General features: G+C 36.5%; 1 protein-coding gene across 1 annotated transcript; it reads right to left on the bottom strand.

Annotated features, from left to right (window-relative positions):
* Positions 1 to 3,530: 3,530 nt before the first annotated feature.
* Positions 3,531 to 31,188, bottom strand: SLCO4C1 (solute carrier organic anion transporter family member 4C1). Its single transcript, XM_041476741.1, has 13 exons — positions 30,952 to 31,188; positions 25,864 to 26,127; positions 21,711 to 21,905; positions 18,616 to 18,712; positions 17,617 to 17,738; positions 16,660 to 16,775; positions 16,229 to 16,373; positions 14,195 to 14,390; positions 10,919 to 11,072; positions 9,191 to 9,378; positions 7,577 to 7,641; positions 5,682 to 5,819; positions 3,531 to 4,254 (listed from the first exon to the last, which is right to left on the bottom strand). The coding sequence occupies exons 1-13, from the start codon at positions 31,178 to 31,180 to the stop codon at positions 4,130 to 4,132; spliced, it is 2,034 nt and encodes a 677-aa protein (XP_041332675.1). The 5' UTR covers positions 31,181 to 31,188; the 3' UTR covers positions 3,531 to 4,129.
* Positions 31,189 to 62,438: the final 31,250 nt, after the last annotated feature.

The raw sequence follows: 62,438 nt of genomic DNA, 5'->3' as shown, positions 1-62,438 counted from the left end.
GTGCAATGTGTGGCACAGCATAGGGGTACATAAGGAAATAGGGTGGAACCATGAGAAGTCTGGGAGGTTCCGTCCGAGGGTCCCTGAGGGTGGGTGTATGGCTGCAAAGCCTGGGGATGGGGGCAAGGGAGAAGCGGGGGAGAGGAGACCATGGGGTTGGAGGAGGGTGCCGCATCCAAGGAGGCCTTGCAGGCCCTGGGCCTGCTACAATATAGGGCAATGTACTTAGTTTTAGAAGCTTACTTCTGGTTCACGGATTAATTACAATGTTCTACTACAATGTTTAGTTGGACAGTCTTGTTTACAGTAGGATATGTTTCTAAAAGTAATCATGCTGGTTAGAAGATGTAACTTTCAAAAAGTCTTAAATCATCCTTACTTTGGACAATACTTGAATTTCTTAAACCCCAAATCTGTGGTAATTCATATTACCACAAAGATCAGAATCCATTAATTTAGCAGTCCAGCCACTCTAAATAGCAGTTCACAGAGCATGTAAAAATCACAACTTCCATTTGAAATGTTTTACCACTATTACCATGACAGTAACTATAAAGAACTATAATCACCCAGTGAGGCATACACAGAATATTATTTGCTAAGTGTTGTTTAATATGAGATTGTCATGGATTGACACTGGCACAGTGCTAGTGCTTCCATGAGAGGTGTATTCTTTAAAATGGTTACTGTGAGATGTGACCCGGGAACAGAACAAAGCAGGCTCTAACTTGGGAATGGAGGGAAAAAAACAACACTTTATTAATCTACAAAGACACAAAAGGAAGGGGAAAACTACACACACATAACAATTCACAATAGAACACTTTCGAAACACTCCTCTTCCTCCCCCCAGTCCTCTAATATTCAAATCTCCTCTAACATATTAATTCTCAATCTAATACCCTCCTTTCACACAAGCACCCCCCAGTCTATCAGGAGAGAGGAGCTTTCTTCTTCCACTACACCAAGTGCCAATCTGAAATTTGGCCACTGATTAGTTTGACCATAACTTCTCAAACCTTTACTTCCGAGTCAAACCATAACAGAGATATGAGCTGATATTAAACAAACAAACAAAACAATAATAAAACTCAAGAAAATAAACCAAAAAACACTGTGCAAAACCAGATAGGTCTCTGTTCTTGTAAGAACACATATAGAAGTTTCACATCATATTGGGCAAAAGTCTCACTGACAACCATCTCACAGAAATGCAGAATCATTTAGGGTGGAACACTTGAGATCATCTAGTCCAAACCCTCTGCTCAAGGAAGGTCAACCAGAATAGATCATTCAGGATCATGTCCAGTCAGATTTTAAAAATCACCAGGAAAAGCTCCACAAATTCCTGAAAAACTTTCATTACAATGTTTGACCATCTTCACTTAAAAAAAAAAAAAAAAATTGTGTGTTCAAAAGAAATTTCAGGTGTTCACTTTGTGTGCACTGCCTCCTAACTGTCCAGAAAGTTGGGAATTAACAACAGTGTAGTTTCTCCTTCTTAAAGCTCAAAACTCCCTTAAGCTTGATCTGCTGGGCAGAAGGAACTTCCCTAGGTCTCAGTATGAATGATACTCCTGTTCCTTAATCTCCTCTGTAGTCCTGCACCACACCCATTCCAGTGAGTCTGTAACACCCTTGTTCTGGAGGGTCCAGAATGGTCCTAGCACTCCAGATGTGATTGCACTAGCACTGAGTAAGGACAGCATCACTTCACTAGACCTCCTGTCAGTGCTTTGCCTAATGCAGATTAAAGACACTCCTGGCCTTTTTTTTGCAGGAAGTGTGTATTGCTGCCAGCTTGTCCACCATGAACTCTTGGGCCTTTTCTGAACGGCTGCTTTCCAGCTGGGTGGTCCCCTACATATTACTGGTGCATGGGATTATTCTTCCCCCAGGTGCAGGCTTTTCTACTTTGTTGAAATTCATGAGGTTCCTGTTTGCCCCTTTCTCAGTCTTGTAAAGGTCCCTCTCAATGGCAGCAGTCAGCCAGTTTATCAGTCACTTGTCCAGTGCACAATATATCCCATCATTCAGGTCATCATAACAGAGCTGAATTTTACTAGCCCCAGTATTGATCTGTGGGGCTCAGCACTACTGACTTGACTCAACCTGGACTTTGTGCTTTGACACTCTGGGCACAGTTATTGGGCCAGTTTTCAGCTCACCCTCCCTGTCTGGATACACACAACACACTTGTCTGTGATGTTTGCGTTTACTTTGTGAAATCTCTGACACAACATCTACTTGTCTTCACTATGTATTGCTGTGAAACAAGATACATGGATAAACTTCTATTTGGTCCATCTTCTAGTCACTGTAATACTCCTAAACCAGCAAGGGAAATCTTTAATGGGTCATAAAGCTAAATTATAAATTAACAGCAATTCTTCCTTCCTTCTCCCCCTAAATAACCACTCCAGAACAAGACTGCTGATAACTTCAGAAGAGAAAGCTCTCATTGCTCTGCCCCATGACTTTTGTAATCTATGCAACCACATTAAGCAGCAGAAACTCTAAACTATGATCTCAGCGTCTAGGACAGAACAAAAGAGAAGTTCACCAGTTGAGCTACAGTACTATATGTCCTTTAATGATCTGCTACACCCCACACAAACCATGTCAGAGCTAGAAAATTAATGCAGAGTTTTAAGCCACATTGCCAAACATTATGGAGGATCAGTATTTAATTCTTTCAGGGGTAGTTAATCTCCTGCTATGAGCCCATTCATGAGGAAACAAGCACAAAATTTATCAGGAGACATTTATCTATATTGAAGCAAGCAAACCCTGCCCCTTTCCTTCTCTCCCTCAAAACCCATCAAGTCTTTTGCTTTCACATAGGGTGTAGTCAATTTTATTTCCTGAATTGTTATTTACAAATAGAGGATCTTCTTGAGTCGCATACTTAACCTCTACCTAATTCAATAGCTGTATTTAAAGAATTAGATGAAACTTGAGCCATATGTCATAATCCTTTGTTCTAGCACTTCTTTAAAAATCTTGACTGAGTCACTGAACACAGTCTTTGTAACCCAAGGAAGAGGGCACACAGTTTCATAAGAGTGACATGAACAACCAACAAAACAGAAAAAAAATACTACCAAAGTAAAGCACGTGTAGAGGGTATCTTACTCATTAAAATTTTCCTGTCAATATTGACAGGAAAACTTCAGTAGTAGGCAACATTGTTGTTGCATGTCTGGTAACAGTGGCTAACTTGTGACCAATTGCATTGTGCTATACAAATAGGGCTTTAATAACATGACTCATAACTCATTAAAACTGTAACATAAGTAAAAAAGAAAATGAAGCTATATTTGAGTTTTGATGCTTCCGTACACATTCTTGCTAGCCTTCATCATTGTGTTTCTTCGAGTCAAGAAGAACTCAGTCACATTTGGAAATGACAAAGCATATACAGATGCAGTAAGAAAATAGCTTTTATTTCAAAATTGTATAGAAACATTTTTAGAATGCTTAAATAAAGCAGCTGGACAGCAAGTTTCTGTATATATTCCAAACAGAAACTCAAGTACTTAAATTAACAAATATTTTGATTTTACAACCCAGCTGTTCTATCATAACTATTTAGATTTTCCTACAAATACTAAAATATGAACTGATGCCATTAATGTAACATGTAAAAGTATTTATAAAACATAGCCAAACTCACACACTGTCAAATGTTCCTACAGAAAAATCCCCGAAGGCACTAGCCCAGATTATGTGCACATTAAGTCCTTTTTAAACATACACCGTTCCCTTCAATATAACACGCTACTTGTTTTCTCCCACTACAGTAACACTCAGGGATAAACAGTCAGCTCAGTTCACTTTATTTTTTCTGTTTTATGATCAGAGTGGTCCATCTTATTTCAATTAAGTTACATACTAGACTTTTAAAATTAGACAGCAAATTTCAATGTAACTTCTTTGGATAGCCACAATGGAATACTAAATGTTTAGCAAATTAGAGAATAGTACAGATTCAAAATATTTCAAGTTGTTCAAATGTTGAATATGATCTTTTATATTTGGGCAATGGTGTACAAGAACTTTGGTACAAGTGTCGTAATAATGCTTATTTTTACAGTTTTCTTTCAAAAGTCCCTGATTTGCTCATAATTTACATGCGTATAACAGATATCTTTTCTGGAGTCTTTCGTGGCAGGGCTTTAGTTAATCGTGGAGGCTTGTAGAAATACACTGCCATGACCACAAAGATGATTGTGACGATTTTGCAAGCAGCACCTGAATGCAAAGAACAGGAGAGTTTTTACCACACTCACTTTCAGTAGCAGATGCAGTGTTTCACTCATTTATAGAACTTCATATGGTGAGTTATATACACCCAGTAAGACTGAAATTCATAGCCTCCATTTAAATGTACATCTACATGAATGACAAAGGGCGTGGTAAATTTAGACCTGCCTGCCAATTTTTGCTTTGCTCCAATTCTGTATTTCTTCACCCCATTCTAGCCTGAAGTGCAAATCTTTCTTATTTCCTTGTTTCAGTTCTGTTATTTGTTATATCAATATTCTCTTTTCCAGAAACTAAAACTTCCCACACATAACACCTGTTAAGTATTCTCTTGTCAGCTGTCTTAAAAGGTTATAGAAAGTGTTTGTGCAACTTGGAAGGCCAAGGAGAAGGGCAAAACAAGAGCGATTGTATTTCATCACAAGTATGCCTTGAGATCCTTAACCTCAAGGCTTAGTCACTGCTGCTTTTTCAGTTGCAGAATTAGACATCAGTACTTCAGCTTACACACTGTAAATATCACAGTTGCTAGAAGACAGGACATCAGCACTTAATTTCAGATGCAAGTTTTAGCCTGTACCCTCTCTCCCACTGGCATATATACCTCACATTTGAAAGAACAAATTGTTAAACAAGTCAGGAAACCCAGATAACCACAGAATGATTTGAGTTGGAAGGGAACCTAAAGTCTGTCTACTTCCAACTGTTGTCCTGGGGGCAGGCACACCTTTCCCTAGATCAGATTGCTCAGGGCCTCATACTTTGAACACTTACCAGGCCTGGGGCATCTATAACTTGTCTGTGCAACCTGTTCCAGTGCCTGGCCACCCTCTCAGTACACAGTTTCTTCCTAATATCTAACCAAAACCTACCATCTGAGTTTCAATCCATTACCCCTTGTTCCATCACTATAAGGACTCTTATAATAAGAGTCCTTCTCTATCTGTCTCTCTTGTGGGCTCCTCTTCAGATAATGAAAGGCCTCAATAAGGTCACCTTGGAGACAACACTTTCTCAGGCTGAACAAACCAAATTCTCTCAGCCTTTTCTTTATAGGAGAGGTGCTCCATCCCTCTCATCGTCTTCACACCCCTAATCATGCTCATTGACCTGAAGACAGACTGAAGTGTGAGCCAGCCCATTAAAAATCTAGTAAATAAAGTGTGACAATGAAGCAAGATCAAAGACCAAAACTATTATGTGTAATTATTGTAAGAGTTTAAAGTAACCTTTAAGTTTACTTACTGTGCTGTTTCTTTTTCCATAATATTTTGCTGATAATTTATGAAAGCAAGTTAAAAAACACTGCCACCAAAAATGAAAAGTGTAAGGTTTTATATCAAAATAATTCCCATCTAGCAGACAAGGTCAGTATATATATTACCCAGTATATGTATTTTATATTAAAGACTTACTTATGCCCATCAGCAAATAAGCCATTCTTTCATTGTCATATACCCAGCAAACTCCTTTAGTTTCACATTCATTAATATCCCACAGAGTACAACTCTTGTCTATAGCAACACCAAACAAAATTGGTCCAGGAATAGTACCTAAAAAACACAGCAACACGTTAGAATGTTTGAGTTACTTGGCATACTAGTTTTCATGCATACAGTGAATTTCCAAGCTGGTGGGGAAGGTAAAATGGGAGAATCAAACACTAAACATAACATTTTAATCAAAGTCATAGGTTTCATATTACATAGTAAGTCTGCACCTAAAATTGCTCTCAGTTAATAAGTAGGAAGTAGAGAGTTAATTCATTATACAGCTCTCACTCTGTTAAGCAAGAAATTTATTGAAAGACTTGAGCTTCTTAACTTCTTCTGTCTTCATTGGAAAAAAGTAATTAAAATCAATGGTGAAAAAAACTAATCAAGAAATCAGGAATTTAACTGAAAGGAATAAAGCTCCTTTCTTCTGATCATACACACCAATCTGTTCCAAAATTAAGAGAACTAAAAATCATTATGATAAATGTTCAGTTACACATTTCTCCCCATTCCTCAGATGTAGCAAAGCTTCCAGGAAAAATTTCACCAAAAAAAAGCAGTGTTTAAAATTATTCTTGCACAGATTTTATTAACTCCATGTGATTTTTGTGTGTTATAATGCATAAGTGTCTTGCATCCAAGTATAGCCAATTTTAGAATAAACACACCAGGTACATCACTGCATGTCTACCCAAGCTATCCAAGGCTTAAACTCTCCTAGAGCTAACCAAGTAGCTAGGTCCCTCACTAGGTTTTCAGCCTAAAACCCCCGTGTGATTCTTAAAGTCTACAGCAAAAATATTTTCCTGGTAAGTAACAATGTTAGTTACTGCCTTCTTCAGGCAGTGCAAAAAGTTCTATCACTCCACAGTGAAGTCAGGAGTTAGAGATCTAGCATAAATATCTGAACTCTGAGTAAAGGGAAACAGAGGGACCCTCATACAACACTGATCCAGCTTATTTCTACTTGTGAGGATGTTTGCTTTTATTACACTTTATCAGTAGAATGACTTAGATTAATCACAGTTTGAATACAGCAAGGCAGAACTCACACTGTAAGTGTTAGATATGTAATCTCAAAGGAGAGGGAATGGCTGCAGTACTAAATATTGGCATAAAAGTCCAATCAGCAACTGTGTCTTGTCCCAATCTTGAATTAAATATGCCATTTAAAAACTCTCTACTACTAAAACAAGAATTTTCATTATGCCTGAGAAAATTCAAATGCTTGTGAACCAGAAAATACATACGCTTAAGCTTTGTTTTACTTAAGGAGATTCATCTGTCTTACTGAAATGCTGGAGATGCTTAGATATAGAATTTAAGTATTATATTTCCCACATCACACTCTAATTATTTATGTACAATTATCTACAGTCTCAATAAATGCTAAAGTTACTTAAAGACATTTTAAAGGAAGGAAGAAGAGGAAAGGCTCCACATTCACTTTTCTTTTAACTTCTGGATTTCAGCAGTTACATGAAACTGTTTTCTATTACATCAGCTCTTCTTATCTCAGCTTTCAGAATAGGCCTTCTTCTGGGGAAAGTAGCACCAGACATCTTTTACAGTTACCTGTATCTGGTTTATGCTCCTAAGAGTGAGAAAGGCTAAAGAGAGCATGAATGCCCTATTAACAATGAATTTGAATCCAGATGTTACCTTACAAGTGTATCCTATAAGCCAATGACAGACTGCTTCAAGCTCCTCTGAAAGCTTTTTAAGGCGTTATTTTAAGTCTAGGAAAAAAGTCTAGAAAAAAATGTCAAATAAGTAGATTATTCAGAGGCAATGTTTCAACAAGAAAGTCATACCCAGTAGTCGCAGAAACACTAACTGTACTCCAAGAGCAAATGAGCGCTGTTTATCTGGCACACACCTGTAAACAAGATTTGCAGTTTAAGACAGAGTAAACAAGTTCCACTTCTGTGCTGTGTCCCTGAGTGAGAATATGCTTTTTCTCTATATACTCTTTTAACCTGTTAATTGCTCAGGGGTTTAGAAATCCAGTGTGCAGAGCAAGTAACCCAACTGTTTCAAGTGCTGTTTAGGAAAAAGACAGAAAAAACACCAGTATCACATCAAGAAATTTTAGATGTAACTAGTTTAACAAAATAGTACAAATAAAAAGGAAGCTTGCTATCAGCGTCCTGATTTACTGTTGAACATTTTTTCCATAAAACAAGCAAGCAAATTAAAACAAGTGCTAGGATGCAACCCTGAGCTACTATACATAAAGAAGTAAGTGTTAGGATTCTATTATCCAAAAAGGCAATTAAGAGAAGGAGAATGAGTTCCACATCATGTAGGTGATTATTTCTAGTAGTAGAACACTGTCATGAATATATGAATTTATGTTTGCAATTACACAAAATAGGCTCACTGAAAAGATACCAGAACATACTGTAAAGCTTACTGACATTTTAGCTATTTAAATTAGTTTTTGAAAAATTAATCTACTTACAGTCCTTTTTTCCATAAAAACTGTTCCACTATTTCAGCTGAATTATATAAGGATTCAAATATCCAAATGCTACTGCTTAGAATTACTGAAATAAAACCATGCCAGCACAATTTTGAAGATAATGCAGAACTTCACGTTACTCTGCCCCCACACTAATATGACAAGCTGTTAATTCCAGATTTACACCAAACCTGGACAGGAGGCTAATACAAAACACTGCTCTAGGATTTTACTGATTTCCTCAGCCTCCTGCTGAAGGGCATGTAGCCACATCCTCACAAAGCAACATGCTTATGCAGCAGGGTTATCTTTTCACTGAAAGTATTAGAACTACAAGTCAAACTTCACCATAACACAAAACAGCTCTAAATTCAGAATGAGAAGCACATTTTAAAAATAAAAACAAAAACAATTTCTATATTTCATGAATATAAGTTTCAGCAATTTAAAAGACAGCAAAACCACTGGTTAACTCTCATTTTGTATTAGTGACCACCATACATACAACATCAGTATCATGGGAAATAGTCTATAGTTCTTCACAGACTACAATTTTTCAAGCTAGAACTCTGAGTTGAGACAGCAATCTAAGGTTTAAAATACAAGACTAATTGTTATTTTATCCTTTTCCTGATACAATTTGAAATGCTGACACTATCAAATAGTCAAATATTTTTTTCATCAAAGCACATGGCACATTTCTTCCTTTTTGCTTTGCTTTAGTGGAACAGTCAAGAGTGCTCCCATAAAATGGATTTTGCTACATGCTAGAAATATTTTTTTAAATAAATTCAAAACTTATCTACTAACAAGAGTGAACAGCAGTATGACTATGCTCTGTTTAAAGTACTGCTTTCTTACTGCCCAACCTTGTTCAAATACCGCATTGCAAAGCAAAAGTAGTAAGTATTTCACTGACAGTTTTCAAAAGAATGTCACTTTCCTTACAGACCAAAAAACATACCTGAGAATGGCCACAGTTGTTGGAGTAGTAGCCATAAATGTAAAAACAACAGCAAAAAAGAAGAAGGTCAGGAATAAAGGTAGAAATTTGCATTGTGTTGGACATTTCCCAGGGACAGCTTCATAGAGAAAGTCTTCTGAACCATTTTCTCTTTTTGGTTTCCCAATACAGGAGCAGTTGTGGTATGTCTACAAATAATTTATAAGACAAAATTTAGCTCCAAAAATGACACAAAATGACACATTTTGGTAAACTTTCATTACGTTTGCATCACACAAGACAAGAATAAACATTGACTTTACCATATGGGAAACAGTCAATTTCCTGCTGAGCACATGACACTAACACTAATTTTTAAAACTGGCTCACCAGAACTTGGCTGATCCACCTCACCTGAGCAAAAGGTATTTTTGGATTTCTGACCTAAAAAGACAGTGATAGCTTCCATTTTGTATGCTTTGTAAGCTTTTAGCTACAAGCATAAAAAACTTGCAGAAGCAAGAGGCAAACCATATGCAGAGAGGCAAGCTCTACACTTAAGACTTAAGTAGGAAAGAATAGAAGCAAAATAGGACCACTTCTATACGCAGGTGAACAAATGGAATATGCTCTCCATCTAAATCCACAGAGTTTGTTTTCAAAGAAAAATAAATTGTGTCAGCAAAGTGTGAAATTTCGACTGCAAGAAGTAGTTAGTCTCCTACATTTTCTTATGGATAATACCTTCTCTCATTTTCCAGTATAAAAAGTATAAAGGCCTCTCCTGGGTCAGCTTGCCTTTTGGATCTCTCTATACTGCTCCCACATCCCTGCTCAAGGGTCTATTGTAATAGAAGAAACAAGCACAGAAAGTCCCTCAGTTCCGGGAAGGTTTGATAATAACCTAGGCACTTTCATGGCTTACCATTCCTGCATCAGGGGCTACTGACATTCAAGTTTTCAAAACCGACGGAAGCAAGTTGTCATGTATACAATAAACATTGCATTTTGCTTAAAGAACTAGATAAGAACTTCAGGTTCTCCAGAACTTCAAGACAATTGCTGACTTTTCTGATTGTCAATTCTATTTAAAGTACATTTACATTTAACTTATTTTCAGCATTAGGAAGTCTGGAGAATGGCATCACACAAGTGAGAAACACTATGGCTAAACAGTAAACCCTTACAACAAAAGAAGGCCCAGAGGTGGGCAAGAGTGTTGTGCCCAGAAAACTCACAGAACAATGCAGGCTGTGAATGACCAGAACTGTTGCAAAGAAAGCTATACAGAAAACAAACAGTTATGCTACTTCAGTGAATCAACAGTGATGTAAATGATTCTCTCTGAGTTCATTAAGAGAGTGGAAATATCTTCCTAAGTTAGCCAGACCAGCATGAACATGGCAGGTGAAGGGCAGGGATAGAGTACACAGTATAAAAAGAGTATACATAGAGTATAAAAAGCCAGACAACTACCACAAACATTTCAGAGAGCAATGGGCTTGACCTGGCTTCAACCCCTGAATGCCTTCCCAGCAACTGGGGAGGCCCTGCACTGTAGCAGTGAACATTTTAAGAGACCAGCAGTGGGAGTTACACTGGTACCATAAGAGAACTGTGTATTGTAATCACTGGATTTTGTTAAATACAACCTACATTTGGTATTGTAGGGAAGTACATTTTGAAATACAGCACATTTTACAGGAAACCAGAACAAACCATATCAGCTACCTTCATTGCATAAAGTACCTTTTTCATGTTGTTAAAAATATATGAGGCACATCCTGCAAAACAGGGAGAAAAGTACTGGACTTCATCACTGCCACAAACTGGGTAGTATATGGAGCGCAAACACCTGCAGTTAGCATTGCATGGTGCTGTTAAGTTATATAGAGTGCCTGTTCTGAAAAGCAGAAGTTAATAGGCTTTTAATAAAGCAATTGGAAAACAGAAGATATGTAAATAAGTAAAGCAATATTTATAGCATAATACATTTTAAAATACTCTATTCACGTCATTTATGCACTTAGTTGTTTAAAAATAAGCATAGTAGTTAGAGCTCTAGATTTTCCATTTATAATGCACCTAGGTTATTTTTATGCTGTTATTCTACCCAAGGATTATTCCTCTAATTTCCACTCACAAAAGAGATGACAAAATTCTGCATCACAGCCCAACTCTTACATCATCCTCTTCCTCCCACTTAGGTATTTGAATTTCTTAAATTTATAATTTCAAGAAAAAAATACAAGATTAAAACCAGTATTTGGAGTTGTTTATTCTACTGATCATACTCCAAGATTTTTCCCCTTTTTTCATTTGAGTCCAGTTGCAAAGCCATCTCATTTTTACTACTTCTAACACTGCCAGGCAGACATCTAAATTGTATGAGAACAAAGACTACTGCACACGTTAAATGCAGAATGCAATTACACACCCTGAAGGACCTTAAACATTTCCTCTGGCTGTTTAGGGAATAACTAATAACAGAGTTTACTTTAACTCTTGCACACTATATTTACTTTCAATTTACTTCCAATACAGGTAATCATATGGTTTTATTTGAAGTAGTCCCACTGTATTATTAGCATGAAAAATCACTTCGGTTTGTGTGAGGACTGTCCTAAGGCATAACCAGAGAGAATAAAAACATCCTTTGATTTTCAAATGGTAGTTCATTAATAAGTAAAGAATTTTCACAGGTTAAAAGTTCAGTCAACTAAGAGTTTAAATATTGTACTGTAAAATTAAAGTTCCACATTAATTATCTAAAAGTTTGTTTATTCATGAGAATTTGAGATGGTAAAAAAATACTAATAGGAGAAATAGTTTATCGAGGACATTCAAACTTCAAATGGAATATTAGGGACATTGTAGCTACATATAAAATCCATTTTGTTGTAGTTCAGCAGAACCCCACTAAATTAATTTGTGCTTTAAGCTTAAGCAAACTAACTTCAATTCTTTTAAGTATGAAGAATGAACTACAGTGCACCATAAGCAAATTCACTGATCAGATTTGTACATTCAGTGCCTTCCTAGCCTGTGAGGCATGCAAAGCCTGGAAATATTTAATCAATTTGGTGGTATTTATCCTGTTTACATGTGCAGTGTCTCTTTCCCCGACCTCCAAAGAGGGACTGAACACTTACTTATACACAGTCAGAAAAAAATACAACAAAAAAGATACTCCTGGCTTTTATAAAAAATCTAGCAGATGAGACCATCAATTGCTCATTAAAAACCTTCTACAGGAGTTTTTAAACAAGAGTCCCAGAGACACGTGGAAATAAAAGTACAGAAATAGTCACTGCATTTCTGTTCCTTCAAGTTTTCAGGGAAGCACTGGGCAATAGAATTTGGCAAAACCAATTCTTTGAAGTGCCTGTTGGACAAAGTTATGTTAGTTCTGCCGATAGCCTTATTTAGTAATAAACAGCATTACTAAAATGAAGATGCTGTTTTCATTAACACAAACAAGTGTCCTGTACTCATATAATTCTGAGACAAAACCTGCAAAAGCTCCCCTCACCTTTCTAAGCTATTTTTCAATATGAAGATAATGCTTGCCAAGAAGGATTTCTTGAAATTCTCCACAAAAAATATACATCAAATTCCAAGTCAACTCTCAGAGCAGTCTCATAATTTAATCATTCAGAAGCATTTGTTCAATAGCACAAGCAGGAGGCAAACACTTGGCTGTTCTTGCACAAGTTTATTAATTTATTATTTTTTTTAAGCTACTGCTATATGTTTACTGTATTAAATTAATTTAAAAAGAACATTAGCCACAAACTGTTCTGATGCACACATCCAGTAAAGTATAATCCAACATACAGCCCTGAATGATGTAGAAATGAGCCATTTTTTATAATGGATACCAAGGGAAGAGATGTACTTCAGGACTGGTTAACTTCCAATTGCTGGAGGTAAGTAGCCTTTAGCAACAGTTAAGCTACATAATTGAAAAAGTAACACAAAACTGTAAAATACAAGTTAGCAGTATTTAACTTAGGATGAAAATCAATTCAGCTGTAACTTTTGTCAGCTGCCTGTTATCAGAAGACCTGATATAAAAACACTGGTAATTTCATATACCATTTTCTATACCATATCTTCAGCATTTTATTGATGACTACAGACTCTTTTGCTAAATATGTAACTGTAACCTTTCTACAGCCAAAATCTGAATTATGATTCACAGTTCTGAGTTGTCTAAGTCGTCTGCTATTTTTTTTCTATTCAGACACTGAAGCAAAGCCATATCTGAGTCATCCAATTTCAACACCAGCCTTTAAATATACTGTCAATTTATATAGCAAGTTGTAAAGATGAAATCAGAATGAGTCATAACTTGGGCTTTTTGGGATTTAAGGTTTTTTATTTTCTTTCAGTCACCAGTGTATGGAACTTTGTTGATTCACTTTGCATACTTTTGCATACCAGTAAATTTTTACTTTCCGCCAACTTGCATGGGCATTAGAGGCTACAAAACCAATTTCCTCCCCAATCCACCTTCTGTGTTTTCATGGTACGATTCATGCTATTGTGTCAGCAAACTGCACCACTCCTCTTCCCCATCTCATTTAGCTTCAAGTATCTTTTTATGCATTGGAGAAGAACTATCAGATTATGTTTTTATACAAGATTGTGGTATCTAACCTTCGCATAAAATGGGGGATTTGGGAAAACAATAAAAAGGTATTGGGAAGTTATTTACCAACTTACACAGCATGCAATCCATGCCCATGATTTTTTTAGATGGCATCTAGCAGTCCCTAGGTACCAGCCTACTTGCATAATTTTGCACAGCACCATCTCGCTCTTTGGCAGACCTTCAAATAGCTGCTGTTGCCTCTGGCTCTGTTAATTTATGATGGGATAACTGATAACCTGAGAGCAGACTTTTGGAATAGCTAGCTGCCCTCCTTCTGCTTTTAAACACTGCTGGTGTGTACTATTTGAAACTATGGGAATTGAATAAATACTAACATTAAACCCAAGAGTGCATTAAAATATATTTACCCATTATATGTTTCAGAGACACCTGCAAAAGGTTTGTTCCCACATTTAGCAAATAAAAACACTGTGTTTAATATTAAGGCCACTGAACAGGTGCTTATCATGAACTTGATTATGCCTTTGCAATCCATTTTGCACTTGGAAACCAAGACACCACTTATGACTTGGCCTAGTGCTGCTCCAGGAATTAGTACAAGTCCTAGAGGAAAACAAGACAAGTTACATAAACAAGTTACATAAAACAAGTTATATAAAAATGCAAAACTTAACTGTGAAGCAATTTAATGCTAAGAAAAAAATCAAAACAGTTACCTGCAAAATGCAATCCATGTGATATTGTTTTCAAACCATGCTACTAGAATCTAACTACATGAGTAATTTATTCTACTGTTATATCACCTTTAGCCTTTCTAGAGGTTTAACTGGACAGTGTAATTTATAGTTGTCCAAAACCCAACTTCAACACAGCCAAACTAGATGACTTAGGAGCACTATGGGGTGGGAATCTCTGAACACCAGAAGGTGTCTCCACAAAACCAGAAAATCCTATTTCATTCTTTCAGTGGTTTTTTGACATGTCCATGTTCTTTCTCATACATCTGTTATGAAATTGTTAATAAAAGAACGTAAACACTATTACACAAGAGACAGCACACAAGATGCAAGAAGACATCTACTGAAAGATTTAAAGAAGTCTAGATCCGTGGGTCAGATTTGCTGTCATAGTCCATACAGTCCACAATGATTTATCCTCTTTGCACTCCGGATAAATAACTGAGCATTTTTATATGGCTAATCTATAATACAACATAGAACTCGGTATAACTCACACCAATCTAAGACAGTTAACTTTACAGACAGTTCAGGTACAGCAACAAAACTACCCAGGCCACAGACCTGGACATTCCACAAACCACAGTCAATGATAGTTTAAATAGTACCCATGATCATAGGTAATGCTTAGACTAATTAGCTCAGTTCAGGTACAGCAAGCTTTCAACATTACTGTAGGTTTTTCTTTAAAGCTTTTCTTTTAAGCACGGTCAATATTTTCAACTCAAAAGACATTCAGTCAAGGTCTATGCACAAAAAAATACAACACTCAGTTTTTCACTTCACTCCTAGTTTTTGGTTAACAACTGAGCATATAGTCCAATGTGTTTTTATGTAAAATTTACAGATGTTTTGTTTTGATGCAACAATACTATCTAGTATTGCCCAGAGAAGTAATTCAGTAAGTCTTTCCCAAACACATTTCTGTTGGAAAAAACAGAGCAGCACAGCTACCATGGTTATAATGCAGCACTCTACAGCTTAGCAAGACACATTCTATGAGTATTAAATCTGCATATTGCAAGCATCTGTTGGCATTATGGACATTTCTGCCTTGATCTGGTTGCTATTCTTCAGAACTAATTGTGTCAATGATGTGAGCCTACTGAGCACAGCTCTTCCATCTGATGTTTTCATAGCTCTCTCCTGTTCTACCTATTACTTCTGCATATCAGATAATAAATAGGTGACAGTAGAGCCAGTTATATAACACTTATTACATATTCTGATCAGTCATTTTATTGCAAACTCATTGTAATGTCAGTGTAGAAATAAAGAAGAGAAAGGCAAAGTCAACTTCTTATTTGCGATAAGCACTGTTTTTTTGCCCTAGCTGCCCTTCATCTTGATTGCTTTAGTAAGAACTAAGATACTAATGTTCCTTCAGCCAATTTTTAATAAAGGAAAACTAAATGTTTTTCACCAAGAATAAGAAAAGAATAAACTACTAGATAAACTAAAAGTTTCATCAGCACACAAAATCCTCAGTCTACTTTGAATAAGCAGACTAGAGTACTTAAGTAGTACTAGAGTACTTAAGGGCAGGAAAGAATAACAAAAATACTGTTCTGATTACTGCATTCCATCTAAGCACATTCACAAATATCTCATACAAAAAATATACCCATATAATCTTCCACCTCTAATGTTAATGAAGTGTTCAACACAATATATGTAAGATTTAGAATTAAAAAGCCATATTACCTCCAAGAGTTGCTGAAAAACTTGATGACTTTCCAAACTGATTTTCTATAAACTTTGGTAGAAATGTGGCAAATCCAGTGGCAACTAAAGCTTCTGAGGAACTGGCTATTATTAGACTCATAAGCACTGGATTCCTCAAGAGTATCTATGGGGAGAAATTATTATAACACTCTGGAAATTATTTGATTTTGGTACCAACTAAAGTAGAAGTCATTATATTTCAAAAGTAGATACTCTGAAATGGAACTTCAGTAATATGCTTTTCTAACAATCTCAAGCATCAACAAAAAGTATGTGCATTAAATTATCAGTAACACTGAAGTTTTCCCTATCACAACACAATAAGCCATTTCTAAAGACCTCTAACATCTGTAAAGTAATTTCATTTCTCAGAATACATTCAGTTTTAGCAAATTTGAGATTTTTCTTACCAGGAAAGCCATAGGAAAGTCTTTAAAATTTTGTCCAATATTGTTGGTCTGAACCAGTACCTGACCACCATCATCATGAGTTTCAGAGATTCTTTCAGCCTGAATTTTTGCAGTTCCTACAAACAGTCATATTTATCAACAATGAAAACATTGAATACCTGCACTCTTAGACAATGCCAAAAAAACTACAAAAACTTGCGTTTCCTTTAGTTGAGAAAGCTCTTTCGGATATTACAGGTCTTCTTGCCTGTTTTATTGGTACAGATTTTTAAAATAAATCAATACTGTATTGGTGAATGAAGATTTTTGTTGAAAGATCACACTTCCATTGGAAGGTCATGGCTGCAAGAAGATATTATCAGGGACATCCTAAAAACTTCAGAGTGTGCTGAAGTCCTTTTATTTTTTAAAAAATCATCCTCACATTCTCCCAATTCTTACTTTATTTTGTCTTTTTTTCTTTTCCTCCATCATTTCTCCTTCAATATTAGTATAGTAAGTCCCTTTGGATGCCCATGGAATTTTTACATTGTTCTTGGTGGGTAGCACAGAAGCTTTAAACATAGTCTTGGGTGCTTAGCTACGAGCATCTTTCAAACTTTGACCACCAGCCTCCACACCTAGGTATATGATTCCAGTCCAGTCCATCATTATAGAGAATCATAGAACTATGGGCTGATTTAAGTTGAAAGGGGACTTTGAAGATCATCTATTCCCAACTCCCTGTCCATGGGCAAGACCACCATACACAAGATCCTCCCTCTAGCTGATTCACCTTGTTTTAAAGGCTGCATATTGGAGGGGGAAACAAAAAAACCGAACTTGTCCTCAGATTTTAGTCAAAGACAGTTAACTGAGAAACAAAATCAAAGAGGAAACATTCAGTTCAGTACTCTATAACCCAAAAATATAAACAAATGTCTCTTCCAAAGTAGCCAAGTATTTCTAAACCTTTACCTGGTAGGTGCCTCGGAAAGCATGAAAAAGGTATTATGAGAAGCCAAATGGCAAAAAAGCATGCAAGAAATCCTATCCACCATGCTCCAAGCCAACGTGGGTCATCTTGATCCACCTTTGTACTGGAAAAGTAATTCAGAAAAAGCAGGTTTACCCTTCTGAATTTCAGGCTTCAGTGAGCTGGAATATTTTCTTTTAATACATTTTAACAGAAAGCCTTTTAATATTACTATTTTCTTAGTTTTACATGTATTAAATTTATTGTTTGCTTGTTTAAATCAATTTCACTGGGCAATTATAAAAATATCAAATTCTACCAAATGTAGCCCTCAACTCATTAGTTTATGTCATTCCAATTTAAAGACTATTCTTTGGCCCTGATTTCAAGATTCTGAGGCATTATGAAGGATTTAGAAAGATTCCTCATAATCAATGAGTTACACCAAAACCAATTCAGAAGTTCAGAATGCCATTGCTCAATCTGAAGGCTCTAGAACAGAGAAAATAAAAGTGTAAATGAAGCTGCTGGTTCTAACATTAGTACAATTTATAACACTTTTTAAAAAAATGTACTATTATTCACAGACAGATTTTCTAGCAAGCACTTCCCTAGGAGTTAAGGATACTAATTCTCATATTCCAGCTCAAGGAAACAGTTCCACAAGACATCAGTAGATGCAGCTTAATCCCAAATATACAACTAAGCAAAAGAAAAAACATTTTTTTCACTGAGGTTTAGAATAGCTAATATTTAAATGCTAGAACTAACTATGTGCACTACAGAGAAACTTCCACATGCAATGGAGTCACTACTCACTCTAGGAAGCAACTCACTTGAAGCCTTTGTAAGTGCAACTTGTTTCCAAGTTAATGAAGCTCTCGAAAACACAGTATTTTCAAAAGCTTTTCACAGGAAGAAAAGCTGAATATTTTACTAAAAATTATTAGGAAAATAGGAAGGAAAAAAAAAAAAAAAAAAAAAAAAAAGTTGTATCTTGCCTTTTTGGGATCTGGATATCAATATAAACTTTAAGCAGCTGCCCTCCTAAGACATAGCCAATAGCAGGACCCAGCAGAGACATGGCATAGCCAACTCCTAGAAGAGAAAAGACGTCAAGTTCACCATAACATCTTTTTTTTTTAATCTTTCTTTTAATAATGTACTTAAGTCAACTTCAGACCAAAAGGTTTCTGAAGTCAACATGTTCTTTCACTGTCACTATTTCAGTTATAGCATATAGAAGACAAAAATCGTAATTATGCCTCAACAAGAAAATTTGCAACTCTCAGAAGCTTCAAATCAGTGGTTCAGAAAAAGGCACCTCACTGACTGCACCTTTAAGCATTATTAGATAGCTTTTCTCCCCATTTTGTGTCTACATTTAAAAAATAACTGGTGAAAAAATAGTGAAATTATGAACATTGGTTGTTAACCGTATTAAACACAATCTTTAAGAGCTTTCTTATTTCTATGTTTGAATCTTAAGTTGTTTTCTAGATCTTCTAAAACCAGAAGACAGTTACATTAAAGTGTGTGACTGGAGTAATATCTGCCTTAAAATACAATGCCAAGGCTCTTAACAGCTCCTGACAGTTTTAAAGAAAAAAAACCAAAACAAGCAACAAAACAAACAAACACCCTGACCCCCTCATCCCAAAAAAGAAGTCACCAACCTGCAAAGTTGCTGGAGTAACCATACCCTACAAAAGAGTACAAGATTTTTCTGATGTCACAATAGCACTCCTGGCCTACCAGACAGATTTCTGTTGCAGTTTAGCACTCACTGACAGCAGGAACACTCTCTCTGCGGATTAAGGCTTGCAATTAATAGCAATTAGATCCATCTTTAAGTAGTAAACATGCATTCCTACTGTCTCCCCAGGTAGAATAATCTGGATTTCTCATCTGTTTCTGAAGTGCATGGATCACAAATAATTTCCCTCCAGTTAGTAAGAGGAAGTGATGGGGGAGTCAGGATGGTGAGAGGGGTGCAAGAGGATAAAGCAATGCAAAATGTGACAGCCAAGTAAGTAAAAATAAATATTGAGTAGATATATCCCAGGTTTTCCTGCATTTCAGAAATAGTGACATGGTCACAGGAACTTTCTGAGTTAAGCTCATATTCATCCTACAGAACTTCAAACTCAGCTTAAAAAGTGCCTATTTTCTCCCACACACTCAATTTAAATACTTTAAATAACTTCAATTGCTTTAGTTGTAGATGTCCCAGTCCTCATGAAAATGCACCCAGGGTAGAGGAGAAAGAATACCAACTTATGAGCCGCAAGCTTACAGGAAAAGGTGCTACCAGCTATTTACGGACCATTTTAGGGGTGGGTTCTGTGTTTATTTTGGTTTTATTTTGTGGGGGTTTTTTTTGGGTTTTGGCTTTTTTCCTGCATTGCACATAAGGTATAAGGTAAAGCAACACAACATACTTAAACACTTACTACATTGCAAGAAGCAAGGAAAATGATCAAGGCTTAGTTACCTACCCACTCACTTGCATTCCAGTTTTGTTATATTAGGCAGAATACACTGCTCTTCTGAACTCAACCCAGTTGCCTGAAGACTGTGCATGAATTAGTTTATTGTATTGGTCTTTTTTTAAAAGTATAAACATTGACACCATTCTCCTGAGTTTTCAGGTCACTTCTTGTTCCCCCAGTTATGCAGACAACCCTAATTCTGCTCCATTTATTTCACTGGATTTGGGGGAGGAGGCAGGGGAGGAAGAAAAGATGTAATATTATCTCTCTCAAAATAAAGAAACAACAAAAACAAAACTTGTCTTTTTCATCTAAGAGTTATCATAGGCATCTATTCTGTTTGTTGACATCAAATGAAGTAGCTTGCCTGGGAAAACGGAAAAATTTGCATGCACTCTTGGTGCAATGATTTGGTTTGTTGATTTTTGATTATTTCAATTTTGCCCCTTAAAATATTGTTTTAGTCTGAAAACAGTCCTGGAATCTGAGATGTTTTGAATTCCTCCTGCAAGTTAGAAGTATAGGTAATACATTTTTAATCAGCTTACATATGAGATGGGTGAAATAAGTATCTTCATACCCATAGAAAACACACTTAGACTGCAATGAACTTGGCAACAAAATGGCATATAAGCTAGAGAGTGGTGACTGAAAAAGATTAAAAACTGTTGCTAAGTATTAGTACTTCTTAGCTTTTAAACAGTCCCAGTGAAGCAATCTCTGTACTTCCAGTACAGCCAAGTGCCAAATTTGTGTGTGGCTAGAGAACTGGATTGATCAGATGGGGCACACCAGTGTTTATGCACTGAGTGGACAGTCTACTATTAGAAAGTAAATAAAATTATTAAAGGATATAATATGATATAGATACTGACATGACTGATACACAGTATTTTTCAACACCTGTGACTAAAAAGTAAGTTTTTTGCTACAACTTCTTCTGTTGTTAACTGCGGCAGAGAGAATAGGGACAGGCGTTCGGAAGATCTCAGGCTGTCACGGAAACCGATAGGGCCCCTCTCTCCCCTGACTTAGAGAGATAAGAGATAGCCACAGGAAAAGAGGCCAAAGAATGTAACCTCTCCTAACACTGGCCTCTCCCAGTTTCCTTACTAACCATAAAAGGTAAAAGTTAGACCCCAGAAAGCAGAAGTAGAACCAAGGGTATATATATCGATGAGAAAACCAATAAAGGGCTTTTGAACCGTCTGTCATGCTGGTATCTGTGAGTTCTTAGCCCGAGCAGCCTTGGGGATTTGGGCTGCCGTGCTGTGTTCTGAACCAGGGCGCCGAGCCTTAACCATAAGGCCACAGTTAACAGACAAGCTACACGAACCATTTAACAATTTTCAGTTACTGACATGAAAAGGTGACAGGAGGGTGCTCACAGTAGCTTTACCATACTCTACAAAATGCAAATTGAAAAGACTTGGCACTTAGAGCAGACTAATACTTAAACTGCACAGTAACTGATGTGGAAATGCTTTATGCACACAAGTAATAATTACAAGATTGTTTAATTACAGGAATTCATAAAAATACTTATAATGCATTGCAGTCTATGATCTATGCAGACAATGTTCCAGAAACAGTTTTAACTTTACCTATGTAAAGGGAAGACTTGTGTTTTGGGACACTATCATCAATAAAAGCTGTCCCCAAAGTATATAGAGGAGTTCCTCCAACTCCCAGCAGCAGCTGTCCGAGAATAAAGACATACAGATACTTGCGAAGTGGGGAGTTTGTGCTGGCACTGCAAGTGGCATTAGCAAAGGTGGTTTCTGCAGTTTGACATGTGTCTGAAAAACAGAGACAGCAAGACTTTACAATTCTGTTAGCTTACTCACAGTCCAACTTGAATAATAATCTGTACTGAAAGCTAAACTACAAAAGAATGCTGTTATACCAGGCTCCCATTTTAATTTTCACACGTATTAATATACACAATATTGCAGTGCCAAGCCTCCTGTGACACCATATTCCCCAAAAGATTTACCAGCAGGTCTTGGTTTTTGTTTCCTCTCCAGGAAGAAACAGGAATGAAATCGCCTTATAAATACGCTTTAGCTTGTCGAAAGTATTACTAACCACATGTATTAAAAAACAAACCAACCAACCACCTGTGAAATGCTCATTCCATTTCCATTTATGAGTACTCCCATGTAACAGACACTTCACTGTATTTTTGTACCTTGTAACAATTCTGAGGAGCACTAACAACTTCCACTCTTAGGTGACAGAGCAGCCTGCACAACCCGAGGAAATCTGCCTGATGGAAAGCGCAGTCTGTCATTAGCAAAGATAATCCTTCCTTTACATTCACTCTTTTGAGAAGTGTTTGCCTATGAAAAAGTGCTTGCCTATGAAAACCTTAAAAACCTACAGCACTGTCTCATAGAACACACACTGCTATGCCTCTAAAAGGAGAAGTTAATGTAAAGCTCCTGCACTTGTGCACACACTGAAAGAGGAAAGCAGCAGTACAGCAGCGTAAGGTTGTGTCTGCTGTAATATTCGGCACTACAAAGAAGGAAGAGAAAAGAGGAACTGAAAACAGGGAGTACCATGTTGTCTTCTCCTTTCTCTTGCTATCATTGCACTTTTGGTAGCAGAATACCAAGAGACAAGACATAGGAAAAATATCCATGGTTCTCCTCCTAAGAGCATAAAACCCTAAGAAGGAGGATAAACCTATCTGTTTGGTAGTAATGAGCCCCACTGAATAATATATGAAAATGCCATCCAGATCAGATAAGTAGACTGGTTAATTCACTCTATTTCACTAGAAAATTATTACATCCTTTATTTTCCATAGCTCCTTTTACATTTGAGAACGCTTTTTAGTTACGCAAAGAAGAGGCAAGATCAATCCACACTATGGGCTCACAAAATGTACGGAAGGGCTGGCCACACACCAGGTATTTAGAGAAAACTTATCTAAATCATTACTTCTGGTAGCAGACAATAGGTGATACAGTGCCATTCAGAGACAGGCCAACATGTGGGATAAGAAAACCTCACTTCAAAAGGAAGAGTCTAAAGTTTTCCTTCCTTTCAACTTGGGAAGTATCCTGGGTACTCTGTCCCAATGTTTGACTGTCTTCACAATGAAGTTATTTTCCTTGTGTCAAGTGAGAAACTAGGATTCACATTTGCTGTCACAGAAATATTGAAGCATGTTTAATTCTTAAAATCAGAGATTGAAGTTTAAAGGTACATTGCTTATAATATTTCCTGTTTTCACAGTCCTCTGTGCTGTCTAATTAATCAAATTAAGTTGATTCTGTTAAGGACGCACCAGCAGGGGGAGCCCCTGACTGCACATACCGGAGCCAGCTGAGGCACCGGCAGCCCATGCAACCTGGAAATGTTACCAGAACAAACAGCTGGTCGTACCCGGGTTACAAATTTGAGTCTAAAACCTTTCTGGAAAATAGAAAACACATTTTACGGTGGTTTAAAAAAAAAATAAATAAATACACCCACAAAAAAACCAACCCTCCAAAAAACAAAACCCCAAACTAAAACCCCAAAACAGTAATAGGCAGACAATTGATTAGCAAATCTTTCAATATGAAATGGATTAGACTATTTCTAGGAAGTAGTATTATGATAAATAAATTATGAAATAGATTTGTAGAGTAGGATATGTGTATACTCAGAATAAAAGTAAATTATTATCTCAAGATAAAGCAGTATGTTCCAGGAAGTCTGTAAAACTTATGCTGGAGGCTAGATGTATTTGGTATTTCAGACTATATTTATTAACTAATATGGCACCCACATTAAATATTGCATTGAATTGTACTTTAAAGTTATCCTGCATGTAAAACTCATTGCACTGACATATAACAGACAAACATTAATCACGTAACCAGCTAGTAACAAAGACCTGTTCAGAAATAAATTAAGGGGTAGATTTTAATACAAAGCATCAAATACAAGCTTAATAATAAAAAAAATAGGATCTCTATAAGCAACTCACACAAATAATTAAAAGGAACGCTTTTGGGGTGTGGTGCTATTAAATACTGCAACTAATTGTACAGTTAAAATGTTTCATCAACCTCAGAACTAGCTAAACCAGACAACCCATAATCCTGTGCTGTGGTTTACTTGACAGTTAAGAGATGCTGTTGCACTGTACCTGAAGATTTATATTGACTGCCCCAGTGCCGACATTCCCTGCACTCTCAGTAATTTATTTTTGATAGTGTTTTGTTTAAGTCAGCTTAAGATCTTAAATGTGTTCACCACCAGCACAGCAGAGGCACCTGCATTACAACAGTCAGGTGACAGGTAAGCTGTCAGCTGACAGTGCTATGGTGAAGAAACATGCCAATTCAAAAATTCCCCACTGCTTTTAGATTTCAAAAGTCCATAAGGAACATGTACCTAATAAAGGTATCAATATATACTGCCATCTTCAATGATGGATGTTGGATAAAACAGTACCATGTTCCTTGGGATTTTAACTAAAATTGTTTGAAAGAGGAAAGAGCTGCTGGAATAGCTGGTACTCTGCTCTCCCACACTGTCAGTATCTTGTTCCAAATGAAAAAAAAATCAAATTTAAACTTTTATGTATTAAATTCAGCTTCCCTTTCATCAAAGTGAAGTACAAAGGTCAATACTGAAACCAAAGTTATAGGGAAATGGGACTGTAACAGAGCCAGGAGCAAGCAGCCTGTTGTCGCTCTCCCAAGAGCTAACAAGTAATTATCTGCTCATAGCCCCCAAAATACTAAACAGGTTTTCTTCTGACCTTGTTCAGTGAGAAGGTCAGTTAATTTCCACTTCAGATCCTCATTTATTAGATAAGAAAAAATAGCTTGCCCAACTTTTTAAACTAACATGTAGACTGTTCACAGAAGTGGACAAAATGATTACTACTAAAGATATTAATTTGAGAATCAACAAGCCTTCATCATGTTGCTTAATAGCTACTGATTTTTTTTTGTGAGCACTCTAATATGCTTAGTCATTGAAGGCATAATTTGGATTAAAGACTGCAACAAGACAATCCTAAAAGATTAGTCATCCTGCTTTAAACATATCTAAACATTTCTGTATTATAGGTGTGCCACTAAATTGAAATACAAATAGTTGGCATTACTCACACAGTGCTAAGAAAAAAAGTTTTCTTTTGTGAGAAAAGTTTAAGAACTGAGAGATAGCTACATCCATGACTTAAGTACTGCTTTGTGCAGTATGGTACTGCTTGTTTCCTCTCTGTTTCAAATAAATCCACAAGGTAAAATCAACATATTTAAAAAGAACTTAGAAAAACTTGTTAATGAATTAATCAACATGCCTTTAATAGTTCAAAACCACAAAGAAATGTAAGCAGTAGTCACCTTTCAGGTAAGATGGCAAGACTTAATAGCTTTAACATTTCTCCTACCTGCTGACCTAACTCAATTCCTAGCCACAAATAGATGCCAGATAATTGTTTCTTTAGTGAATTCTGATTGCATTCATCAAGGCAAGAAAAGAAAGCATTTTATACAAATGGTGCTTAAGAGCAAGAACTGATATTGACACTCAGATTGCTTCTGGAAAAATGAAGTTTACTGTGCAGAGAGGCAGTTCTTAAACTTCTGGATTTCAAAGAATCAATTTTCAGTTACAGATATCATCCTGTTTTAAGACATTGACGGAGATTAACTATTTTGTAAGGAGCTGCAAATACAGAGTTGCACCAAGTTAATACAGAGATTTTAATTTTTTAAATTTAAAAAAAAAACATAAGCTTACCTTCAATTTTACTTCCATATTGGTATTTACCACTGCTGAAGTGTGGTAAGGAAAATACAAGTGAGCCCAGTCCTAGCATAAATGCTGAGAAAGCAAGCCATCGTGGTTTGTGCCCTCTTTCTCCAAAGTAAGATACAAACAGTGACAATAAACAAAAAGCAATGTCATAGCTTGCAGAGACTAAGCCAGTGAGGGAACTGTTCAACTCATAACGCTTCTCAATTGTTGAAATACTAATGTTAATCAGGCCATTTACCACAATACCTAGAAAAATAAAAAAAGGAGATAATTGGTCAAAGATACTTTAATTCAATAGAGTTGCAGAGGTAAACTTAAAGGAAAGGTTAAAATTAATATATATTTACACAAGGCTGCTCTTTAAGGTATTTATTAGCTGTAAAATACAAGTACATAGTAGGTCAATACAGTGCCAGCTTAGCCAGTCAAATTGCACAGGACCTATGTATTTGTCTGAAGCACTGATTTCAAACAGAATGCATTACGGTGACATAAGATACTTCAAAAATTAAAGGTATTTTAGTCAAGGTCATAACTTGCATTAGAATACATGCTATGACTGAAGCAAGTTCAGGACATAGTTTTCAACTTACTGCAAACAACCTGCAACCACAAAGGGAAGATAAAAGAAGGTGAACAAGCATGTATCCTGTATAATAAGAAGAAGTGTAAAGCTATTCAATAATTCTTTGCAATTGTTTCAGAGCAACTGAGGTGATTTACTGCAACTGAGCAAAGAAGGTCTGCCCCTTGAATCTGTAACTTCCCTGAAGTTACAGAACAACCTGGAAAGAAGTCATTGCACAAGCTGCCCTACCAAGCACAGATGAACTGAAAAAAAATTACCTAAAAGTAGAAGTAAGCTACAATTGCCAGTACACACTTAAACACTCTGTCCCTCCATTTTTACAAAAGCACTGTTTATAGACTAACTTAAATCTTCTACACTGCTTCACATTGTGTTTCTGTGAAAAAGACTAGGTAGTTAAACTTCCATGAGTCTGGTTTTAGCAGTCCCAAAATAGGATTCAGTTACAAGATAAATAGTTGTAATTATAAGACTGTCAGATAACTTTATGACAGTCCAATTAAATTGTGTCTATAATAAAATATATACCTGTAAAAGTAGTTGTGAAGTCTTAGAGTCAGAGGTACAAATATGTCTGAGTTCTGTAACCTTACAGATGACTGATGAGCATCTTCCCTGACACAGTCCCTATAGTTAGTCTAAAATTAAAACATTGTTCTATTGTCTATCTAAGAAGAGCATACAAGACTAGCGACAGAAATGTGCTTAAGTTAGTTCTCAACAAGCATTGCACCATTCATAAGTACGACTACTTGAGCTAAGCTTCAACATCTCCTTAGAGCACTCTAATACATAAAAAAAAAATTACTCCAAATAAACCAGCCATTTTTTAATAGCCAGACTTCAGCCTTCTATATGGAAAGAACTCTTGGCACAATCTTAGTTCCAATACCCTACTATGGCCTCTTTATTAAGGCTGACAATTTCACATGACACTTTAGTCATCACACTTAAATTCATGCAGGATTGACACAAGTATCCAGGTGTCCTTCCAGTGACATTAGTTAGACATTCAGCAACATTATTTTCCTCTAAAGAAGCATTAAATGAAGAACAATACTATCATGAAGGAATGAACAAACAAGTTTTTCCCATCTGCCAGAACTTCAAACATTTACTAAGGCTTTAAAACACTTGAATGAAGATGTGCTACATAGCAAATGGATTACAGAGCTAGAAGGCATTGTTTTTTACAGGTATTTTAAGTCACTACCTTTAATTTACATTTTAAAAGCCATAGAGCCTTCCATTTAATTATACTGGATAATTAGACTTTATCTCTAAAAATAAAGATGTGATAAATGGCAGCATAACTCCTCCAGTTACTCCAGTGATTAATCACTAAAGTCTCTTCAAGAAAGACAGAACCTGGCTGATACTAACTTGATCTGAAAAACAAATTCTGTAAGGACATCCCAACACTTAAAATTGTAGTATAGAAATTACCAACCAAAACCTTGTTGTCTGCTACATCTGTTAGAAATTTAGGTACAGTGTGCATACTGGTGCATAAAATCCAGATTAATCATCAACCAACTTTATTTGCTATCTCGAAACACGAGTATTCTTTTTCTTCATCCATTCAACAAAAATACGTGTTTTGCAGCTGTCATAAGAACGGTGGCTTTAACAACAGGCACATAAAAATAATTTAAAATGCTTTGGTAAAAGTACCAGGTCTAATCAGCCTATAAAATATTAGTGATTTTCAAAGATTTTAGATAGATTAGACTGGACAGTCTTAAACTGTGGTTCTGCTGTTTTATTTACTAAAAATCATTAATGACATGAGAACTAAACAGTTTTTCTTGTACTCAAAATAATGAGATAATCTCTCCCTTGTTTTCTACTACAGCTATGAACTGCAGCATATCCAGTTAATGTATTACTAGATGCAGTCATACATTTAGGCAACTCTAAGTGCCATACAGAAAGCAGGTATTAGTCATGTAAAAAAAATCTAGGCAAAGAAATGTTTTGTATTCTGGAAATACAGGTTTCACATGTACTTGAAACAGAAAGAGCCAGAAATTAAATTAAGTTCCACCTGAAATCTTCTGAGAAGCTGCAACACAGCATATCAGGTGCTGTATTTTTGAGAGCAGCTAGAAAATATTCTTACAAATACATGCTTTCAGTTAGATTCACAACATACCAGGTCACTACAGATAATCATGCACTATGTTCACTCATTTAAAAAGTCTAGCAAAACAACTTACATTCATCAAAAGTGTGTTATGGATTACTTCATTAATCTTCAATGCATTAAGAAATAATCTTTTCTAGAGGTGCATTAGGCAAGTTTAATAGGTATATCTTCCTCAGTGTTGGTTTCTGTAATTTGGAGGGTAAATCAAATTATTAGACCCAAACTAGAGTACAGTATTAGGTCACATAACTTCAAAATCCTAGTTGTGTTTTGTATGCTTTTATCTAAACTCTGAAGCTGCAAGACCTGAATATTTTCACAAAGTTTCACACACAAGCCTGAATTTCTTGCTGACGAACCTTGTTTTTTCCACGTCTAAAAAAGAATTGCAGCTTGTCTTCAGCACCCAGTTTCCTTTATGTTTTAAGCAAAGGAAAGGTTCTTCAGAAAATCCAGGCAACACATCAGGAATATCACAAGATCTATAATAGCCATGCCTACACCTGCTTCCAAAATAAACATCATAAGTTCCTGTCTTTTAAAGGCCCTAAACCTGAACTAGATTCGACAGATGCCTGGCGTACATATAGAGTTAGATAACGGAGGCAATATTTGGATGAGTGGCACAAACAACACAAATAGCCTCCTAATGGGACAGAGATTCTTATAATACAAGGTGTTTTTATATGGTTGGGAACCTATTCAGACTACAACCAAGATTTCAAAGTATGCTGAGTTTGTTGTTCAGCTCAACAATCAGAACAGAAGGACTGATTTTAATAAATGTAGACAAAATAGGAATATTCAAGACATTGTATTTAGTTTAACAATCTTTTCAGTGTCATATTCAGGGCATTTTTAATTGCCTATCCCTATTCTTAAGCTGCCCAAAAAAATTTTTATGTGTATTCTAAAAGTCTTCTACTACTCAGCTACTATTGAAACCTATGATGTAAAAAGTTCTTCCACAGACACACCCCCACTTCTTTTTATTTATAAAAAGAGAAAACAAATTTGGCAGGACAACTGCAACAGGAATAATTTTCTGACCCTACTAGCTGTAGCATGACCTTTCAAACTCAAGCAAGAAACAACAGACTTATCCCAAGACTTTCTAAACACTTCTTTTCTAAAGCTAAACCTATATGCTAAGACAAGATCAGAATCTGAAGGCAATAAAATAGAAAAAGTTCACCAAAACACATACTAAGGCACTAGTTTATGCAAGCATCACAAGTAGCATTAAAATCCTTCAAGGTTTTAAGCAGTCTCCAATTTTCTTCTCATACCATTCCAGTTGCCTCAGTGTGGTTCCCCATGGAATGGAGCCATCCAAACCATGCATTTCTTTGGTATAGGCTCTTTCCTCTAAAATCAAATATCTAACATTCCCCTCCCCCTCTCTGTAGAAATCCTTTTATGAGTGACAAGGAGCTTCAAAGCAAATTGTTCAGGAAACACCCTTTTCCTTCCTAGCTAGTCAAATAAAGCGGAAAGGTTACGAATACAGACCAAATCACTCCCTTTGGTAGACAAGTATCCAAGTTTCACAAACCTCAATTTTTTTTATATTTTTTACAGTAATTCTTCTCCTGCCCTCAGTCAGCATTTCTACTTTCTAAGTCTAAGACTTGCTAAGGCCCTAACCAATCATTACAGAAAACCAATAATATGGACAAGAATCTCTGAAGCTGAACAACAGGAATTTAAAGCAGGCTAAACTTCAGGTTACTCCCAAGGTCAACTTAAATAATTAGTTAAGTTTTAGGAAGATGGCTGCACTGGGATTCACAGAACAAAATCACATGTTTTTGCTGTTTTCAAATTTACCTAAAGTCCTACCCAACCAGGCCAGGATAGTGTTTCAATAAGCAAACAGGTAAGAAAGTAGTGGGGTGCTACACTTTTGTATTTATATTGGTGTTTTAATCCTGTTTTTTAAGTCTCTATGTGTGTGTGCACATGAAGCACTATTTCCCTGTAGTCAGTGGGGATGCAGCATTGACAAGTGCATGAAGGAAAGAGCCCGCAGGTGCATGGACTCAGTGGTCAATAAAGTACGTGGGAAAAGAAAAAAGGACAGAGTGAAGTACAAGGAGTAATACGGTGCAACTTCCCCATACCGGGCACAGAAGAAAGTACACTTTCTTCCCCTAGTCAAACCATTACCGTCACTGTTCAGCCACAGCACTAGAGGAACCCTGTCTCTCCTTACCCACCACCCGAAACACCACCACTCCTTCGCCGCCTTCCCCAGCCCAAGCTCCCGCCCGGTTCCCCGCAGCCCCGGGTCCGTGAACAGTGTGTGCCCTGGGCAGCAGGGACAGGTTACCTTGGAAGACGGCCAACAGGCTGTAGGCAGCCAAGTACCCTTCTGAGTTGTTGCAGATCTGCAGGGCTCTGGGGGTGCAGTGACCCCACCCGCAAGGCCCCTCCTCGGGGCAAGGGCCGGGCTCGGCGGGGGCCCCGGCGCCGGCCCTGGCGGGGCCCGCGTGGCACCGCTGGCCGGAGTCGGAGCAGGGTGTCTCGAACGCCAGGTTCTCGATACCACCGCCCTTCATGGCGCTCAAAGCCGTTGCCTGCCGCGGCTGCGAGCGGCACCCGCGCCCAACGCTCCGCTAAATACCCCGAAGGCGGCCCGGCCCCTCGGCGCAGGTGGCGGTGCTTCCACCGCCCCTCCCCGGCCCGCCCCGTCCTGCCCGGCAGCCGACCCTGCAAGGGCATCGCCCCGCACCGCGGCCTCGTAGCAACAGTAGCGTTGAGAGATTTGCTGAACGTCGGACGGGTGGACGGACATGTCGATGTCCTCCAACAACATTCTTTCTGAGGGAAAAAAAGAAGTATAATAATAACGATAAATCACGTACCTGAGAAAAGTCATCAGGAATGTTCCTTTCAAGAAACAGCAAAACCCAAAGACATTAAAATGTTCTGTGTAAGTGTTGCAAAAAGGGAAAATGTACCACATACAGTACTTTCCCACTTGAGGCAACATCATTTGCCCACAACAAAAACTCTGTACATTTGCAGATGCTATCCTTTTGAAATATTATTCTCTTGCTGTGCCTCAGAAAGTTTCCACATGCTGGAGTTCCCAGTCATTAAACACATTGACTCAGTTGCAGACATCAATCATGAGAATTTGTCAAGGGCATAAGAAAGACTGAGTTTGTTTGCATTTAGTATAAATTGATTGATCTTCACAAGCATAACCGGGTGAGAGTCTGGGGATCCAGACTGAGAGCTTTCACCACTGATGTTCATCTCTGGGCAGTAAAAGTCAGTCCTGAAAAGTTCTTCCCCTTTAAAGAGTCAAGGCATTTTAGAATCAAGAGAAAGAAGACTGAAACTGGAGACATCAGCAGTGACTTTGGTTTCAGAGTGAAAGCCAGTGCATCATCTTGAACTCTCAACTGTTCATAGATAAAAGCACACATTTTCCAGTATTTATATTTCCAGTATCCAGAAATTTAATGGAGACATTCTTCTTTAAAAAGAAAACAAGTAAGTTAGACGAGAAAATATGTTTCTATTTATTCAAATAGATAGGTTGAAAATGGAAAATCAGCTATTATTGATGTTTCTCTGGCGTCATGTAGGGACAGTGTGTGGTGGCTAGAGCTGGAGGGCCATGGACTTTTCTGGGTTTTCTCCACCCTCCTCCTCGGTCCCCTCAGGGTCCCTCCTGCCCCACACCCACAGCCAGAAGTGACCTTCCCAAGCCCACAGGAGTGCAGAAAGCAGCTTCCCAGTGAAGCATTCCTCTGCTGGTCACTGATGATCCCAAGCCCTGAAATTAATTATAATTTCAGGCTTTAATCCAGAATGTTGTTTCCTCAAGTGGCTATCAAGATATATCCCAGTTAACAGCTTCATGAGAGGTCTAAGAATATGCCTAAACCAGCTGGCACACCACTCTGTTTAAAGGAACTTCTTTTTGTGCTTCCATTTTTTTTTTGTTTTCTTTTATATCCTCCTAATTATAGTAAAGTAGGACATGCCATTTGAAAAATCATCCTGATCTTTGCTAGAGTACCTACATGCCTGTATAGTAAGAGCAACCCAAGAAATTGCTTGATTATTATACTGCTAATAAGATATGAAAGCCTCCCTTGATCTGTCAGATCAGCTAGGTTTGTTGTTACCTTCATTTAGTAGTCCCTCTACCAATTGGTGGTATTGTTTTATCACCACAGGAAGGTGACAGAACACAAGGCAAAAAGAGAAGCTAGTGGAACTTCGTATGAAAAAAAAAGTGTGTTCAGATGAAGCCAACAACATTTTTAAGAAAAGTGGGGAGGAGGGTAACATTGTGGTGTCCAGTGTAGGTCTAATCTGAAAATTAAATAGGGAATTGAATAATCAAGGAAATTAAATTAGGTTGAACTTAGTAGAGTACAGATTTTAGGAGAAACCTACAGGGACAGGAAGAGAGAGACAGAGAATAAAATATGTATCTTTGTGCTGGTTATGTCCCCAAAAGCAATTTACTTGAGAAATGTGGAAGATTTAACCAGCTTTTATAAACTGCTTTACTCTGAGACAGTATCTAAAGCCATAACAGGAGTTTAAGTTCCTGGCATTTAAGACTGGATACAAATCCTACCTGAAAATGGCAAAATATAAGTGGTTTCTGTGATAGTACATAGAGTGCTCAGATTAAAAAAAAAATAAATAAAAGACTGTGAGGTGAATTTGGTGAGGTATTTGCCTAGATGAGGTAATTGCAAAGATACTTATCAAAAGGGCAAATCTGACCAACCGTTTATGAGTGAAATCAGAGGTATCTGCTAAAATTCTTTTTGATGTTATTCTATATAGTGTACCACTTGTATCCTCAACTTCAGATGAAATCACTTTTGCAGCATAAAATGTGCAGAAATATTACAGAGAAGTTTGTTTTCTACAAAAAGATGAATGAAACAAGCTTGTTCAATCTGAAAAGTTGAAGTGCTTCATGATATATGCAACCATAAGGAAAAAGATAAAATGCAGCAGACACTTTCAGAACAAATAAGCAAACTGACTCCAAATAATTAATTTTCTCTTTGACATTAAAAGCCTTTTAATCTTCAGTAGAGGTGAGTTTTTGGAACAAACCAGTAATGGATTTACAGAATTTTAAAATTCCAAATGGAGCTCGATGAAGTTATAACCAGGAAATGAGAACTAGTTAGCTAGGAAGTCCCTTTCTGATCCTAAGTGTAAAGGAGGAATAGGAAACCATATTCTAGGGAAAAAATAAGGATGATTATTACAACAGAATATAATAAAATTTATACTGGAATACCTTGCAGAGACACTATTTTAAAGAAAACAACCATTTTAAAGAAAAAAAAATTGCTAAATTTGTGGAAGAATTATAAAATTGTGGCCCTTCTAGCTTCACAGTATTGTGTTTGATCAGCTACTGAGTCTGCACCCTCACAAGTCATGGTTGTCCAGTTGCACGTTATCATGCCATGTCACATTTCTTGCAGTCATGAGAATGCTAGATAATACCTGTGGTTATGTTTAAGAAATATTAGTTGCATTATGAAGTCTCAGAACTGCCATTCTCTGAATTTTGAGTGATTGAGATTTTGCAATCAGATAAGGCAGAAGGGGGAAAATGCATATTCAAAATATTTTTTTTTTCAAGGATCTCAAAGCCATCCCCTTTCATATAAAGGCCAAGTGGAGCACTGACTCACTCTCATGTTGCAAGATTATCTCCCAGAAACTCAGTAAAAGATTTTGTCAGTACAGTATTTCCTTTGACTCTGCCAGCTATAAAATAAGATGCAAAGCAGATTACCTGGGGTCCTTAGAGCACAGTTTCCAGGCAACTTTTGAGTGTTTGCTGAATGTTTCAGACTTCAAATGCTTGCACAACTTTATTTCTGATATCTTGCCACTGACAAAAATCCTCCTCTTTTAGTTATTTAATTAATATAATTATTCAGTTATTTAGTCTCTGCTACCTCTCTCTGTGTAATTTTCTACTATTTGGGCTGGGTCAGAATTCATGCTAAGAATACTATGAAAAAAAATTAATTTATTTTTTAAATGAAAAGTTTCCTCTTGCATCTTCTTTCTAAATTTTTTTCCAGTTACAAAAATTAGTCTTGAATTTTTACATACTTTTTGCTCTTTAAAGATGCAGCTAGCACTTTTACCAAGTATATTTCCTGTTTTGAAGAGGAATGTTAGTAACCAGAGAGAGTCAGAATGAAACAGAAATTAGCCTGCCTGCTTGGCTTGTAGAACTAGGAATTTCATATACTAGTTATTTTTTCTCTAGACTATCTTCATTCTTTTATTACTAGTAAGATCTTAATCCTGTTCCAGTCCTGATGATGTGTTTGCTCTCAAAATCATGTAAAAACAGTATTTTTATTGCCTATGTGTAGTTTTCTACTTATTTATGTAAAAATTATCTGCTTTGGTCTCCTTTTTACCACCCTAATATCTTTTAAAGTGAAAAAAGCAAACCTATAGCTATGTACACTTCTCCTGTAGGATCTAAGTCGCTGACGGTATCTCCAAATACCATTGTGCCTCAGGGAAATCATATACTTCTGTCACTGCAGTAGTGCTTGATTAGTGTCTTGTATCTACTTAAATTACAGCAGTGTATCTTGTAGTTTGGACTGTGACACTAGTATGGGCCAAAGGAAGCAATATCTACTTTCCTGTTTTGAATATATGACAAAGGAGATATTTTCTTTAATCTTTTTTAAGGCATCCCATTTTAATTCTTGGGAAGTCCAACCAACATATCCATAAGTGTGTGCTTTTACTAGGTTAGTGATGCTAAGAGGGTTAAAGTGATATCCTACAATTAATACCTATAGTTATTCCCATAATTTATTAAGCTGCCTAACTAATATGTTTCAATATTGAAACTTAAGGCTTCTCCTGTTTTTGTCTCAATACCATAATCTTTTACTTTCAGCCAAACTTCACCTGCTTTCTGTAACCTTCATGTTGTTTGAGCTGTAAACATACTCAGGGCTACTACCTAATACAATGCTAATGCCACTACCAGAGTAATTGATTTTTCAATTACATGGACAAGCAAGTTCCATGTATTTTTCCTATCCTTGCAATTTAATTAGTAGATCAATAAAGAAGAATGAATTATTTCTTTTCAGAAACACTAATTTCAGTGTTTTCTAAAACTTGGAAGTCTCTTCTCTATTCTTTTTGCCTGGTTGACAGATTGAACAAAACTAAATTAAATTGGATCTGCTTCATTGTTTGTTTCATCAGCAAATAGATGGCCTCTAGTGGCAGGCAGCTAGTAAATTTTTATGATATATAGTAATTTCTGCATATCCAGTGCAGGAACATGCACAAAATTTCTGTCTTACATACTATGTTTGCCATAATGGAAGTTTTGTTTTTTTAGCAGTGAATTTAATCTACATATAATGTTCATATTGCATGTGAAAATACACAGCTCCTCTGTGTTAAATCTGCTTCACTGGTTTCATCCCCAGGTAAGTTCTACTCATCATGGGTGAGACCACACCTGGAGCTGTGTGTCCAGTTCACACCACAGCAAGAGAGAAATGAAGCTGAAAAATGTGCAGTGAAGGGAACTGGAGAATCTCTCTTATGTGGAAAGGCCGAAATAGACAGGACCCTTCAGCCAGGAGAAGAGTAGGCTCTGGACAGGGATCTTATCAATGTACCTGAAGGGAAGAGGCAGAGAAATCAGAGCCAGACTCTTCAGTGGTGTCCAGTGATAGGATCAAAGCAATGGACACAAACTGAGACATGGGATGTAGTCAGAATATCAGGAAATTCTTGTCCATTGTGAGGATGCTCAAGCACCACCACACGTTTCTCAGCAAGGTTGTGGAATTTCCATACTTACATATGTTAAAATGATGACTGGATATGGTTTTGACACCTAGCTGTAGGTGATGCTTGAGCAGGCTGTTACACAGACTGGTTCCAGAGGTCCCTGCCATGTTTGACCACTCTATGATTCTCTGCTGTGTTGCATAAACAAATATTTCAACAGCAGAAACTAAATGTGTGTATTTTGGAGTGGCATGGAATAATTCTCTTCTGTCAGAGTTCTAGTTATTAGTCTAGAAGTAGTCTAGTTGACTTTTCCTTTTTATTAACTGAGAACACTGCTGTAAACGTGCATGAAGAAAGAGAATTTATCAATCTCTCCATATGGGCTGTTAAAAAAATTCCCTGACAGAAAATCCCCTGACAAAAAAAGAAACTTCCTAATATATTAGAGATACTTCTAAAGAAGTCAAATCAGTACTAAGTACAGTCCATATAGTTAACCTTTAAAAAATAGATTATAAAATCAGTTTTTTATAAGATTTGAGTTCTAAATTAAATTGACAGAGACTTGATGATTTGGTCTTAAAACCTCAGACCTATTTCTCTTTCCTGAATATCACATTTTCCTAAGAAATTTACGGTTTCAGTTTTGGAAAATCCATTTTTTAAGGGATGGATCAATTGATATTACATTCTTTGTAATTCAAGTCATCAAGATTAGATGGAGTAGTTGTAGCAGTCTTGAAAAGTATAACCACACACTGCATGAAAACTTCTTACTAGCAGATATTTCTGTCTAGATGTCAGGTATATATCCAGATAAATATATATAAATTCTAAGTTTGTTGCTTTGATTTTCAGAACGTCAAATATTTGCAACTGTTCTGGCTTTTTACAGGAAAATTTTAACATTAAGTATAATAAAACTAAAATTACACAATTCTGCCCCATTATTTCACTGATGCAGTGTAAACTTGCCTGGTTTTTTCAGGATTTTCCCATTTTTCTGAATATACAAAGCTTCTGTTTGTCCAGGAGATTTTAGTATGATTTCATTCACTGACTTATCCTCCTGGCTAAAAATGTTTCCCTGAGTTATTCTTGGATAGGTTTATTTTTATATGGGCTTAGTTATGATAATTGTATATGTGCAATATAGAAGGTGAGCAGCATTAATATATATTACAAAATGAAAAATATGTGCAAGAAAATTGTTAAACTGAAGAACTCCATAAAATATCTCTATTATGAAAAATCTATTAACAAATTAAGCCATCAAAATTTTCCTTGATGTCCTAGATTGCAAGGCAGTATGTATTCTATTGGCCATCTGTTAGAGGTGTGGCAGTTATCTTCTGTTAATTACACAGTTTTCTTTATCTCTTCCTCAAACCAATCCTCCCTCTGGGGAGGCGTCTGCTGTTAATGGGCTATTGAACATCACTTGGATGACTGATAAAAATTACATCATCCCATTGTGAGATGCTCTACCCAGGGAGAGGAGCCAAGCATTCCCACCTGGATATAATCTGAGTTTTTGGGACACTAGAACAGCCTTTCTACTGGATTACCAGAGAAACAGCTGCCTTTTTCCACTGGATCTTCAGAGGAAGACTACACCCTTCTACAGGATCACTGCTCCAATGGAACTACATCTGCCACTCCAGGAGGACTGCAGCCACCATTTCAATTAGACTGCTACCAACACTCTGGCTAAGAGGGTGTCAGTTTGTATTCTGACTCTGTCAGTGGAGGTTTTTTTGTATTATTACATCTATTTTGGGTTTTTCCCTTTTCCTAATAAATTGTATTTCTGACTTGGACTCTCACGATTTTGCTTTCAAGCCAGAACACTTTAACAGAAAATACTCTAAAATTTAAGCTTTGCAGGCATTAATTACCTTTTTTTATTTCTTTTAAACAAGAAAATAATAAAATACTGAAAATAACATTAAGAAGCAAATATATAAATTAAAAGCTGTAAATGAAAAAAAAGAGAACTTGATAACTCAAAGTCAATTGAATATCTGCACTGGAATTTCAAATAATTTTAGCTACAAATTAAGCAAATTTTAGTTACAAATTAAGCAATTAATCTACTCAGCAGTCCACTGAATACCATGTTCAGCAGGTAGATTTAATTCATGGAGTATATGGAACAGATATAAGTTAAGAAAAATCTCATAGCCTTCATATGTTAGCTCTTAACAAAGGCAGTAGCCAAATTATGAAGTTGAACAATGAGACTTGTTTTTTTTTTTTTTTTTTGCAGAGATGCTCAAGTGACTTATTTGACTGGAAAAGAGTGTTTTTCTTCATTCAATGGTTTACTTTCAAGTGCCACTTTAGAGGTCCATAGCACAATAATTAAAATTGCAATTAATTGATACATAAAATCATATTATTGGATGTTGTTCACAAGAAACCATATTAATACATTTCCATTTCTTAATTTTTGATTGAGGGACTGTATATACCAGATTTAAAATTTGCTTCATACACAGTTTAATTTTGTACTAGATTTGATTTTTTTTTTCACTTTTATAGTGACAAAGGTAATGAAATAACAAGATTTCTGTTTCAGATCATGTAAGTAAAATATCCTGGTCATAGCTACGTAATTTGCTGAAGATTACCTGGTTGGGAAGCTGAAGCTCTAAGAAAACAGAAATAAGCTAAACTGATGGCCTTCTATCAGATAAATCATATTCACATTTTTGTATCACGTAGAGTTACTAAAGTAGGTGATGTTAAAGAACCTTGCAAAAAGAAAGGGCTGCATTCAACACAAGATTAAATAAGCAAAACATTACAGTCAATCTATTTAACAGCCTGGAGAGTGACAAAAGAGCTATGGGGTGAAAAAGGATTTGAGGATTTCCCACTAAATGCAACAAGATACTAATCAGAAGTGTCAGGAAACATGGCACCAACAGAAAGGCATGGGAAGATTTTGACACAACTACAGGCCCTTCTTCCTATCACCAGGTTACAGGGTCCCAGTTGGAATAGCTTCCTTGAATTTTTTAATAGTTTGTTAAGCTCATATTTCTTATAGGTGAAACAAACACACTTCTGATCAAGGAATTATTGGTAGTCCAATGACAATGCTTTTAACATTTGGAGTCTAAGCTAAAATGACATGCAGAAACCTCTTGTGTTCAGCTCTTCCTTTAGTTTTCTATTCATACTTCCACAAACCCTCTGAGACTCAAAGCTGATGGCTTCAGTTTGGGTGATGTGGGAGAGGCTGCTATCATCTTTCCACTTGTGTAACTTGGAAAAGGACGTTGTAAAGGTAGACAGGAGAACAGCCCATGAACCTATCTGCTACTAGCCATCACTTCTCAATAGCTAAGGATCAGCTGAAGAGTGGCTTAGTCAAATTTCCCCATAAACACCCTGAATTCTCCCGGTGGCAATTTCAGCACTGGCACACTGAGACTCTGAAATTTCAGGAGGCCTGAGGGAGCAAAAATCACCTCCAGTCTCACAGAGAGTTTTGGAGTAAACAATGACTGTGTAAGGAGTACCAGTTGTTTGAGACACCAGGTAGCCTAACCCCTAACCTGAGGTTAGGGAGCAAAAAGGGCCAGCGGCTGTGCCAGGGACTAGGAGCCAAGAGGAAACGACAATAGCACAGCCAGGAAGGCAAGGCAGGGGCCTCTCCTCTGTCTTCCCCTGAAGCCCCAGGATGCAAGCAGAAGGGCAAAGGTGTGGGTGCAGACCCCATGTGAGGCTCTTCAAGGCGTCCAACCCAAAGTGTCTTAGAGTGTGTCACCAGAAGAAAGTCAAAAATTTCAGGAATAATTATAGGTATATTAAAAGTGAGAGAACAATCCATAGTGTTTTCCATTTGGCAATCAGAAACACAGGGTGGTCATAAGAAAAAGGATATTAAAGGTAACAGAAACTGTTACAGAGGGCAAACAAGTGAGCAGTGGTTGAGTTTTGGAGGCAGTACAGTTCCATCACTGTGAACACAACAGAAGTGTGTTCATGACTGGCTTTGTCAAGCAGCAGCACTTGCTGCTGTGCAGTTTCTGGGAAGCCAGGCACTGAGAGCATCAACACCACAGACGGGGGACCTGGGCATGATGCACCTCCCAGGGGAAGCAGAGACAGCCCCTCACCAAAATTCTCCCAGTTCCTGCTCATGCAGCTCTACTCCCTGATCTCTAATCCAGGAGTCCTGGGTTGTAAGATATGTGTGTATTCTATTTGCCATCTGCTCGAGGTGGGGCAGTTCTCTTCTGTTAATTGGGCAGTTTACTTTATCTCTTCCACAACCAATCCTCCCTCTGGGGAGATATCTTCTGTTAATGGACCATTGAGTCTCACAGCGTGACTGATAAAATTACATCATCCCATTGTGAGATGCTCTACCCAGGGAGTGGAGCCAAGCATTCCTACCTGGATATAATCTGAGATTTGGAACACCACAGGCAGCATTTTCCCACTGGCTTCCTGGGGGAGCATCTTTGTTCTCCACTGGCTTCCTGGAGGCGCAGCTTTGTTCTCCACTGGATTCCTGGAGTAAGACCAGGCCCATCTATATCACCATCGGACTTTTTTTGTACTAATGCTTTTTAATTTTCCTGGCAAAGAACTGTTATTCCTATATCTTTTCCTATATCAGTTCCCATATATTTCCCTGAGAGCTCCTTAATTTAAAAGTAATAATAATTCAGGGGGAGGGAGTTTACATTTTCCATTTCAAGGAAAGCTTCTGACTTCTTTAACAGACACCTGTCTTTTCACCTTGTGTGAGCATATCCATGGAAACCTGAAGAAGAACTGGATGGGAGTAAAGAGTCTGGAGCATTGGACACCCTGGTTGACCTGGTTAAGAAAGAATTCACATTATGAATACTTGTTCTAAATTTCTTGAGCTACTTCACATCAAATAGCACCAGCTGTGCATCTTTCCCATCTGTAATTTCTTTAATTACTGTCATGTGGTTTTCTTCTTTTGTTCCACGTACTTGTTTAGATGGAAATAGCAGACAGCTGGGGACACACAATTTTTTTTTTTATTGTGTCAATATCCTATTATTTTACCTCCAAAAAGAAGCTATTAGTAATCTTATTTGAACCTTAGATAGTCTTTTTCTTGTTCCAAGCATGCAGCTCACATCCATGAAGTTGCAGAAGGCTTAAGTAGTTCTTAAAATTCATTCTGACCTTAGGAATTTTTCAGGTTACTAGATTACAACCAAGAAGAAAGTGTACAATTGATTCTACTTAGAATATGTTCTCTTTGGAGGAATGTTAATCATCTAAGGAAAACTTCGAGGAGGAATTGAACAGACTGGATACCATTCTAAATAAATGAAGACCAGCAAGTAATCACTTGTGTGAGTAGGAACACTACAATGTGCATTCACTGTCAAGATTGTATGAACTCTCAATAACTGCAATATTCTTCCATAAACATAGATTAAACTGCTAAGGAAATATTTTTAGAAGATGTAAAGGGTCACTATCTGCTGATACAGACTAAAGACCCATGTGCCTCTAGTAGTAGATGATGTGAGGAACGAATTCTTTAAATGGAAACAGAAAAGTTGGTAGTTTTCAGGATTTAAGTTTAAGCCACATAAAATGCAATAAAATATAGTGTAATAAAATAGAAAAATATGTAAGTATAAACTATAAAAAAATAGAAACTAATATGAAGTTATTAAAGTTAATATAAAATTAAGTACATTAAATAGACTCCTGTTTGTATGGGATTAAACAAAAAATAGATTCTGGTTATTTTTTGAAACTTATTATGGCATTTAATTTTCAGGGGCAGTGTTACATTAAAATGTGTTACATAGGAAATATTTTAAAATTCAATTCATAAATACAGTCTGCCCATTTTGTAGGTTGTGTAGCAATATGTAAATTGTAATTTAAATGTTTAAGGCACAATCTTTAAGCTAAACTCCAACACTAAATCCATCAATGCAGTGAATGTTTGAAATGTTTGTGAGACAATATTAATTAAATAATTGGTCATTGAGGAAAAAAAACCCAACCCACTCAGTCACCCCACAGGTTTAATACTAACATCTAGTCTGAATAAGTTTTAAAGGCAGTGGTCACCCATGCATTATCCCTATGCCAAAATCATTCCACAGGGACTCTTTCAGAACCAGATAAAACATTCCAAAATTCTGGCCTCGATCTTCAGAAATAATCTGATCTGTTGAGTCTGTGAGACACACACTGCTGTAAATATGTGGAGAGGATGAAGAAGCAGGCGGGAGAAAAAAAAAAAAAAAGCTGTTTTAAAGGAAGAGATTATTTATATCCTTGCCATATGTTTGTACTACTCTTAACTTTCTTAATTCATCCTTTATGTTGAAGGCTGGGCCAACCACATTTATCTGTTAAATACTTTAATGTCTTAAAATACATGTTATTAACATAATTCACATAACATTTTTCTGTGTAATATTTCAAATGCTCTTTAATTCACTTTTACTTAATTTCTTACATGAAATTTACAAATCTGTTTTATGTCAAATCTACAGATCCATACATGTGGAGTTCATGTTGCAAATATTAACTTAAATTCAAATGTTGTAGCAATAAGATTTTATCTTCCATTAATAAATACATCAACACAATGTGACATCTATGAAACATTTGTAAGTGTGCCAGAGCAATCTGCTATTTTTCTATAATCTCATTTTTGTTCAAAAAATAAAATTAAAATTTTATTCAAAAAATAAAATTCATATCAATCTTAATAGAATAATACTTTAAGAAATATTACTTAGCAGAATGTCTTAACCTGCCAAAGTAATACAACCATTGTATGTCTGATTTTTTGAGATAGAAGAGCTGATAAAAAATAGTGTGACTCTTATTAAATGGAAAAAAACTAAAGAAACAGACTGAGTCTGTGAGGTAGAAGTGGCTGCTCAAGGTTTCAAAGGTACCAAGTGAAATGAAATTTCACTTTGCCTTATACTTGGAAGTTACAGGAGAGGGCTCCAAATCGGACTACTGAGAAAAAAAAAACCAGAGTTTATTGTAATTTCCATACTCTGTGTGATAGTATGAATGCACATTTTGAAGTAACTTGTTGAGTTCGATACTATTTTGTTTATCATTGTTGTTTACAAATGTTGGTTCACTCCAGAAATGCCTAACTTGCTGCTACTTCTATGGTCTTCATCTTCTTGGAAACCGTTACTTGATTAGCCAGTTTAAGTAGAGTTAGACCTCAAGGTGTTTCTTAATGATGTACTTAGGAAAATGTTTATTTATTTCATAAAACTAATACCTTAGAGCCTATGTTTCTCTTTTCTAATTTTGTTTATTTGGGAGCATTTTTGCAAACAAAAGCAAAACTAAAAACATGTGTTTGCCTTACGAAGAAAGAAAGGAGTTCAGTGAATAAGATGCCTTTCAATTATCTATTAGAATGTGATTTCTAGCTTTTGAAGGCCTAAGAACACCTAATAGCTAAAAGTGGATGGTGCATTCCATTATAGCAGTGGTTATGAGCCCATGATTTCATCATAATTTGAAAGCACAGGTGTCAGATCTCATCTGTGCTATGAGTCAATAGGGCTTAGGTCAATATCCGTGTTTCAGCCACCTGGAAAACAACTGCCCTGTTGTACCTGCAGTGGTGTATTAGGAACTTACTGGTGACCCAGAAATTTGAATAATATGATCAGCAGGAGAAACCAGCTTTTTTAGGGCCTGTCTCTAAAGACAATTTCACTACACCTTCAAAAAATTTGCTGCAGCAAGAAGAGATAGCAACCAAGGGTAAGTTTTCTAGTACATGGCAGTGACAGCAGTCTGGGAGGTTCTGTTCTAATGCACACACTGTGGAAAGGTTTGACCATGTTGCTGTATCATGTCACTGGAAAGACAGCGTTTGGTTGTTTGCATATTAGTATACATATTAAATTAAAAATATATTTTAAAAATTTTAAATAGCTGTTAATGGTATCTTTCATCAGAAGATACCAAGAACATATCTTTCATCATAGATTAAAAAAGAAAAAGTAATGTAACAAAAAATGGATGTGAGAAAACTTATCTGTGGCCAAATAACTGAAGAGGGAACTGCATATTGCATTCTCATGAAATCACAGAATCAAAGACTGGTTAAAAGTAGAAGGGACCTTAAAGATCATCTAGTTCCAACCCCCTTGATGTGGGCAGGGACATATTTCACTAGATCACTTTGCTCAGAGCTCCATCCAATCTGGGCCTGAACACTTCCAGGGACTGGGCATCCGTAGCTTCTCTGGGCAACCTGTGCCAAGGCCTCATGACCCTCATAACAAAAATTTTCCCTAATATCTAATCTAAACTGATTTTATTTTAAACCTGTTTCAGTAAGCCATTCCCCTGTGTCCTATCAATACATACACCTGTAAAAAGTCAATTTCCATCTTTCTTGTGGGCTCCCTTCAGGTACCGAAGGCTTCAGTTAGGTCACCCAGAAGCCTTCTCTTCTCCAGACTGAACAGTCTCACTTGTCTCAGTCTTCCCTCACAGGAGAGGGACTCATCCCTCTGATCATCTTGGTGGTCTCCTCTGGACTCTCTCCAACAGCTCCATGTCCTTGCTGTGCTGGGACTCCAGAGCTGGAGGCAGCTCTGCAGGTGGGGTGTCACCAGAGTGGGGCAGAGGGGCAGAATTTGGTCTCTCCACTGTTGCCCACAGGGCTTTGGATGTAGCCAATACTTTTATTAGGACATAAAGAAATGAAATTTTTCTTTCTCAGTTTTTAAAGCAATCTACACAGTGGCTAGAAGTTCCAATAATAGTCTGCTTCAGCAAACACTGCCACGCATCTTTGGAACATCAGGGTCTGCTGTACACAGTGATAGTCTGTTTTATGGTAATTTTTTAATAACTATGTTTCATAATTGTGTCATAATTGTTTCATAATGGTTTCATAATGGTGTCTACAATGAAATCAGTTATATATTTTTCTGTCCTAATATGTTAATGCTAAAAGTTCAGAGTTATTAATTATTCAGTTTGGGTTTGGGTTTGAGGTTTTTTGTGATGGATGTGAATTATATTTCCACTGGCTATAAGAATACCACTTTAGTGGTATTTATTCTAAAAGTTACTATTTCTGGAATTTGAAATCAGTAGTGTGAAACCTCTCACATAACCAAATAGCTTCAAAATTGCTATATTCATCTTGTTCAAATGAAACTATTATGTCCTCACCCTCAGCTGCATTTTGGGAGAGCACAGAGGATTCTTTCTCAAGAAACACAAAGGAATTCCTTGACAAGAAAGAATGTTTTTCTAAACTACATCTTTCTAGCGTTATCTCTTTCTGTTAATGTTCCATTCAGAGGGCTAAATGTGCCTCTATGACAGGATTAATGCTGCAGGAAAAGCAGACATCCACTATTGGTGATACTTCTTGAAGTGGATTATCTGATTTGCTGCTACAAACACAAAGAAGCTGTGAGATGCTGAGTCACCTCTGCTCCAGTTTATTTTACAATTATTTATACATATTAAACTATCCCCTTTTTTGCCCAGGGTTGGGCCATTACCATAAATAAACTATTGCACTATCTCTTTGGGCACTGCACAAGTATTTTAAAAGTCGTTTTTGTGCTCCTTAACAGGTATGGAAAAGAAGAGACCAGTTTTTTAACTGTCATTGCATGGTGCTCTAATACATCAGCCAGGGTCTCATTGGGCAAGTCCATTAACACCTCTTTCCTTCTAGTCCCTGCTATCTCTCATTTCTTCTTCCAGAGCTTAGCAGAATCTCTGAAAATGCAGTAAACCAAGATTTCTTTAATAGCTGATAAAAGGATAAAAGTGTAAATGCAGGAAAAGAAGTGTTAATCAGCACACTGTCCATGACTACTTTATCAAAGCAAAGTCCTCAAAGGGCAGCCTGGCTGCAGTTTTTACTGCCAAAAAGGAAACTGAGATGTAAAACATGGCAACTATTTAATGAACACCAAATCCTTTCATCAGCAGCAGACATGGCATCATGACCCAACACCTGCCTGCCGGCCTGACCCTTCAAGTCTTCTCATCTTTGCTCTGCCAGTTTCCTAACTCTATTATGCTAATTTTTGCATCAGAAAAGTTTTGAGCACAATCTTGTCAATACTTTTTAACACTTACAGAAATATTTATTTTATTCCTTTTGTCGGATTCTCTTTTTAATTGTGTACAAGCAATAAAGTCATTAAAATATGGTAGAAAACATACATTATGATTTTATCTGAATAGAAATCACTTTTTTCCACCAGTACTAAAAACCAGTCATTACATGTTTCTACAAAGTCTTCAACAGTGCTTTTTAAATGCTGTTCTTGCCTCTGTCTTTGAATTTCCTGAATTATGAATTGTGCTGCATTTAGCTTATTTTCACCCTTCATACCAGTATTGGGTCAGCTAAATATTTTAGCCACAATAATTTTCTCCTCTTTCAACATTCCATGTCTGCTGTCAGAAATCTCTTCAGTTTTCACTTGGCTTGAAAACGGAGGTAAGACTGTAGTTTTCTTCCAAATTAGTCAGTGCAATTTCACAAGAGTTCTTTGTGCAGCTGACAGAAGTGGAGAATGTAAATATAAACAGACCAATACTACTGTTTGAAACATTGTTTTAGAAGTATGTTATTATGTTTGAGATCAGTTTAAAAAATCCTCAAGATTCAAAGGCAATAAACTATAGTAAAGTAAATCAATGGAGTATATCAATATCACTATCTTAATTTATATCATTTGACTCTCTGGCCAATGGCATCTTCAAGACAGATAATAAGCTCATTGAAGTTCAAAATAGGAGAAACTTAGTGTAGGAGTATAATTTACATATTTAATGTGTTATTTTAGGTTAAACTGGAATTTCTACACTGTTGCTATGTCATTTGTTAGTGAGTTGAAATTACTTATACTCTGAGTTCAAAAAACACAGGGAAATTTCATTTATATTACCAAGAAATCATCATTAGCAGAGATAAGGCTCTAAATAAACACACATGGAAGTCTGAATTTGGCTAATTTTCTGAAATAATTTCTCCTTTGGATCCTAAAGCAGATAAATTAGAGCTTGTTGTCAGATCCAGTGTGCTTTAAGCATTATGTTTACCTAATTGAAAGATTACCTATAGAAATACTATCTTTGGGGAAGATTCTTGTTCAACTTGATAGTTCCCAGGATGGGCATTATAATGAGACCAGCAATAGTTTTCTCCTCAGTACCCAGACAACATATTTATTAAAACAATTTTCTGCTGCTCCATGGCAAATTAAACTTGTAGAAAGTTTTGTTCAAATGTTTGATAAAAAATATTCAGCAAAACAAATATTTACATTTATTATTGGCATTATTTGATTTGATATTTTACACCCATTGTTGTCATTGTTTTAGTTGGCAGGTTTTACTTTGCTACTAACATATATTTTGCAAATATATAAACATCTGATTTCAGGTGGCCTAGTGGAAAGGGAAACTTTACTTTTTTATGTTGGCATTTGCATCAACAGAAATTAATTTTGTCAGTAGAATGATGTCTATTCACAAACAGAATTTCTATACTCAATCATTTCAGTAAAAAATGAGGAAAAAATATGAAAATGGAGAACACAAATACTAAGTGCTATAAAAGTTTTCCAAATTTCACAATCTAGAGTCTCCCACCCAGCTGTTATGTTTTCTTACCAATCTTCCAGCAAAATAAGATATTAATGTTTTAATTAAGCAATAATTCATTGAGGAGCCTTTACTGCCACTGTAAATTGCTTCTGGTTGCTGGCAGGATTAGAAGAGAATCACTGGAAGACAAGTTAGTCTTTGGATAAAAGGAAACTGTAAATGATGTATTGCAAAATTGCTTGCACATTAAACAGTATTACAGTCCAGAACTAGGCAACCATATTCTTGCACTTCATTTTGTTACTTCAGCATCAACCTCCTGTATGTCTGCATTGCATGGACAAAACCAAATTTCCTATATTTTCTATAAAATCCTCTCTCTGCTCCCATTCCAAGTTATGCTATCATTCTCACTTTCATCCAAAACTGCGAGGAAAGTATTATTTATTCATCTTCTATCCTTATGTTCATGTGTCTGTTGACTGTGGTCTAAAGGAACTGTTGTTAACAAGATAATTTTGTGGCCTGTCAGATTGTCTTCTTTATTTGAACAGCTACACTTAATTCTTCTTCTCTTCCCGACCAAATGGAAAAATATTCATTTTTTAAATAATTAATATTTTTAAAGTACATAGCTAGTGTATATTCCTTCTGTCTTAACGAAAGTAGGCCATTAGCAAATTTTTCAATCAGTATGTGAAAGTTCTAAAACAATGCCTATGCATTTTTCTCAGTCCTCACATAACTAAGTGGTAGAATTCAATAACAAAGTATAAAAAAGAGGCTTGAATAGTCTGCTTAAAGAGATACAGAGATACAGACAATTCCGCTTGTGTTCCATACATCTAGATTTGAGATCTCAGAAGATTGCAAATATATCTTGAATATTGCTGAGCTAATAAAAAATGTTCCAAGAAAAAGACAGTGTAAATACTAGGTTTATATTTACAATAGTCTTTCTTGGAAACAGCAAATACTGAATTGCTAAGAATACTAATTTTTGAAAAAAGGAATGTCTGTTGTTAACTTGTATTTCATTATTTTAGAACTGAAGTGCAAAATACAAGGATGCCATATATTTACATGTACATTCATGTTGATTCTGTTCTTCCTTTTATGTGAATTAACTCCTGCAAATAGAAACAGAAGAAGAGGTCCCACTAGAATGTACCAAAACCAAGGTAATTTTGAAAAGAATAGTAAGGTAAATATTTCAGAATATACACCTTGCAGTATTTTAAGAGAAGCTAACTTAATATAACTCCCCAAAAAATAAATATTTTAATTTTTTACAGATAAATAACATATTTTCAAGATTTAAGATAAAATTAGAGAGAACAGTGAATCATTAAGTACAAAATGATGGCACATTACTGAAGAAGCTGCAGCTACAATGATCTGTTGTCAGAATCCAGTTCTTAGAGGGAGTAATTCAATAACTGAAGCACTAAAATCACTCATTCCCTTGGAGTATGACTATGTTATAAAGAGACAGACATTAATGCTAGGAATAAATTCTAAGTAATACATTTAGACAATGCAAATATAATCTTGGCAAGGTCTGTGTACATTGCAGTTTGACCTTCTGCAGAGTTCAGGAACTGATTGTCTGCCTTGTAAAGATGAGCATGCAGAAGGGTGCTATCACAAGCAGATCTCTTTCTTTCTTTCCCTAGACATCTTTCCCACCTGTCTATCTACTTGAAATCTCCCACTTTATTCATCTGATGGCAATGTGATGAAGTCTGGCTAGAGATCTTTAGCTGCACATTTACTCTAGTTTCCTTGCCTGGGTGCCTTGGTCTGTGTGTGGAGGCAACATCTCACATCACCCTCATTTACAGCTATCTGTTGGCTATTTAGTAGTCATCATGAGATTTTATTGCCCTACATAATCCTGGAAGAATATGCTCCTTTTCTGAGAGCACTGACAAAGAATATTTGTAGGCAGTTATACCTTCAGTATTCCACAAGGCTCCATCTTATCGTTCTTATCTTATTATAACATTAATTTGTTAAAGGCCTTTTGGACAGACATTTTGATATTCTTGGGTGACAATGTTCAACTCTACGTCATTATGTATCTCTTTCCCCTCAGCATTTTCTAGCAAAGACTAGTGTTTGAAGACCTTATCCATACAAGTAGTGAGTAAGTGTTGTAGCAGCAAACCCCTGAACTTGGGGGAATAATGAGCATTGACTCCATGATTGCAAAAGGCTGATCAATTGATTTATTACTATACTATATCAAACTGTACTCAAACCCGTCACTCTTGCCAGACAGTCCAATACACATGTGGATCCAATTGGTCAGTGAATCCAAAATACCATCACCAGAGTCCAATTAGGAAACCACCTACTGGTAAACAATCTCCATAACACATTCCACATGTGCACAACAACAGGCGCAGCAAGTGGAGACAAGCATTGTTTCTCATTTTCTCTGAGCTTTCTCACAGCTTCCCAGGAAAATCCTAGGAGAGAATTATGTCTCTCTCTATTCAGAGGATACGTGATTACCACAAGTGAGCTGAATCATAGCAGAAGTGGCACCCTCTTTTCTGAGAATGAATACACAGAAGTTGTTTTTCATGTTTGTTTATGGCTCTTGTCACATAGAAAAATTACTTGCAGGTAGCTGCCACAGACAAGAAAATATGGTGGAAAAAGATGCTTTTTGCCTTACTTTAAGGAAAAAATTGCTGAAGTTGTCAATGTCATCAATATCTAAATTAAAAATTAAATTATACATGCAATTATATCACAAATGCAAGGATACAATGCAGATGATACATGCAACATTCCACAATATGTTACTAAAAATAATTGTCTTTTTTTAGCATATGATTTTTCAGATCTGTTGTTCTGGACTTGTCATTACAAGCAATGCTTTGGCCATTTTTAAACAGTGAAGAGTGACAAGGATTTCTCTTTTTTCTATTCTGCACTCCCCTCGGTGAGCAGGCTGGGAACAAGCAAGAGACTGGGAGGGGACACAGCCAGGATAGCTGATGCCAGTTGGGCAAAAGGATATTTAATACCTCATTAATGTCAGGTGTCACTGTTGAACAAGAAAATACAGAGACTCACCAGAAGGCTGATTGGCACAACACACCATTTATTTTGGACTGCTCCTTTTTATACACTGATCCCAATCCAGGTGGACTTCATTGGTCATTCAGTTAATACATTTCACCTGATTGGCTAATTAACAAGACACCCTTTTTATGAACAGTCTTTGAGAAAAACAAGAAAACAGAGAGTAGGGGAAACAATACCTGCAGGTTGTTTATAATAATAAGCTATCATGGTTTGTCTTCAACTCCCTAAAGTCTCGCAGGCCAATTCTGAGAAAACGTATCTAGCTTTCTTGCTCTCTGATCAGGCTGTCACATCCACAGTCAGGCTCAGCAAACGACACTGGACTCAGAAGAAAGAAGGGAATGCTTTTGGATTCTGGGGTGTCCATCGCTCGGAGTGGCAATGAGCATCAGTCTGCTTGTGAGAGGTGGTGAGGGACTGCTATTCTGTCACACCTGTTTTATCTTTATTTTCCCTTCACCTGTTAAATAATCTTTATCTTCATCCATCAAGTTTTCTTGCTTTTGTTCTTCCTGTTCCCTTACTTGTTTCACTAGGCAAGAGAAGGAATGAGTGAGTAGCTGTGTGGGTGCCTGAGGTTAAACCACCACCACAACAAGAAAAAATTTGTGTGTTTGTTGTGAAGTAAAAAGAATAGATCACATTACATTTCTGGAGCTGCATTTAAAAGTTAGTCTTTCCTCTTTGCTTTAGTTTCAATCCCCATTTCTTTCAGATCCTAGGGAAGGAAAAAAGAAAAATCCCTAACAGAAATTTACTTTGCAGGACAAAATTTATTTAAAGATACAAATTTTTGCTGATGCTGATGCAAAAATTTGTGTTTGTTTCAAAAAACAAAACAAAAAAAATCACAGTTTCATATTTCTGTTAGAAGTGTTTTGGTAGAAAAACATAGCTAGTTGTCAATTCACTACAGATTTCAATGGGGATTTTTTTTTTTAACTTCATAACTGCTTTTCATTCTATCAGTATGCGTATGCTTTAAAGTAGAAAATGAAAAAATTACTTAAAATGATAGCATAAATAGGAAAAGTTTTTATTAAGTTGAATGTTTCTATTTTGTACTGGAATTATCAACTATCCATGCCAATTTCTTGTGCCTTATTGCTTATTTTATGCTATCAGTTATAAGACTTCATAATACTCACAAAACCACTCTTTTAGCAATTAATAATAATTGCGCTCTACATAATCTACCAAGAATGTGTCAGCCATCATTCTACCTACTAATTGCCTGCAAGTCCCACAAGACCAGGACACAAAAGGGATCATTAATGAACATTATTTACTGTCTTGAGTGTAGGCTCTGTTTGCAAAGTTAGAATGATAAAAAGAACATGGTTGTAAAATGGAAGGTAATGATATTTTCCTCTTGAATACTAATCGATTATGGAGATGGAAGTGATTTACTCTTCCATATGATATCTCATTGTCTGCAGATGCAGAACAAATATATCCGCTTTTCTGCTGAGGGACATCTTTAGTCTTACAGGAAACAATACCATTGTTTTGGCAGCATCCAAAATTTTTTTTTTTCCTGACTTATTGTCGCCAAGCTACTGCATTATTCCAGAATTTTTATTTTGTCTTGCATTTTGTTTAATGCAATACCTTTAGATGTGCATTATCTAATGCTTGATTTATAAATATATCACAGTAGATATCTGCTATTATTGAAAAACCTCTAAGAAGTTTTTAGGGTGTCCTCAGATTGGTAGTGTACTTAGAGAATATTTGCTATTTTAAAACTAATTTTTCCTCTGTGCAACCTCCTTTGAATACAAATGTCACTAAAACAAGGCTGATGCATTGATTTTGACATATCAGTTTTCTTTGGCAAAATGTAACGGTGTACCCTACACTTAAATTTTTCAGAGGTTATTCAGTTTTGTAATTCAAAACCCTGACATAGCAAACATGAGGAAATAATGCAACTGTTCTCTTGCAAACATACTTGTAACACTCTGCAAACTTCCTGCACCCTCTACCCCATTAACAGTACAGTATCCCATTTTCAATTCATATAGGGAACAAATTCAGAGATTCTCAGTATCATTACAGTGAAACCTGCAAGTGCAAAGAAGACTCCATTTGTTGGAGCCAAAGAGAGTTTAGAGAGTCTCTACTTGCTCTTGCTAACAAGCAGGTTTGGTTATGAGTAGGAAAGGAAGGAAGGAAGGAAGCTTTGCAAATTAGTATATGGAGGCTCCTCTAAACTCAGGGCTCCTTTTTCAGTTCCAAAAATACTGGGAAAAATTGTTCATTCTCAAAGACAATGTATGTCAGGTTTCTCCTAACTGTTTGAAAATACTCTGGGTTTTTTTCTTTTAATTATATGTAACAGAGCTAGAATCTAGACTTTCTAGTACACAGCATAACTGTGGGAGAATATGGACTAACTAATGTTATATACTGGAAGAAATTTCAAAGCTGCAACAAATCCTGTAATGCCAAATTTACTAGCCCATGTATAGGCTAAAATTGGCAGCTGCACAAATGTAGAATGTCATGTGGGTAAGAGTTTCCCAGAGCACCATGTCAGTTCATAGTTGTTTGCAAAGCTGGCCACGTGCGTCATGCAATATAATTAAAAGAAAAAAAAAATAAAAGAAAAATAAATCCATGCAATATAATTTAAAAAACAAACAAACAAAAAAAACCCCACAGGTTCAACAGAAAGAAACAAGATTTGAGAACAATAAATGGTATTTTCCTTCTATACTTCAGCATACTTTAGAGGGTATTTTTTTGCACAGTACTTCAGGGTACATATGGATCAATAAGGATGAGAAATACAGAGGTGTTATAAGGTCAGGACAGTGTGATCTACAGGGGAAGCTTGAGCAGCTGCAGGAAAAGAAAAAGGAAGGGGGATAAAATTTGTAAACCCTTTTCTTACCAGGAAATGGAAAAACTCTTCTAGCTGTCCAAGCTGAATACCACATTTTCTGCTGTGAAGATTTGGGTTAAACAGTGGGATAAATGGATGAACAATGATGACAATAAGGAACCAGAACAGATTTCCTGGTACTGTTGTAGTATTTCCTTCACCGGAGGTCCTTAGGACTAAGTTAAACAAACCTTAGTTAGACATATTGAAGGAATGATTAACATGGCTTTGGGCACAGAGTTAGATCAGATGACATGTTACTCAAGGTGAGTACAAAGCTTTATGGTTCTGTGAAAAAATGACTCATTTGTAATGAAAAATATTGCTTGGAATTAAAAATTGAAGGGTTTTACAAAGAAACTTTCAGAACAAATAATCTTCACATCTTCATAATTATCCCTATTTTTTCCTTCAACCGCATGATACACTGATTATCATTTCATGACTATTTTCCACCCTCTTAGGCATGGGAATTTTCTTTTCAGCATAGACAAAAGAAGGCAAAACTACTCAGTATGGCTGCCTATTGGATCCTGAATTTGAAAAATCTACTGACAAATATATTATTTCCTTCCCCATGGTGACTGTAGTACCACAAGGCAGGTACTCCAGCTATTAAGTTTTTCATTATTCAGTTTCCATTTACACAGTTTAGATATTGAGACTAACATGTAAATTTTGAGTAGAATATTTGTATTCTAGAAACAAAAGGAACACTGGGTGTTCAGACCCATTTCAGCAGTTCTATCAGAACCTGCTTTAAAATGCTTTAAAAAAGATGGGATAATACAGTATGTTTTGAATTGTAGGGACCTGATTAGAAAATTGCCTACTGACATTCTCCATAGTATAATGACATATAAGCATCTATATAGGAAGCATTTATGCAGTTCAGTGAAGATAAAGACCTGAAATAATCTTTGAATTAACCATTGTGCGTTCCATGTTCAGATCATATGTTCACACTGTGCTGCTTGTTTTTGCAGAGAAGGAAAACCAAGACGACTGATTTTCACAAAGATGGAGCGGTCCACGAAATTACAGAAAGGAGCGTCCTTGAGCATTATGGAGCCTTGTGAAAGAGATATAAAATGTATTGGTCTTGTCAGGGAAGTGCAATTTGACTGAAGGAAATACAAAAATGTTGTCCCTGCTTTCCCTTACCATGTACCCTTGGCTGAATTAATGTTTCCACTGATTTACTTTTGGAAGTTTCTGGTAATAGCAAAGTGTTGATAGTGCTCAGAGGGATAATTTATTACCCCCATCTCACAACATTCCCTCAAGATTTCTTAAAAGATTGGACATTATGCAGAGCTTGTCTATTCTACTACAGCTCTGGAATATCAGGGCACAATTTTAAAGGGCTAGGGGATGATGTGATATTGAAACTGGATTAAAGAAGGACAGACAAGATTAAAAAGATGGAAATGCATAGACAAAGAGTGTCTCAAGTCTGTCCCCAGAAGGGCCAGGCTTTCTGTACTCCTCTTGCAACTATTCTGTAATCCTCCATATTATATTCTTCCATAAATTTACTATTGAAAAGAAAATAGTCTAGGATAAAGCATGTCTGAGTCTCACATGTTCCCAGACACTCCTTAAAGAAATATACATTATTTGACTGCCTACACTTTTGCTAGGTGCCTTATTATTAAAGGAATATGACTAAAATAATTGACAATAAAAGCATAAGGTAGGAATATTGACAATGTGATAACACAGTGGGACATACATTCTATTTTGGGATGTCTGTAAATCACAGACAGCAGGTCAATTTCATTACATACTAGAAATGTTTCAAATAATTTAATGGTGGCAATTAGGTAGCACTGCAAATTGCAGTGGTCAAACTATGCCATAGATGAGATGGCCAATCTGACATGAAACTTTCTGAGGAAAAAAATTATCAGGTTAATTCTGATACAAAACTGGAAGTCAAAGAGCACTAGAAATTCCAATTAATAGCAAAGATAAGTAGTTCCACTGAGTATTGAACCTATATGTCTGCAAGCTTTGTGTTATCACAGTGATGCCAACACCAAAGAGAGCCTTTCCATAATTTTTCTTTTAACTTAAAATTGTCAAAGACTAAACTTAGTTCCATAAGATTAACAATTTCTTTATATTTCCTGGTTTAATTTGATCATAATGTGTTTTACAAACTGTTCTTTTTTAGAAGATTTCTTAAATTATGGTTTTAAAGTAACATTTTTTAACTATAGAACTGGGTTAGACTTTGAGCTGTAACAAAATGGCATGCACATCGTGGTAGAGAAAAGGCAAGAAAAGAAGGTGCGCAAAAACAATGTGGTGCAAAATTATACAAGATGTGGCAAAGAATGTGGGTTGATTGTTTTCACCTTTTCTTTACGTGCCACAAGATGGCATCAATTAGTTTTTAATGGACAGAGACTCTCAGCTAAAAAATTACTTTTGTAGTCCACAGGTTTGGGAAAAGCACTAAAAGGCAGAAGTTGTACATTGTTTTCTAATAAAATGCAAAAGCTCTCAAAATACATTCTATATTTACCAATATAATGGGAAGAAAAATTTTAGTTAAATAAAATATTTGGAGAGCTCTGTGTGTAAACTGTTTCTAAAAATGTGAGCAGAGGACCCTGATGTTGAAATTTATCAGACTTATACTGATTCAATAACATGTACTGCCCTAGCAGATAAGTCACTAGATATGGCTAAACATTCAAAGGGAAATGTGGAGCAGAAAGGATCATCATAACATACTATCCTACTCCTCAGAAACTTCATCACAGTTTTCAAAAAGTGGTTTCAACTAAGGAGTTTGAATTTAGTTCCAGACTTTCTAAAGCTGTGTTTGGACTCTGAATTTTCCATTAAAAAACGTTTCTTTGGTTTATCTTCACTGTATTTTCCCTGCACAATTTCTTTAAATGGGTCTTTCTTAGGCTTTCCAAGACCAGGAGCAATAGATATAAAGGAAAGCTTTTGAAAATAACATCTGTCCTAAAGGTCATTTCTCTGAAGCATATATTAAGAAAGCAGGAATCATGCTGTAAGCATGTAAGTTAGAAATTGCAAGAAAACAGTTACAAGCTGAAGAAGAAGGAAGTAAATGCAAACACAGAAAGGAGAAGTGAAAGGAGTCTTGGAGGAACAGAAACTGTTTCAATTGATTTAAATAATTGTATTGATATTTCAGAGTTTATCCAAACCTTGGAACTTGGGATTTCACCCTCATAACACCCAAATTCTACTTTCCTTACTTAATTATACTTAAACTGTTGCAAAACATTGCCAGGAACTGACCATCTATGGCAGGCCTTTACTCAGCCTACAAAGATATAACATAGAAAGTATAATCTGTAAGTGAGAAGTAAGATGTGTGGTATTTGCATGCCCTCTGAACAGAGAGAAGCTGTGAGACAAGCAGAGAAGAAAGAAAACATAATTCTTTTCTCTCTTGCTGTGCTGAAGTGGAATGCAATATGGAGATTATTTACCCAAAGTGAGGATGTTTTGTTCTCTTGGCCTGTCAGGGCCAAGAGTTGTGTGTGTGTCAGACTGTCACGGGACAGTCACGAGAGAATCAAGGACAAGTGCAGTTCAGTACAGTTGTGAGCAAGGGTGAGTACAAAGCAGATTCAGTTTAGATGCAATGTATATAGTATAGAATAATAAAGTAATTACTTAGCCTTCTGATAAGACAAAGTCCTCCTCGTCATTTTCTCTCCCTCACACACGTCTGAGTCGCCTGAACAGTAATAAGATGCAGAGTCATTATTCGCAGTCTACAAGAGAATCCTCTAGAAATATCTTTATAAACTATAAGGAGCGCATTCTGGTAATGTTTCCACTGATTTACTTTTGGAAGTTTCTGGTAATAGCAAAGTGTTGATAGTGCTCAGAGGGATAATTTATTACCCCCATCTCACAACATTCCCTCAAGATTTCTTAAAAGATTGGACATTATGCAGAGCTTGTCTATTCTACTACAGCTCTGGAATATCAGGGCACAATTTTAAAGGGCTAGGGGATGATGTGATATTGAAACTGGATTAAAGAAGGACAGACAAGATTAAAAAGATGGAAATGCATAGACAAAGAGTGTCTCAAGTCTGTCCCCAGAAGGGCCAGGCTTTCTGTACTCCTCTTGCAACTATTCTGTAATCCTCCATATTATATTCTTCCATAAATTTACTATTGAAAAGAAAATAGTCTAGGATAAAGCATGTCTGAGTCTCACATGTTCCCAGACACTCCTTAAAGAAATATACATTATTTGACTGCCTACACTTTTGCTAGGTGCCTTATTATTAAAGGAATATGACTAAAATAATTGACAATAAAAGCATAAGGTAGGAATATTGACAATGTGATAACACAGTGGGACATACATTCTATTTTGGGATGTCTGTAAATCACAGACAGCAGGTCAATTTCATTACATACTAGAAATGTTTCAAATAATTTAATGGTGGCAATTAGGTAGCACTGCAAATTGCAGTGGTCAAACTATGCCATAGATGAGATGGCCAATCTGACATGAAACTTTCTGAGGAAAAAAATTATCAGGTTAATTCTGATACAAAACTGGAAGTCAAAGAGCACTAGAAATTCCAATTAATAGCAAAGATAAGTAGTTCCACTGAGTATTGAACCTATATGTCTGCAAGCTTTGTGTTATCACAGTGATGCCAACACCAAAGAGAGCCTTTCCATAATTTTTCTTTTAACTTAAAATTGTCAAAGACTAAACTTAGTTCCATAAGATTAACAATTTCTTTATATTTCCTGGTTTAATTTGATCATAATGTGTTTTACAAACTGTTCTTTTTTAGAAGATTTCTTAAATTATGGTTTTAAAGTAACATTTTTTAACTATAGAACTGGGTTAGACTTTGAGCTGTAACAAAATGGCATGCACATCGTGGTAGAGAAAAGGCAAGAAAAGAAGGTGCGCAAAAACAATGTGGTGCAAAATTATACAAGATGTGGCAAAGAATGTGGGTTGATTGTTTTCACCTTTTCTTTACGTGCCACAAGATGGCATCAATTAGTTTTTAATGGACAGAGACTCTCAGCTAAAAAATTACTTTTGTAGTCCACAGGTTTGGGAAAAGCACTAAAAGGCAGAAGTTGTACATTGTTTTCTAATAAAATGCAAAAGCTCTCAAAATACATTCTATATTTACCAATATAATGGGAAGAAAAATTTTAGTTAAATAAAATATTTGGAGAGCTCTGTGTGTAAACTGTTTCTAAAAATGTGAGCAGAGGACCCTGATGTTGAAATTTATCAGACTTATACTGATTCAATAACATGTACTGCCCTAGCAGATAAGTCACTAGATATGGCTAAACATTCAAAGGGAAATGTGGAGCAGAAAGGATCATCATAACATACTATCCTACTCCTCAGAAACTTCATCACAGTTTTCAAAAAGTGGTTTCAACTAAGGAGTTTGAATTTAGTTCCAGACTTTCTAAAGCTGTGTTTGGACTCTGAATTTTCCATTAAAAAACGTTTCTTTGGTTTATCTTCACTGTATTTTCCCTGCACAATTTCTTTAAATGGGTCTTTCTTAGGCTTTCCAAGACCAGGAGCAATAGATATAAAGGAAAGCTTTTGAAAATAACATCTGTCCTAAAGGTCATTTCTCTGAAGCATATATTAAGAAAGCAGGAATCATGCTGTAAGCATGTAAGTTAGAAATTGCAAGAAAACAGTTACAAGCTGAAGAAGAAGGAAGTAAATGCAAACACAGAAAGGAGAAGTGAAAGGAGTCTTGGAGGAACAGAAACTGTTTCAATTGATTTAAATAATTGTATTGATATTTCAGAGTTTATCCAAACCTTGGAACTTGGGATTTCACCCTCATAACACCCAAATTCTACTTTCCTTACTTAATTATACTTAAACTGTTGCAAAACATTGCCAGGAACTGACCATCTATGGCAGGCCTTTACTCAGCCTACAAAGATATAACATAGAAAGTATAATCTGTAAGTGAGAAGTAAGATGTGTGGTATTTGCATGCCCTCTGAACAGAGAGAAGCTGTGAGACAAGCAGAGAAGAAAGAAAACATAATTCTTTTCTCTCTTGCTGTGCTGAAGTGGAATGCAATATGGAGATTATTTACCCAAAGTGAGGATGTTTTGTTCTCTTGGCCTGTCAGGGCCAAGAGTTGTGTGTGTGTCAGACTGTCACGGGACAGTCACGAGAGAATCAAGGACAAGTGCAGTTCAGTACAGTTGTGAGCAAGGGTGAGTACAAAGCAGATTCAGTTTAGATGCAATGTATATAGTATAGAATAATAAAGTAATTACTTAGCCTTCTGATAAGACAAAGTCCTCCTCGTCATTTTCTCTCCCTCACACACGTCTGAGTCGCCTGAACAGTAATAAGATGCAGAGTCATTATTCGCAGTCTACAAGAGAATCCTCTAGAAATATCTTTATAAACTATAAGGAGCGCATTCTGGGGGAATGGGAAGGATTGTTGTTGCTAATAATGAAAGCAGACATCCAATGCCTGTTTTCAGAACAGTCCATGCCATCTCATTAATATCCTTTAAAATTGCTAGAGGTTTTACAATGACATAATTTTGGGATGCTCTGCTTCTCTTCTCTTTATCTGTGTGGGACAGTGACTCTGGCTTTTTCATCCTGTCAACTGCACTAATGAAGACTGAGCTATTACATCTCATATAATAGCCAGTATTTCTTTGGTCATATAGAGCTGAACGGGGCTCTTGGACTGTTACCAAGTACTGAGAGCTCTTAATTGTCTTACATCTTCTTAGACAAAACTAGGAATTACCAAGAATTGCACCATTCTCCTTATAGATGTTTTCATTGTTTGCAGGTATAATTTTTCATCATTATCATCATCATCATTGTTCTCATTGTAATTGTTGTGGTTTTCGTTGTCATTTTTATTGCTAAAATTATTGTATGCCTTTATTTAATCTCAGGTTAAACCTAAAACTGCATTAATGACAGTTTGAGAAACCTCTAGTTGTGAACTCCATCACCACCCTTTGCATTGGATGTTACAGATTAAACACAGGGAAGACTTCAAATAACAGATCTATCTGCTGCACACTATCTTAGTAGATGCCCTCAAAATCAGTATCCTGGATAAGAGGATAAAATAGTTCATGCTGCAAAAGGGGAATATTTATGGCTGATTCTTTGGATATTTACTGAGGAAAAAAAGGCTCAGCATGAGAAGCAGGAGAAAAGAACAAAACCCAGGAGACTGACAGAAGATTCAGATGGCTTTTGATGCCAGTGACTAACATAACTGTGTCATTTTCAGATGAACTAATGGACATATCTTCTATATTTAGACAACCATATATACTAAATGACTATACAGAATTACATTTATTAACTGAGTATTCAGGCACTTACGAATATCTGTTCATGTGTAAGCAAATGTATCTCTGACAATTGTTTATATCTTTGCAAACATGTAACTACAGCATTTCACCACTGGAATTTATGTTTTTTCAGCAAGTGACAAGGGATTCTAAGTGAGAATTAGAGATAGAACAAGAGAGGGAAATTGACGGTTGATGTATTTCTGGATTCCTCTGGGAGAGAGTTAGTTTCTTCTTAGTAGCTGGTATTTTGGATTCAGTATGGCAATAATGTTAATTACACACTGATGTTCTGGCTGTTAAGTAGTGCTAAGGATTTGTCAGTGTTTCGTTACCTGCCAGTGAGGAGCTGCGCATGAAGCCAGGGAGAACAGCCAGGACAGGTGACCTGAACTGGCCAAAGGGATATTCCAATCATAAAATGTCATGCCCAGTATAAAAAATGGGGGAGTTACCCAGAAGGGAGGTCATGTAAGAACTTGAAGAGGGAAGTTCCCTGTCCCAAACGTCCAGGAAAGGAACTTTGCATAAGATAAGCCACCAGAAGAAACTTAAGATAAGGAATTTGCAAGAGGAAGATGCTAATTCCAGGCCTGGCAGAGGTGAGGTCTGGTTAGTGCATCCTGGTTAATGCACCCAGGCAAATATTCCCACTCTGGCAAGCTGTGAGAAAGGAAGCAACTGCTCATACATATATATCACCTCAAGTTGTGGGAACAGCATGTACCACTACCCCATGGATTCCCAGAACATGTACTGTATAAAGGTGGTACCCCCAGAAGAACAACTCTGAGACCCCCAATACCAAAAAGCCTGGGGTGAAAAGGGACCAACAGCATGCAGCTGGATCCGTGGATGATGATTGTCTTTTCTGATCTCTCTCTCCCTTCCCTGCACCAGTTTTTTCTATTTTTTCAATCTCTCTAACTGAAATTTACTGTTAATTAAGACTGTATTACTGACTTCAGCACATGATCTCTTTTTCACCTTAATTCATGTAGAGGCATCTTTCACTAATCCATTCATAACACACTGATGGAGATTCAGAAATGGGC

Source organism: Pyrgilauda ruficollis, unplaced genomic scaffold (genome assembly GCF_017590135.1).
Source record: "Pyrgilauda ruficollis isolate IOZ18807 unplaced genomic scaffold, ASM1759013v1 scaffold396, whole genome shotgun sequence".
NCBI classification, from domain to species: domain Eukaryota; kingdom Metazoa; phylum Chordata; class Aves; order Passeriformes; family Passeridae; genus Pyrgilauda; species Pyrgilauda ruficollis.
Note: the sequence above shows the minus strand (reverse complement) of the source record. Positions and strands in the feature narration are given on the sequence as shown.

Coding starts and splice junctions, on each gene's coding strand:
- SLCO4C1 (XM_041476741.1), bottom strand. CDS start 31,180: ATGAAGGGCGGTGGTATCGAGAACCTGGCGTTCGAGACACCCTGCTCC. Junction 14,391..16,228: donor TTTTTCAGCAACTCTTGGAG/GTAATATGGCTT, acceptor GTTTTCCTCTAG/GACTTGTACTAATTCCTGGA. Junction 5,820..7,576: donor AGTGTTTCTGCGACTACTGG/GTATGACTTTCT, acceptor TGTGTTTTTTAG/GTACTATTCCTGGACCAATT.